This window comes from Coptis chinensis, chromosome 2 (genome assembly GCF_015680905.1).
Source record: "Coptis chinensis isolate HL-2020 chromosome 2, ASM1568090v1, whole genome shotgun sequence".
Classification (NCBI taxonomy): domain Eukaryota; kingdom Viridiplantae; phylum Streptophyta; class Magnoliopsida; order Ranunculales; family Ranunculaceae; genus Coptis; species Coptis chinensis.
In genome coordinates, this window is record NC_141457.1 from 33,698,231 (window position 1) to 33,770,319 (window position 72,089).

The 72,089-nt window shown below is 39.9% G+C and overlaps 3 protein-coding genes across 4 annotated transcripts; all 3 read right to left on the reverse strand.

Annotated features, from left to right (window-relative positions):
* Nucleotides 1-37,243: 37,243 nt before the first annotated feature.
* On the reverse strand, nt 37,244-38,398 carry LOC147515852 (succinate-semialdehyde dehydrogenase, mitochondrial-like). Of its 2 annotated transcripts, none has more exons than XR_015213529.1 (4): nt 38,092-38,398; nt 37,854-37,964; nt 37,410-37,669; nt 37,244-37,333 (listed from the first exon to the last, which is right to left on the reverse strand). XR_015213529.1 is itself a non-coding variant. In XM_086594515.1 (4 exons), exons 1-4 carry the CDS (start codon nt 38,104-38,106, stop codon nt 37,276-37,278), a joined length of 246 nt encoding a protein of 81 aa, XP_086450641.1. In that variant the 5' UTR covers nt 38,107-38,398; the 3' UTR covers nt 37,244-37,275. The 2 variants fall into 2 exon arrangements, 1 of the variants encoding a protein (XP_086450641.1); XM_086594515.1 differs by having other exon boundaries at nt 37,410-37,471.
* Nucleotides 38,399-40,675: 2,277 nt separating this feature from the next.
* Nucleotides 40,676-41,362, reverse strand: LOC147515853 (pentatricopeptide repeat-containing protein At1g08070, chloroplastic-like). The gene is made up of 2 exons (XM_086593072.1): nt 40,907-41,362; nt 40,676-40,825 (listed from the first exon to the last, which is right to left on the reverse strand). Exons 1-2 carry the CDS (start codon nt 41,360-41,362, stop codon nt 40,676-40,678), a joined length of 606 nt encoding a protein of 201 aa, XP_086449198.1.
* A 4,620-nt stretch (nt 41,363-45,982) lies between these two features.
* LOC147515854 (uncharacterized) lies at nt 45,983-48,919 on the reverse strand. The gene is made up of 3 exons (XM_086593073.1): nt 47,262-48,919; nt 46,916-47,176; nt 45,983-46,757 (listed from the first exon to the last, which is right to left on the reverse strand). The coding sequence occupies exons 1-3, from the start codon at nt 48,917-48,919 to the stop codon at nt 45,983-45,985; spliced, it is 2,694 nt and encodes an 897-aa protein (XP_086449199.1).
* Nucleotides 48,920-72,089: the final 23,170 nt, after the last annotated feature.

Sequence of the window (72,089 nt, forward strand, 5' to 3'; positions counted from 1 at the left end):
CTACAGCCAGATCAAAAGAGGCGCAAGTGATTAAGTTCCTATGGGAGAATATCATATGTAGGTTTGGGGTACCATATGCTATAATCGCCGACAACGGGACTCAGTTCACGGGAGCAAAGGTGGCAGCATTTTTACAGACATATCGGGTGAGGCAGGGTTTCTCGGCTCCTTACAACCCCGAGGGCAATGGACAGGCAGAGTCGTCCAACAAAATGATTATGAACAACTTGAAGAGGAAGTTGGAGGATAAAAAAGGCGCTGGGCGATGAGCTAAATCATGTCTTTGTGGGCATAGAAGAACCCCGAGGGCGAAGTACCAAGGAGGCGCCATTCCGCCATGGCGTCACGGAGTTGAAGTTGTAATCCCCCGGAGATGATCGCGCCGCGAATCCCGAACGAGGCGGTGGAAGATGGGTCTAATTGGCGTATATTGGCTGGAGACTTGAACTTGTTGGAGGAGAAAAGAGACGATGCACATATTCGGCTAGAGGAATATCACCGAAGGCTGAGAGAGCAAGACAACCGGCGGTCAGGGCCGCGACACTTCAAGATTGGTGAGTGGGGTCTTTGGCGCGGGTGGCGCCGAAAGTACAAAAAAAGGAGAAGGGCGGGAAGTTGGGTCCAACACAGGAGGGTCGATACCGTGGTGGAAATTTTGGAGGGGCCGGAATCTACAAGTTGCAGACCAGGGAGGGGAAGTAGATAGAGAGACCGTGGAACGTGAGATTGTTGAAAAAATTTTATAATTGAATGTAAGCACGTCTTGGGCAATGTAAAGGGGGCCAGAGTGGAGGACCCCCGCTGAATGTAAAAATATAAAACCGCAGCACTTTTGTGAATGTAGTAAAGTTTGTTGTCCATGATATCGCAGAAAGTAATGTAAGCCATATAGGAACAGAGAAAATGCCTCATGTATTTCAGGATAAAGAATTGTATAGACTATTTGTATTTTGAGAGAGCCCCATCAGGCGAAAGTCTGAGAGAACCTGGGGAGTGGGGTGAGCCCTCCTCGGGTCAGAGAAGCTAGAGATACATGGGGCAACGAGGGAGCCCTATTAGACGAAAGTCTGAAAAGGTCCGCAGAGTGGGGTGGGCCCTTTCTGGATCAGTGATGCTAGAGATACATGGGGCAACGAGAGAGCCTCATCAGGCAGAAGTCTGAGAGAGCCTGGGCAGTGGGGTAAGCCCTCCTCGGGTCAGAGAAGCTAGAGATACATGGGGCAACGAGGGAGCCCCATTAGACGAAAGTCTGAAAGTGTCCGCGGAGTGGGGTAAGCCTCCTCGGGTCAGAGATGCTAGAGATACATGGGGCAATGAGATAGCCCCATCAGGCGAAACTCTGAGAGAGCCCGGGGAGTGGGGTGAGCCCTCCTCGGGTAAGAGAAGCTAGAAATACACGGGGCAACGAGGGAGCCCCATTAGACGAAAGTCTGAAAAGGTCTGCGGAGTGGGGTGGGCCCTCTCCGGATCAGTGATGCTAGAGATACATGGGGCAACAAGAGAGCCCCATCAGGCGGAAATCTGAGAGAGCCTGGGGAGTGGGGTGAGCCCTCCTCGGGTCAGAGAAGCTAGAGATACATGGGGCAACGAGGGAGCCCCATTAGACGAAAGTCTGAAAGTGTCCGCGGAGTCGGGTGAGCCCTCCTCGGGTCAGAGATGCTAGAGATACATGGGGCAATGAGATAGCCCCATCAGGCCAAAGTCTGAGAGAGCTTGGGGAGTGGGGTGAGCCCTCCTCGGGTCAGAGAAGCTAGAAATACATGGGGCAATGAGGGAGCCCCATTAGATGAAAGTCTGAAAGTGTCTGCGGAGTGGGGTGAGCCCTCCCCGGATCAGGGATGTTAGAGAAACATGGGGCAACGAGAAAGCCCCATCAGGCGGAAGTCTGAGAGAGCCTGGGGAGTGGGGTGAGCCCTCCTCGGGTCAGAGGAGCCAGAGATGCATGGGGCAACGAAATAGCCCCACTAGACGAAAGTCCGGGTGGTCCGCGGAGTGGGGTGAGCCCTCCCCGGATCAGTGATGCTAGAGATACTGGGGGCAACGAGATAGACCCATCAGGTGAAAGCCTGAGAGAGAGTCCGCGGAGTGGGGTGAACCCTCCTCGAGTCTGCCCGAGGATTTGGATGAACTCGCCTCGGATCGGAGGTGCACGGGTTGTGCCGAGTAGTAGCCCCGATTACCAGTCTTGAAGAAGAGAGGCAGCTATTGGGAGAACCCGTCGGCGGTTTAGGAGAAGGATAGGACGAAGAAAAGAAACAGAGTAATAAAGAAAGAAAAAGATGGAGAGTTGAACTACGAAGTAGCATCAATTGATAAAGAGACAGTAAAATAACAGACAGAGTCCAAGGTAATATTACAATAACATAGAGAGTGGAAAAGAGTAAATACATCCAAGGGTAAAGACAGGTAAGCAAAAAGGGCATGTTACAACACAAAAAATTCTAAGGCATCTGGGGGACGGTAACTACAACTTCAGGAGTCTCAGTGGGGAGGGTAGCAAAGATTCCCCATGGAGTGGCAATCCGATCTCGGTGGGGAGGGTATCGACCGCCGGGGGATCCGCGAGAGCCCTCGGTATGGCTAGGAGTGGGAATGTCAAGCTTTTCTGGGAGAAAACAACCTTCTTGAGTGAGACGGTCCATGGCTTCTTGTAGTTTCTTGGCCACCCTCTTGTCGGCCAGAAGCTTGAAACGGTCGCGGAGAATGTTCATGTCAGACAGGTTCTTTTGGGACTCCGCGGCTAGGGTCTCTTGGTGTTGCTGTTTGAGGGCTTCCAGTTCATCCTGGTGCTGCCGGGACAGAGAGGCCAGGTTTTGCTGGTGAAGGTTTAGGAGGGATTCCCTTTGCTGACTCAGACGGTCGTTGACTTGATCCATATACTGTTGGTGAGAATATTCTGCAGTCCGGAGTTCATCTTGGGCGCGGAGTTTGGCTAGGGAGGCAGCTGCCAAATCCTATTGAAGAGCGGCGTTGGTCGCCCTCAAGCCCAGGGGACCATCCAACTCCCTCTCCAAGGCAGCCAGTTTGTTTCTGGCACTGAGAAGGCCGCGGATCATGTAAGAGATGTCCAGGTTGACCTAAGACGCAAGGGAGAGGTAAAAAAAAAAAAAAAAAAAAAAGGAGATTGAGATACTCACCCTTTCCCAATTAGTGTACAACGAGGTGCGGTGCGAGTCAAAGGTACCTCCATCTGCATAGGCAATGTCTCGGGGCAGATGGGAGTTGTAGAATAATGAGGATGCCACCGCGGCATTGTCCAGAGCGGAATCATCGAGATTTACCCGACGGTTGCGCACCTTGAATACGGGACGGAACTCTTCGGCAACAGCAGGGGGGGGTGCCGGGGCATCGGAGGAAGCGGGTGCGACCACGGGCTCTTTACCGCCGGCGAGTGGGGAGGAGGGAGGGGAGAATGGCAGATGGAGGGGATGGAGGCTGCTTCCCCGGATGGGGGCGGCGTGGAAGGGCGTCCGAATCGCAGAAGCGGGATGTCCGGCCTCTTTGAAGGCGGCTGCTCGGTGGGCACCTGCACCTCAATGGAGGGGATCTCTACGACCTCCTCATCCTCAGAGTCGCTATCGAAGAGCTTCTGTTTGTGAACGTCCATGTTCTCAGCGGGGGAGTAGGGTGAGGTGAACTGGTCGTCCCACTGGGAGATAGCTCGGTAGGAGGGACGGGGGCAGAGGAAGGAGAGGAAGACTGAGGTAGGGATTGTTGAGGGTCCCGGGGTTGAAATCTCTTCTTTGAAGGGTGGGAAGCGCGGGGCTTTCGTTCCTTGGGAGGTGGAGGGCAAAAAAAAGGACCTGACAAACCGTTGAAGGTGTTGAGAGCAGGAATGGGCAACAAGGGAGTCGCGGTAGTGGGATGGATGCCTAGCAGTGTAGCTTGAGCAGATCCTAGGCCGCGGATATGTTCAAAGATTGGGCAGGAGACGCCGTCGTAAATGCGGGACTTGGAATCTGGTCGCCAACCTGTAAACAAAAACAGAGGCAAGTTAGTAGGCGGGAGAGAAAGCACTTGAGACTGACGGGGAAGAGACCAGTACTCACCACGAAGACGGAAGGCGAGATGGTTAAGAGTCAGGGAAGAGGGGACGTCCGCGGACAAGAAGTTGCCAGAGACATAGAGCGGATAGTGGTGCGGACTTTGCCCGGAAGTGGTAAGCCGAAGAAAAGAAAAGATTTTTTTAGGCTTAACGCAGTAAGGACTGATATCCTATGCTGACGTCTTTGGTGTTGGTTTTGAGATAATAATGGGAATAGATGTCTCGGCTGGAAATCTTAGAATCGTGGGATTTGTTGTAGGAATTCGCGGCATGCATTATTCGCCAGAAATTACCTATACCTTGGCAGGGGGGAATATTGAAGTGGTTGCAGACTTCCACGTCCAGCAGAGTAAGCGGAAGCCGTAGACCAGCAACTATTTGACCTACAGTAATGACGAGGGAACCCGGCCGGCGGGGAACCAGGTGGGGATAGTGGGTGACATAAGGCACGTGTTCCAGTACGACGTCGGATGGGATACCAGAAGCCGCTCTAAGGGCTCTCAAATTAGGTCTATGGGATCTAGGGGGAGGCGGCAATAAGGTAGTTGGACGACCGGAGGTGGAGGGCACGGTAGAAGCAGAAGGGGGAGTGGGTGAGGGCGTGCCCGTCGAGCGGGAAGAGGTAGAGGTGCCAGATTCACGTCCCGACATCGAAAGAAGATGAGCAAACGCAAAGGGTCAATGGTGTTCACAAGAAAAAAAAATGGAAGACTGTTCGACAAAAGGAGGAAAAGAGGAGAAAGCGTACCTATCAGCGAGAAAGGAAATCAGGAAAAGCGTCGGAGACAACCAGATAGAAAGGATGATGCAGGGAAGACCACCGCTGGGGGAGCTTGTGCACCAGAGAATATTTGAAGGAGTGCGAAGATGGAGAATAAGAAGAGAAGAGCAAGACTAGATGAAGGAAAGTGAGGGAAGAAGAAGAGGAAGGGGGTTTAAATAGGTCGGGAGTAAAAGAGTAACTTCAGCCGGCGAAGAAAACGGAGCGTCAGAAGGGGTGTCAGCCAAATAACGACACGTAGATGCACAGGAACCCAGGGGCCGTCAGAACGAGCGCGCGTGATGAGTGCCTCTCACATCACACGCTGACCAAGAAAGACAGGGAACAGTAAAAGAGGAGAGAGAAGGGGAAGAGTTCTCGACCTCGTGCCCAATGTATGGACGCGAAGTCAAGAAGGGGCATTTGTAGTGACCCATAATAGAGCCGTGGACCAAATGAAAAAGGAGGGGCGGGTGTGGTGGAATCAAACAACATGGGGGGACAGCAAAACATAGACGCGGAACCCTAGAAACAGACGTGTCCGGGGTACGGCTGAAGGGAAGTCGCTAGATGAAGGGACAGATGGAGGGCCCAGGGCGAGGTGAGAAAGTAGGGGCATGATGACGGCAATTGAGGTAATGGAACCCTAAGGTGAGGTCAGAGGAATGACGTCAAGGAGAGGAACGAAGGAGAATAGAGGCAAGATAAGAAAGGTGGGAGAGGGAGCATAGGAAGAGGGGGACGTGAACCCTAAGGGGACAGGTGGGAAGATCGCAACCAGAGGATAAGGGAGAGGATCGACGGACAGGGAGAGAGAGAGAGAGGATATAAAAAGAACAGTAGATAGAGAAAGAAGAGGAGGGAAAAAAAAAGGAAAAAAAAAAGAGAGAGAGAAAAGAGGCAGAGAGTGACATTTGGAGAGGTCAGATTTTAGGTTAATACAAGACATAATATAAAGATTCTAACTTTATTAAATTCAATTAAACAATAATTGAAATCTAAATTAACAACTAAGAAATCATTAAATAACAAGAATTGCAATTAGATCTAAGCAATTTTAAATAACAAAATCAAAATTATCAAGAACTAACTATTTTATTTATCTAATGAATGATAAACAATGATTCCAATAACTAATCTAAAACAAGGAATGAAACTAATTAATAGAATGAAAACTAATTAATTAACTAATTCAAAAACTCAAAACTAGATCTAGCTTATTCCCTAATGGCTACCTTCTATCCTAAGCTAATTGATACTTAAGAGCTAAGTCTTGTGTGTGGAAATGGAGGAGACCAGATCCACATTTTCGTGCATGGGCTGAGGATCTATATTTTAAGCCGGAAAATCGAGCCCAAAGCCCAATTTCTTCAGTCCACAGAGTCCTTTTCAACTGGCTTTGACTTCAACAGACTGTTCATTCAATTTTGCTCCTTTGATTAGCTCAAGGTTTGGACCGTTGGAAATCTCTTTCTGAGTCAGTCGTTTTGACATAAGGTACGCCCAATTCCAAGGCCTGAGTCCAAAGATACGGTCTTCGGAAGTTCTACTAACTCTATTTCTGCCCGCGTTGACTTTGACGTTTCAGCTTTTGACCAGACTTTACAAAGGCTTTTTATCCTTAAATCTTGGCCTTTAATCACAGAACTTCTTAGCAACCAACCCTTACTCCTTTATCTCGCCAAAGTGGTACATTTCTGCACATAATTGACTTTAATGCCTGAAATACATAAAAGCACGTAATCAGCATTAACTCTTATTTATTACTCGCATAATTGGTCTAAAAGTATTATTGTTAAAGGGTTAAAACTATAGTTTTGGGCTCTTATCATTAATTAAGTCGAGTTAAGGTGGAATCAATCCCCCCTAATTTCTTATCATAGTATCAATTTAGCATTTTGTAGTTGAGTTATCGTATCTTGTTAGCATAATTTGCATCATAGTATAAATTCCATCATACTCTCATTGACTTTGGATAGACCGATAATCTTAAGAAACGCTAATTCTAAATAACTAGGAGTGGAACAAATTCTCTACTCCAACTATATTGCGATAGCACTCGAGAGTAGAAAACATTGATAAATTAGACACAAAATTAGCTTTAGTTTTACTTGCGTTTGAGTCTCGTTACTTATTCGTAGGTAAAACTATCGTTTTATAGTTTATCAAATGGCGCCGCTGCCATCTTAGTTCCCTTTAGTATTGTTAGTCTTCTAAAAGTCCCATTAAACCCACAGACTCTTGTTTCATTCTAACTGTGGTTGTTTATTTCATAACTGAATTTTTCTTCGCAGGAATAAACTGAGCGTGACCCCCGCCCTTGGTAGGCAAAGTTCGGCTTCACGCTAAAGCGCCTAGAACTTGAGTTTTACCTGAGTGCGACACGCGCCCTACCAAGGCAAAGTTCGAGCGCCCCCCGCGCTGAAACGCCTGGAACTTGAGTTTTACCTGAGCGCGACACGCGCCCTACAAAGGCAAAACTTGAGCATCCCTCATGACCGCGCTGGAACTTGAGTTTCACTGGCGCAACCCACGCCTCCTCGAGGCTTAACCGAGGCGCGCAGCGCCCTATTCTGAAATGCCCGGTTTCCACAAGTTAGTTCAAACTACCATTACTTCAAGTTATTCAGTGTTCTAACTTGTTAAATACACTGAGCTCGCGTAACAAGATGTTATTCATAAGAGAAGCAAGGAGGCATTCAAGTACTTCTTTCTTCCACTCCTCGAATCTTCTGTCAGAGGAGTTCTTATACTAGCATATCAGGGTTATTTTGATTCTTGTCGTGTTTCTTCAATATTGGACTTAGCCTTGCATGAGATTAAGGTCAGGTAGAGAAAAAGTGACTAACGTAATCTATCGTGAACGTCAACACACACACCTATCTAGTATACCACACACCACACCTGAAATAATGGCTGAAAAAAGAAAGTCTCCTCTCTCTGACTTTTACAAAGCCTTGAACGATAGCCCAAAATCTTGCATCGTTCTATCAGACAGTAGGGGATTTCCTAATCCCCCCAAATATATTTAATTTGTTACCCATTTTTCATGGTTTAGACCATGAAAAACCTTATCAGCACATACATAGAATTGACCAAGTCCTTACTACATTCCACCATCCTACGGTTGGTGCTGAAAAAATTAAACTGAAAGTGTTTCCTTTCACCATAGCCGATAAGGTGGCGTCTTGGTTAACTGCCCAAGCGCCTAATTCTGTGGACTCATGGGCCAAACTTGTTCAATTATTTATGGAATATTTTTACCCACCATTGAAGACCGATGAAATTTTTTTCAAGATTCATTTCTTTCAATAGAATCCTCATGAATCATTTTCAGAGGCTTGAAATTGTTTCACCGATCTTCTTATAGAGTGTCCACACCATAACCTCGCAAAAGACACGTTAGTTCGTGCCTTTTTCAAGAGACTGTTGCACCACCACAAAGAGGTGCTTGACATAATGAATGGGGGTAGTTTCCTCAGTGAAGGAGCCTCAGAGGCTTATAAATTTTTAGAAGATCAAACAAAGCATAATAACAACTGGGGGGGTAGTGACGATATCTCCCGTTCCGCTAGTTTTTCTACAACAGTTAAGGCCGCCGGTATGTTTGAGATGAAACCCGACCTTGAGCTTAAAAATTTAGTCGAATCTCTCACTAAAAAGGTAGAGGCTATTTCTGTTCAACAAAAACCTATCCCCGTCATGAATGTCAACTCCAATCCATGTAATTTTTTTTTTGAGTCTTGAGCATCTTGATTCCTATTGTCTTTCCGCATTTGAACAACAAACATCACAACAAGATAATGTTTGCTCTATTAATAGTTATCCTATTCCTAACGCCCCTTAGAGATAACATCCCAACTTCAGTTGGAGAAATAATCAACAAGTAACACCTCGAGGGTTTAATAATCAACATGTTAGGCCAACAAACAATTATAACCAAGCCCCACCACGACAAGGCCAAGGACAAGGTCAGGGTAATTATAATAATTATAACAACCAAGCTCCACCACGACAAGGACAACGTCAGGGTAATTATAATAATTATAATGCTAATAGAGGTATCATTCCGACAAATAATAACTATCAAAATCCACCCATTAATTATCAACGTGACATGGTTCCTGTCACACAACCTATAGCTAACACTCCTCCACAACCGGATCGTTTCGACGCCTTTATGCAAACCCAACAACAGATTTTACAAGCCATCCAACTTTCTTTATAGCAGTTAGCACAAGAGAAAGTACAACCCAAGAGTGTGTTTCCAAGACAAGTGATACCTAATCTTAAAATAACAAACATAATATTTAAGGTAAACGGTAATACTAGTACTGAAAATGAAAACGTAGGTGAGCTAAATGCCATCACCACTCTCCATTCTGGCAGAGTGGTTGATAACGACATAACTATGCCTATAGTTACCCCACCAGTGGTCCCTACACCAGATATTATACTAGATACCGATGTAGAAACTGAAGATCCTACCCCTGTAGATGTACCAGTTAAACCACAACCTGAGAAATAGAAAGCGAAGGTTAGACATCCAGTTGATCCATACGCTAAATATAGAGAGAAACCACCGTTTCTCCAGAAATTAGCTATGTTGAACATGGATACAAATTACGGTGAGATTAGGAAAGTTTTCAAAAATCTAACAATAAACCTTCCTTTTCTTGAAGCGATTAAAAAGTTACCTCACCACGCTAAGTTTCTTAAAGAGTTGTGCACTACTAGGCGTAAGACAAATATTCCTAAAGACATCTTTCTAACTGAACAGTTTCCAACTTTATCATAACATAATGGAATCGTTAAGTACAAGGACCCTGGTCGTCCTAATATATAATGCACCTTAGGAGATTCCCACATAACCACCGTTTTATTATACTTGGGGGCGAGTGTGAACTTACTCCCGTATTATCTATACAAACAAATAGGTCTACACGAGATGCAACCTACTAAAATGACGTTGCAATTAACGGATCGGTCTATTAAGTATCCTAAGGGGGTGGTTGAAAACATGCTTGTTAAGGTTCAGGATTTCTACTATCCTGCTGATTTTGTTATCTTCGATACAGAAGTTACTAACGACTCTGTTCCGATTATTTTAGGGCGTCCCTTCTTGGCTACTGCCAACGCGCTCATAAACTGCCGCGATGGTTTGATGTCATTGTCTTTTGGCCATCTTTCTGTCGAGGTAAATATTTTTAAAATGATGAAACAGTTACCAGATTCGTCCGTAGATGGGGAGGTTAGCATGAGCGAGAGCTTAGCTCAAAATTATTTTAGTAACACGTTTCCAGAAAACCAGATGCATAAATTCTTTTCTTTTGGAAGTTCAGATTTCACCGATGACTCCTACTTAAAGGAAGTCAACACCTTCTTCGAGTCTACACCTATCGTAAATTGTTATGTTACTCCATCTACTGAGTTTGAAGACCTGCTACCTAAGCAAGTCTTCATTACTCAGGATGAGGACCCTCCAGAAGCATTTATCGACATTCCCACCACCCCGGTGCTTAAACCTCTTCCTTCTGAGTTAAAGTATATTCAACTTGATCCGGATGGTAGTCACCTGGTAATAATATCTTCTCTCTTATCTAAGGATGAAGAGGCACATTTGATTAGGGTGATTAGAGAATATCGTTCTGCGATTGGTTGGTCCCTAGCCGACAGTAAGGGAATCGACCCTAATGTCTGCACTCATCGCATCCACTTGGAGGAGAACACAAAGACTTCTCGCGAACCTTAGCATCGCTTGAACCCTGCCATGAAAGAGGTGGTCAGGGAAGAAGTCCTACGGTTACTCGATGCGGGTATCATATACCCAATCTCTGATAGCGAATGGGTAAGTCCCATTCATGTGGTTCCTAAGAAATCAGGGATTACCATGGTACATAATGCCAAGGGTGAATATGTTGCCAAGCATGGTCCTATGAAATGGAGGATCTGTATTGATTACAGACATTTAAATGTCATGACACGAAAGGATCATTTTCCTTTACCTTTTATAGATCAGATGCTTTAACATCTAGCTGGTCATGTTTTTTACTGTTTTTTGGATGGCTACTATGGCTATTTTCAAATTATTATTGATATTGATGACCAAGAAAAGACTACCTTCACATGTCCTTTTGGAACATACGCCTATAAACGAATGCCTTTTGGCCTTTGTAATGCTCCTGGTACCTTCAAGCGGTGTATGCTTCATATATTTAGTGACATGGTAGAACGCTTCATGGAAGTTTTCATAGATGATTTTTCAATCTATGGAGACTCTTTCACTGACTGCCTGTCTAACCTGTCTAAGGTTTTGACACGGTGTGAAGAGAAGAGTCTGGTTTTGAATTGAGAAAAATGTCATTTCATGGTGAAAAAAGGAATAGTGCTAGGGCACATTGTATCTAGTGATGGCATCGAAGTAGATAAGGCCAAACTAGATAAGATAGCGACTCTACCTATACCATGGACTGTCCGTGATATTAGAGCCTTTCTAAGCCATACAGGTTTTTATAGGCGCTTTACCAAAGATTTTTCAAAAATAGCTAGGCCTTTAACTAATCTGCTTTAAAGGATGACATCTTTGATTTTAATTTCATCTGTAAATAGGCTTTTGAAACTTTAAAAGCTGCCTTAACCTCTGCACCCATTATATAGCCTCCCGATTTGGTCTAAACCTTTCGAACTCATGTGTGATGCTAGTGATTATGCTGTTGGTGCTATCTTGGGACAGAAACTAGATAATAAATCCACCGTTATTTACTATGCTAGTAAGACTTTAAACGATTCTCAAAGGAATTATACAACTACCAAAAAAGAATTCTTAACTGTTGTTTATGCTTTAGATAAGTTTCGTCCTTATTTGGTTGGTTCTAAGACTCTAGTTTACACGGACCATGTAGCCCTTAGGTATCTTCTCGCAAAGAAGGATGCTAAGCAGAGATTAATCTGATGGATTCTTCTCCTGCAAGAGTTCACATTAGAAATAAAGGACAAAAGAGGGGTCAAAAACATAGTTGCTGACCACTTATCTAGACTTACAAATGATGATGATAGTGATTCTGAGTCCATACCTGACTCTTTTCGTGATGAACATCTGTATGCTATTTTTTCTGCACCATGGTATGCTGACATTGTGAATTATTTAGCGTCTGATATTATTCCTGATGATTGGTCAAAAAATGAACGTAAGAAGTTCTTCGCCAGAGTTAAGTTGTACTACTGGGATGAGCCCTACCTCTTTAAGTATTGTGCGGATCAGATTATTCGTCGTTGTATTTCCCAATGGGAATATAGTGAGGTTCTCTCATTCTGCCATGACAAAGAGTGTGGTGGCCATTTTAGTGGTATGAAAATAGCTGCTAAAATTTTTCAATGTGGGTTTTATTGGCCTACTCTTTTTAAAGATGCCCAAGTGCATTGTAAGACGTGTGTTCGTTGCCAACAACTTGGGCGAATCACGAAGCGTAATATGATGTCATTAAATCCAATCATGGTGGTAGAAGTTTTTGACATATGGGGCATTGATTTCATGGGTCCTTTTCCTTTGTCCCCCGGTTTCATTTATATCTTAGTTGTCGTGGACTACATGTCTAATTGGATAGAAGCCATGGCTTGCCGTAGCAATGACCATAAGACAATTGTGTTTTTTTGTTAAGGAGTATATTTTCTATCGATTTGGCATTCCTAAAGCCATCATTAGTGATGGTGGAACACATTTTTGCAATAGAGTTGTTGCATCTCTAGTGAAAAAGTATGGAGTTACACATAAGGTAGCAACTCATTATCATCCACAAACTAGCGAACAAGTAGAAGTTTCTAATAGGGAAATCAAAAAGATCTTAGAAACAACTGTAAATCCTGATAGAAAAGACCGGTCGAAGCGTCTATCTGATCCCTTATGTGCGTATAGGATTGCTTTCAAAACTCCTATAGGTATGTCTCCCTTCAGACTTGGGATTTGGGAAACGTTGTCATTTGCCCATTGAATTGGAGCACCGTGCTATATGGGCTATAAAAAGCCTTAACTTTAATTTTGATGAGGTGGGTGTCAAGCGCAAGTCGTAATTGAATGAGCTTGAAGAAATCCGTAGCGATTCTTATAATCTTGCAAAAGAATATAAAGCTAACATAAAACGTGTTTATGATAAGCAAATCTTACACAAAGAGTTTGTGATAGGTCAAAAGGTCTTACTTTACAACTCCCGTCTACATATTTTCCCCGGGAAATTAAAAACCCATTAGTCTAGTACATTTCTGGTTACCGAAGTCACCCCTTACGGGGCAATCACCTTGGTAAATCCCAAGGACAACAGTACCTTTCAAGTCAATGGCCAACGGTTAAAACATTTTCATGAGTTAATGTCCCCTGATGTGGAGGAAGTCCTTTTATAGAACCCTGTCTATGAGGTTTGACCTTTGTTGTTTGGTGTACTTTCTTTCACTTCCATATATTGGTAAGTGCACCATTCAGGTAACCGGGCCCTCCCTATGGAGTGTGTCGCTGTAAGTACCGGATCCTAAGTCCACGATTAACATAATTCACGTTCTCCGCTCTTACATATTTTCTCAGTTTTTTAGTCATGTTCCTCTATGGTGTGAATTATGTCTTTATGGATTTTCGTTTGTCTTATATTGAAACTTATTCATAAACAACAAAAAAAATTAAAAATTAAAAATTAAAATTAAAATCATAAAAATAGTAATCTAGGAAGTCTCGGGAATCTGACTTTAAAAGACCCACGTTTAAAACAAATTTTTTAAACTCTGTTGTCTAAAATTTGTTTCGGGGTGGGGTGTTGGTTTTTCCGTCCTTAATTGTTCAATTTTCCATTTTGTTACTTATGTCGTTTAATCGTAATTTAATTTGGGTTGACATTACCTATGAATTTAGATTTCATTCGTACGCATAACTTAGGTCATTCACACATTTCGAGGCATTTACCACCTTTCTATATGTCATCCGTGGTTAGATTAGAATGTGGTATGGATCATTGGATTGGAAATTCTCTCCTGATAGTTTTCATACGTCATTCGCAAAAATTGGACCAGTAACGAGTCGAGAATTCCAAAATGGGCATTTCCGAATTTGATTGGGCTTGGGCCCAAGTCAACAGTACGAACCAAGAATGCATTGCGTTCTTCTTCTTTATCTTTCCAATTCCGCCATTACCAAATTTTAAACCCTAAATCAAATAAAAAATAAAAATAAATAAAAAATAGAAAACCTAAACAACACCACTCCAAACTAAGTTTCACGCACTACAAAACTTCTCTAAAACATCTCCACCACCATTCTCAACCTTTTGAACCACCGAAAATAAACAAAAAATCACCAAAATATAAAAATAATCGAACCACCACCGCGACTCCTCCCATATATTTAGTGAGTTTGCTCAAACTCGTCTCCTCCACCTTATTCAAACCCACAAATTGTTTCAAAACTTTAATGGCGCTAAGACGAAGAATTTTGGCAGAACAAGCTTTACGCCATTTTTTCGTGATGAGATGATTAGGAGGGATTGGAATAGGTTGTGGTATTCGATCATGCTGTCTTTTAGAGCTAATACAAAATCTGTTCGTATTATGCTAAAATTGCATTCAAATATAATTATTTATACGGAGTGTATCCAAAAGACTTGGAAGTTGCTGGAGGATAGGGTGGTTGATTCGGATGAGGAAATGGAGGATATGACATGTTTGGATGAAGATGCCTTGGAGAGGTGTACTTCTGATTTAGAACGCATGTCAGTACACATACTAGCTTGCGTTGCGTTTATGGTATTTGTGAAGATGTACGGGATAGGCAGATTATAATTCAAAATAAACAAAAGAACCTTCAGACGAGTTTTGAAATGCTCGACAAGGGTCAGGAGGATCTCTTGTGTAACATGGAGACTCTCCTTCAGCGTCAGAATTTGCATTATACAGAGATAAAGGCAGAAATAGAAGCACAACGCCTGTTCCGAGTAGAGATTCTACGATGCATGCCACCCCTGAGAGGTATGAGCATCGTCGCCAAAGGACGGATGGATCGGGCCCTTCTTCATTTCAAGCCCCATCTTCATCCCAGGCCCAATCTCCATCTCAGGGTCCATCTTCATCACGTGGCTAGTTGTTTAGAAAAAGTTGTTGTTTCGATGTTATTTAGTTGTTTTTATTGTTTTTATTAGTTCGGATGTTAATTTTGAATTCAGTAGTTAAATTTGTATTCGGTAGTTAATTGTATTTGAATTTCGATTTTAATATAATGTGGTTCTTTTCAAATTATGCTTTGATTCTTGTGTTAATCCCACCTTCCCGAATTGTTTGGGGGTGATATTATTTCTTTTAGCATGGTTTTTATATGATCCACAATTTTAAAAGTAATTTTGCGATGATTGTTGGGAATGTTGCCGATATTAGCATGTCTATGATTAGATGTTGTGGTAGGATGAAATCTCAATGAGTTAGGCAATTACTATCCTAAATTCATCCTGGAATAAAGCATATGGGTTGTTTCTGTTTTCGGATTTGAAAATATGTTGTTTCCCGCAATTGCCTTAAAGCTTTTTGGTAACTTGCCGATTCATTTTGGAAACCCAAACCCTATATAAAATTCCTTCATTCTCCACACAAAACCCACATATCTCACTTTCATCTCTCACTTTTCACTCCTAATTTTTCCTTTTTTCTTTTTCACTTCAACACTTAAGTTGCATGGAGCGTGACTGCGCCTCAGTTGAGCGCCACCTGCGCTTGCCCACCTGTAACTCGAAATTCACCTAAGCGAGACCTACGCCCATCCCAGGCAATAAGTGAGCGCTCCCTGCGCCTAAGTGCTTGTTACTCAATTTAGACCAGAGCACACCCCGTGCCCATCCCAAGCTAAAATTGAGCACGCCCTGTGCCTAAGTGCCTGGAACTCGATCATAGCCTTAGCGCACCCTGCGCCCTACCCAGGCATAGTTTGAGTGCCCCCTGCGCTCTGACATATGTAGGCATGAAAAATTCCTATTTTTTATGGGTTGTTCCAGGATCGTTTGTAGCTCTTATAGAGAGTAGTCTAGTGATGGCATCCCCTTGTATCATACCGGAACAATCTTTTGAAGACTTGTTCCAAAGTGACGCCTATGGTGCATGGTTTCGCGAAGTAATCATACAAGCAGGATGGCAATTTTTAATGGTAAGTTCTGATGAACTTTACTCTCCTACACTTACCTCGTATTTTTATGACCATTGTAAATTCTTTTATCGTATGGATGGAGCCATCAACATTGATGATGAAACAATGGAAATAACCAAGTTCTTGTTTGCTTTTGTTGTTGAGCTTCCTATGCGTACTGAGATTCAAGACCCATGGGGCTATATAGTTGATAATTTCTCTGCCTACAGTTATGCGCTTTTGCATGAGAATTATGGGACCGGCATTTTCCGTATAGAGGACCAAGGGACATATAACGTAGCCCTTGGTAGCTTGTCCCTTAACATGGGCACGGTCATGTTCTTTATCATGCTAAACATACTAGGGGAGTGGCGCTTTTCTTCTACAAATGACGCCACTAACGACGTTTTCATTGCTCTAGCTGAGGGATGCCTGCTATATAACATTTCCAAGATATTAATGTCTAGTTTAGCACGAGCCTAGAGTATGAGGCATAAGTACCTTCTTATGCTTGTTTTAGTTTGCCGAATTATGCTATGTTTCTTCCCTTGTTTTTGTGCCCGTTTCACGGATTGGGTTGGGGTCGACATTGTGAAACCCACCAATTATATTATTCGATCTTTCCGTGCAATGACTTGGCAAGGGTGGAGGATACAACCTCATCAGGTCCCCATACGACCGAGTGGCGCTTGACAGGTTAGCTATAGTAGATGATAAGTGGCGTGAAGCCTGACAAATTATCATGGCATGGCAGGACGCAAAGGAACCTCATTTCTTTATAAATGAGGATGATGATGACGTTTAAACGGGAGTTAAGGTAAGTTTTTGTTTCAGTTAGTATCTGGTTATGTCCCAAGCAATTAAATTTTTGTTAACCTCATAACAGGTGGAACTCCTATAGAGTTGCGTCTGTTTTTATTTTTTCTATATTAGTATGTTTTAACCTTGTTTCGCAGATGTTCCAGAATTTCACGCGTTTCCATGGTATTTTTCTACCCTTTTTATTTAAATACTTTGAGGACAAAGCATGTTTCTTGTTTAGGGGTGGCATAGAAACACGTGTCATTAAGGCATCTGTTAGGATATAGATATGTACAATATGCACTTGTTTTCTAGTAAAAAATTCAAAAATTTCAAAAATATAAATAAAAAGTTTATGCTATACACTTAAGAATATTGGTATTGTTTTCTTTTTCTATGCTCTCAATAATCTAGAAGTCTCATGTAGCTTTGCATGAGAATAGTTTTTAGAAACTTAGGTTAATATGTACGTAATAATCTCTGCATTTATCTATAACTATATTACATGAGTATCTATGATTGTTTGGCAGTAAGGTTTTGAAATCTAGGCTAGAGTACTTATTCTACAAATCCGGTAAGAATATAGCCTAAAGCCTTATATGAGCAAAACAGTTGAGAAATGACACAAGGGAGAAGTAAAATCCGGATAGAGAAATCACACGTCCACTTGCCTGATAACTATACCACATCCTGAGCGAGAATTTAGGCCCTCTTTAGATCGATATAGCTTGAAATTCAAACCTCATGAAATTATTTTCCGCTAGTAACCCCTCTGAGCCTTTCTTTAGCCTTTCATAAACCGCAAATCCTTAACCTTTTTACAAAACAAAATAAAAATAAAGAAAAAAAAAAACAGCCTACCTATTCTTTGAATGAGTCTGAGAATAGAGATGAATAATAGAAAAGAGAAAGACCTTTGAAATCAAGAATCTATTAGTCGCTTCAAATAAGAAAAGAAAGTTTTCATCCAAATAAAAAAATAATAATAAACAAATAAAAGAAAATAAAGAGTTAGAACTCCAAAAATAGAATCAAATGAGTCAAAAGCCAAAGAAAAAGAAAAATATGGCTAAGGATGGAAACAAAGTGTAGAAGAAAAAGTAAATAACAAGGTTTTTACTAGATACATAATATTAAAACTCTATTATCTCAGACTTGTCCTTTTTGAGTATCCATTTCCTTCCTTCTTAAACCATCTCCTAATTTCTGCAACACCTAATAAAGACCTCTAGCTAAATTAGGAATAGGTTAGTGTGATAGTAAGTGGTAGATATGTTTGATTGACTCTGGCTTCCTTGTGTGTCATTGAGATTGTAAGGTAAAGTGTACCCACTGCGCACTGGACTAGTGAAACTTGAGTGGAAAAACCAGAGTGGTTTTTGTCTTGACATTTATGTGAGGACCTACTTAAGGACGCTATTCCGAAACGAACTGGCTAGTGCATTTCATAGTATTACTCATTGTATATATGTTTATTTGTAGATGATTGATTATTATGCATATATTAGCTTAGGTTTCGACTTGATTATTTTGTATTCATTGCTAAGTGAGATGTATAGATAGTTGAGACATAAAGAAGGAAACAATAGTTTTATTTCTTAGTCGTTGTAGTATAGATGAAGTTTGTGAGTAACTTCACTGGAAAACTCTCACGAGGCTATAACTCGTCCACTAGGGAATTCCTAGTAATTTAAGGTCTTGTTACATATGGTCAATGCAATCGCACTCAGCGAAACGAGAGTAGTTAGAACTCCATTTTTGTTCACATATTTTAATTTCTCATATTTGCTTGAGGACAAGCAAAATGCTATTTGGGGGTGGTTTGATAGGAACCCAAAACTGTAGTTTTAACCCCTTAACAATAATACTTTTAGACCAATTATGCGAGTAATAAATAAGAGTTAATGCTGATTACGTGATTTTATATATTTCAAGCATTGGAGTCAATTTTGTGCAGAAATGTGTCACTTTGGCGAGATAAATGAGCAAGGGTTGGTTACTAAGAAGTTCTGTGATTAAAGGCCAAGATTCAAGGAGAAAAAGCCTTTAAAAAGCCCGGTCATCAACGCGGGCAAAAACAGCGCACAAAAGTCAACAGAAATTTCAAAAGCCATATCTTTGGACTTAGACCTCGGAATTGGGCCTACCTTATGTAAAAATGACCGGCTCGGAAAGAGCTTTCAAATGGTCTAAACTTTAACCCAATCAGAGGAGGACAAGTGGACGAAAAGTCTGCTGAAGTCAAATCTAGCTGAAAAGGGCTCTGTGGACTGAAGAGATTGGGTTTTGGGCTCGATTTTCCAGTCCAAAACATGGATCCTTAGCCCATGCACGAAAATATAGATCTGGTCTCCTCCATTTCAACACACAAGACTTAGCTCTTAAGTATTCTAGTTTTTAGGTAGCCATTAGCCAATAGTTTTAGATCTAGATTTAGACTCCATTTATTAATTGGTTTTTATTATCTTGTTTTAATTTAGTTATTGAATCAATTGTTCTTTCTTCATTAGATCAATAAAGTTAGTTAGTTCTTCATAATCTAGTTTCATTTTCCATTAATTATTTAGTTTCAATTCATAGATTTAGTTATTTGTCATTACTAGTTTCAATTAATTCTTGCATGATTAGATTTCCATTTGAATTCAAATAAGCAAATTTAGAATCTTTATATCATGTCTTGTTTAAATTCAATTAGAAATGATAGTTTAATGACTCTAGGCTAAACCTCCATTAGAGGGGTTTGAGGAAGCCTTGATGAAAACTTGATTATTGTTAGCATAGAATAGTCGTAATTTTCCATTCCAATCTAGAAAATAATTAGTTCACCATGAGAATGAGTTTGATTGCTTCACATACTAGTTGTTAGTTGGTAGAGATTACCATTGACAATTAGGGATTAGGAACACCCAATTGCTATGCGAAAGCATTGCAATTCGGATTACAACGAATCTTCGCTAGTTAATTAAGTCGAGTTAAGGTGGAATCAATCCCCCCTAATTCCTTATCATAGTATCAATTTAACATTTCGTAGTTGAGTTATCGTATCTTGTTAGAATTATTTGCATCGTAGTATAAATTCCATCATACTCTCATTGACTTTGGATAGACCGATAACCTTAGGAAACGTTAATTCTAAAGAACAAGGAGTGGAATGAATTTTCTACTCCAACTCTATTGTGATAGCATTCGAGAGTAGAAAACTTTGATAAATTAGACACGAAATTAGCTTTAGTTTTACTTGCGTTTGAGTCTCGTTACTTATTCGTAGGTAAAACTATTATTTTACTTTTATCAGATGACTAAAGTTTTACCGAATGGCAAGTTTGATGTTTGTTATGCTACCATCAGAATGGTACCACACTCCACCTATTGATTTGGGAATGTGTGGAGGTATCCCCCCTGATGGCTTGGGATGGGGAGATTGTTGGGTGGGCCCTCATCATGTGAGTACTGACTATTAAGAAGTGAAAGGGCAGACGACCCCTAGCCTTGCACAACAAAATTTCTCCAGGATGCAAAGACCTCAGTACTGGAAGTTGATTGTTCACAAAGGGTGGACGCCTTTGAATATGCCTGGCGATAGGGGCGCACGCCCCCATGCCCTTGCACAGGTAGATTTTCGGTTTTTTACAGATCGATAAACCGATCGAGATTATTCAGAATTTCATTTTACATCAAAATTTTGGAATACTATATAAAAAGAAGTTAAGGTTTTGACCCATAACAAGAGAGAAAACCAATTTTGAGAGCAACCAAACTTGGAGATAAAATCCTTGCAAAAAGATAAAGCTTGTAAGGAGAGAAATTATTGAAGAGAGATCTAGTAAGTGTTGGAGAGACTTGAGATGAGTAACTGTAATCTTCTTTCCAATACTTATAAAATGATACGCTCTTGTGGAAATAAACATTATTGGTCGAACCACAGTAACTCATTGTGTTATGCTTTTACATTACATTGTTATTGCTTGTTTGTGACAGTTAATTCCATAACTTAGGTTTGTGGTTGTTAGTTGTAGTGAAAACTTAGATTTTTCGATTGGAGTTTAGAGTGTCCATATATAAGCTATCTTAATGGGGATCGATTGGTATCGTTTTTCCCAACATGTAAGATTGCATTGGCTTCATAAAATGAGGGAGTCCGCCTTGAGCTCCGTTAAACGGATTAGAAATGGTAATTTACAAGGGTCTTTGGCCAATTCTATGCTTAAGAAAATCAAAACTAACTATTGTGTAAATGTTGGTCTAATTGGGCCGAGAATACATTGCAACAATCAGCTCTAATATCTGTAAAGAAAATCTGCACGGATCACAAGCACTTGGTTAATTAATCATAGAATAAAAGCGCACACATACATTCTTGTCTTGAAGCTTGAGTCGTCCTAAAAAAAACAACTAACAAACTCATTTGTTCACGCGTTCAGTCATGCTTCAAGCATGTAAGAGCAACAATGCAAGACGTATGGCTTGATTTGAATCACTTTAAAAACATTCTCTAGCTGGTTGCAATTGATACCAATTCAATCACTCAATAGACTAACTAAGGTAAAGATGGCAACAGGATCACCCATGGTAACCCAGCTGGTGCTTGCTTTTTTGGTGCTCCCGGCTGTATGATGCATGTTAAAAGCCAGAACTGCTGGGTAGATTGTGCTCAAGAGATAAAAATGTGCATGGTAAATTGCGGCCGAAGAGGACCCTCCTGCTATACAAGTAATTGGGCTCAGCCCAATTTTCCCAAATATTTTGCCCCAAGTTCACTTCAATTTTAATTCCGTCCTAAGTCCTATGTAAATTTAAATTTCATATGTAAATTTACTATATGTAAATTTATATTTTCATATATATGCAAATATAAAATTACATATGAAAAGAAAACTATGTAAATTTATATTTTCATACATAAATTTCTATTTTCATATGCAAATGTAAATTTACATAGGACTTATGACGAAATTAAAATTGAAAATGTGTCATTGAGCCCAAATTAGAAGTAAAAAATAATGATCGTCAGCCCGATATGGAACTTATGGGGAAATTAAAAATCAATGTGGACTTATGGCGAAATTATTATTGGGTTTCGTCTTTGGCCCGTAATCTCTACTTGCTATACGAGTTGCTCAACAACAAATATTCAGTGCATCAGCAAATGTTTGGGCGGTGGTGGACGTCGCTCACAACCAAGTCCTTGAACTATCCACTAACTTCTCAAGTGAAATTAAAACAGAGCAGAATGGCAACTCTATGATTTATGATATGAAAATCCTGGAACTATTCACTCCTAGTGTGAAATTTAAATAAAACAGTCCTCAAGTGTTTCATGTATGATGTATGATGCATTATTTGGGAGTCTATTACGCTTAATTATACATAATTGTTAATTGTTATCTTTACTCCCCGAGCCCCGTTCCATCTATAGTTTTTTCTTAAATAGATGACAATGCATTTACACCATTCTCAGAAAATTAACCAACCAGAAACATTTTCGATGAAGTTTAGAAGTTCCGACATCCGACCCCAATCTAATTTTGTTATTTGTGAACAGAGACCAAATTAAGGAATCAAAGGCCTTTTTTGCTTTTTGACCAAAATTGCTTTAGGAAAAGTTTTAGTGCTATTTGTGAACCTTAGGGCCTCCTCATAGTTTCGGAGTTCGGGGAGTGTTGTTCTCCGAAATTTTGTACAACACTTGGTTTAATCTATTCTTAGATGCTCATGATCTATGTAGTAAGATTTATGTTTATTTGAGGTTTAGCAAAATCATCGATCTAGGCCGCCCACTTGGACCGGCTTTACTCTTTTAGTCGGAATTAGGCTTCTGCACACACCAGTGGTGGTGACGTACATATTCATCATCAACGTAATATACATGAACTCTGGGTTTTCCTCCGTCACCCAAAGAAGAAGTTGGCCTAGGCATTATCTTATGGACCTAAGTTTATCTCTGTTAATCAAACGTGTTCAGCATTTTATAATTTCAAGACAACGTCTACACAAGATCCGTAAGGGAAAATTTCAAAAAACAAAGATGGTAAATTAGCAATACAAGTTTGCACTCACAAGCCAGCCATGAAACCTCTTCCATTTGGCCTGAATTACATGGGCACTGCAAAACATGAGACCACACAAGGGTTGGGAACATAGGCCAAGCAAATAGACTAAGCTTGTGGTTAGATGCTTGAGCTGGAGAGTGTTCAGTGGCACAGAAAAGTTCAAATGTGAACATGATCGAACTGGTTCAAAGCAAATGTCAATGACCTTGTTGAGGAGGAACAATGAAGTATCCAAAGTTCCAAACTGAAATACATGTGTTTAGCAAGTTAAGGGTGAACAACCTGCATGATGAGCTGATCAGGATTGAAGTTCCCATAACCATTTATCCCTAATTTGACTCTGGTTTCCAATGGATCTAGCTGTAATTTGAAGTGGAGGAAGTGAGGAAGGGTTTTGAGCACATTCTTATCCATTTTAGAGTTTATAACTATTTAGTATTATGATCCTTCATTTTTTTTTCCAAAATAGTATCCGAACTTTTTTTCTCACCTATCAGTACCATGAATTTCTAATATTTTTTAATTTGGTACATTTTTAGATGATTTGATACTTTTATCTTACCAAAATACTCCTACTTATTGTTTTTTTATAATTTGTAACTAAGTGTATTTTCTTCATCCACCTTTGCCACCACTTCTACCCCCGCCACCACCAACCAAAACCTTTTTTATCTAAAAAAAAGTGAAGTAGTGGATGAAAAAGATATATAATCACTATCGGATTCACGGATTCATTCTATTGGGACGAATTAGATGACTATAGTAACTTAAGAGATAGAGTGGCAATTTGGAAATTAAAGACATAATGACATTTTGGTCAAATAAATCTATGAAATACCAAATCGTAAAAAATTGAAAATTCATAGTACTAGTTGATAGGCGAGAAAAAAAATTCGGATACCATTTGGGAAAAAAAAATGAAAATTTGTGGTACTAAATAATTATAAACTCATCTATTTTACAATTCCATAATGACAAGTACAACGTTCATGGATTAGTCCGACTCAGTTACAGTTAAAAGCTATCAAGTCGTTCTAGTCCAACCAAGATCATTGCAGTGAAAGGTTAATCTATAAACAGAGCAACATTGGTTAATGAGTTAATCTATATACTTATTTAGTGTCTGGAGCATAGAGATTTATTTTGTGCAAGCTAAGACATGGTGCTGGACATCCTATAGGGTAATAAGGTGGGGCAACCGACCCTCTTTTGTTAACATATAGTCTGGACAATCAGAGCACATGCAGTACCTACCATGCATCGTTTTTTCGTTCCACTCTTCTCCGGGATTGGCATAACTTATGTAGTACCCCTCCGTCTTCTTACTTTTTCTCCTCGATTACAATTATTTTCTTTTGTTAATTTTAAGGGTTAACTAGTATTACCACCACTAGATGAGTCAATTAGGATTTTCCCTCCTCCCTTACTAAATTGGAAAATTAAGGTCTTCCCCCCTCTCCAATACACAAAAAAAAAATCGACTTGGGTTGACCGTGTTTTTTTTTTTGTGTGTATTTGGAGAGGAAATTCTAATTTTTCATTTAGTAGGAGGAAATCCTAATTGGCTCATCTAGTGGGGGGTAATACTCGTTAACACTAATTTTAATTCAATTAGTCTTTTGCAAAAAAAAAATTAAACGTTCATAATACCCGGTCCCTTGCTCAGGATCAAAGCTTTTATCACAGCAAGGGGACAAAACTGAAAAAGACAAAATTCTGAAATAACGAACCAAAAAACCCACCTTCATTTCAAAAACACTCTTAAGGACAATAGTTGACTTTTGTCCGAAATAGACAATAGTACCCTAGCATGCACAGGTGTCGGTGCATACTACCTTTTGATATGCACAGATGTCAGTGCATATCAAGCATTACGAAGAAAATGGTATGCACAAGTGTCAGTGCATACCATGCCACCTCTTGGTATGCGAGGTATGCACATACATCTGTGCATATCAAACATTACAAAGAAAATGGTATGCACAAGTGTCAGTGCATACGACCTCTTGGTATGCGAGGTATGCACAAACGTCAGTGCAAACCAAGCATCACAAAGAAAATGGTATGTACAAGTGTTAGTGCATACCACCTCTTGGTATGCGAAGTATGCATAAACGTCAGTACATACCAAACATCACAAAGAAAATGGTATACACAAGTGTCAATGCATACCACCTCTTGGTATGTGAAGTATGCATAGACATCAGTGCATACCAAACATAGAAGGGTAAAATTGAAAAGAGTAAAAATTAAAAAAGTCGAGTTTGTCCTTATTAATAATTAAAACGTGAAATCTGGTTTTTCTAGTTATAAGCCAAAAATTATCCTTATCAATGGTTTCAAAGCCCAACAGTCCTAGACAATTATTAGAATTGGAAATTAGGCCTTTTGGCTTATTTCTTGTTTCAGCAATTGATCTTTTGTTCTTCCCAAGTCCCAACCATACGAATCAAGCATGTTGTCCTCGCCAATGATGTTTTTGTTAAGCGACCTTTTAGCTTTAGAAGTTTCTTGTAAAACGACCATGTATTTCAATGCCGGACCAACGGGGTGAGCGAATGGTAATATATTCCCATGGTAAATTGTTGAATTTAATTAAGAAGCCTAAAATTAATTGCAACCTTAAGTAAACGATGCTCTTCATGTACTAAGCAGAAGTAAACGGAAAGTGGCAACACACATTCTTGTCTTGATGTGGTTTGAGGAATATTCACGACAATAAACAACCACTAAGTCATTTTGCTCATGCACTCAATCATGCTTCCGGAATGCAAGAGGAACAGTTCAGAGGCGTACTGACTAAGACTTCATTGGTAAGCACTTTAAAACCATTCTTGATGGCAGTCATACATACAACTCACACACATAATTTAGCTCTTCAAAACTATATTGAAGAATGGCTACACGACCAGCTCTGGTAGCCCTGGTGCTTGCTTTCGTAGTACTCTCATGCTCTACAATACATGTTAAGAGCCAAGCTCCTGGGACATGCCCTATACAGTGTGGAATGGAGTTATTAATGTGTGAAACAAGATGCATCGGTGTTCTGAGTTGTGCTATGAGTTGTGCCTCAGCAAACATGCAGTGTGTCACCAAATGTTTCAGCGGGGGTGGTGGCTCGCCACCAAGTCAAGGAGCTATTCAATCCTAATGTGATACTAAAGCAAAACAGCTGGATTGCAGAATTTTAACTCTATGATGTATGATGTATGATGCATTCTATGATAGTCACTTATCTATATACTTAATTATTTTGAATAATCCTTAATATGTTAGGCACCGAAATTGCAAGAAAAGGAAGGTTGGGCCAATTCCAACAATTTGGTTCCTTGTCAACGAGCTTCCTGCTGCCCAAGTCTTTCTCTAGTTTCTACTCCATATTTTGAGTAAAATTAAGTTCGTGTTTATGCAGAAAAATAACAATCCTTCATCATCCTAAAGGTTGTTTAGAAAGTGAAAGAAGTTGAATTTTCCCCATAAAATATCAAATAACACCTAATTAAGCAACGAAAATTTTCACTAAAACAATGCAAATTCACGAATTGTTGGTTTATGGACGGGGCGTATTGGTGCTTTCCAAATTATGCACCAATTGCATCGTCCATAAACCTAACACGAATTTCATCCAAAAATTAAGGACGCAATATCACAACTGGCATTTACCTCGAACTTTGACACTTCTAAAATGAAGAATTTCATTCGAAGTAGATTTTCGCTCATTTTTGGTGTATGGATGGCGACATGTATTAGCCTGCACGAGATCATAAAAGGTTCCACGCCAATTAAAAACTGTCGACTGCAAACTAACGTGATAATTTTGTTTGTCTGATTAGGCTGGAAACAGAATGCAACAAATTCGCCCACTATGAGCCAAAAGAATCCTCTACATATGACTAAGCAGAGTAACATAGGCAACAGATATTCTTGTCTTGAGGCTTGACGAATTATGTAGAAAGACAATCACAGAGTCACTTCTTCATGCATTCAGTTGTGCTTCGGGAATGTAAGAGCAACAATTACTTACAGAAGTAAACACCTATAAAAACCTTTCATTGATAGCAACTTGTACGCTGCAACTCATACAACTCGCCGAAGCGCTTTACGAGTGCAGCGGAGATCGATGGCCACACAATCACACGTAGTAACTCTGCTTCTTGCTTTCTTGGTCCTCTCATGCTCTATAATTCACGTTAAGAGCCAAGCATGCCTTGCACAGTGTGCTCAAGAGCTAGCCACGTGCAATCAGAAGTGCAGTATACAAGTGCCCTCTTGCTTCGCGGGTTGCACCTCAGTAAACCTACAGTGCCTCGTCAAATGTGTTGCCGGTGGTGGTGGCGCACCGCCAAGTCCTCGAATTATACACTCCTAAAGTGAAAATAAAATAAGTACGGTTTCAATTTGAACTTTATCATGTATGTGATGCATTCACCTAATAATAATTGTGTTTCTTATATCTTTCATTTTGTACCATTGTAATCTCCTCTTGTCATTCCACCTTTTTCCGTATATGTTTTAAGTAGTTCACAGAGAAAAGCTGGTAGAATTGAAGCCGCCAAGGTGCCAAAAGACTATGATCTAGAAAGTCTGTTTCACATATGTGGTACATTAACGACATTCTGGCCTACTGGATTTTCCAACCAAATAGCATTAAGAGCTCTGGCAGATGGAATGGATGCCCATCAGCATAAATGTTAGATTCGACATATATCCACTTGGAGTAGAATATCTTCGAGCGATTGATAAAGACAATGCTCACTGTTGTATCTCACTCACTATTACACTCTCTTTCTCTCTATGTTCTCTTCTCTAGGTCTAGCCACCTCTTGATTATGAAAAAGCCCCCATTTTCTCTCTCCTTATCTTTCCTCTTTATACAGCACTCCCCTCTCCTCCTAGCCGTCCACCTGGCACTCCATCCTTTGGTCTTATTCTCCCCACGTGTAGGGTTTCCCTGCCGGGCCTACGAGTCTGCAGTATGATCCTGTACACCGCATCTCCGCATCGTATGTGACTTCGGGTTCATCCTACCACTGATCTCCCATACCCCGGATCCTGCTAACACAGATGCCCCCTCTCGAGTCCGCGATCATGGTTGTGATCGAGGGTTCGAGAGTCCCTGCTTTGCTTCTAGCTTTAGGTCGCGGCATATGCCTCAGTATGTGTTACTAGTTTCACATGTTCGATACATGCCTGAGGTCAGCATCTCTTCGTATTCTGTGCATCCACGTGTCACCCTTTTGTAGGTTCCTTTTAGTGCCCCCTCGATTTCCATACCGTTCCCTTCTTGTTTTGCTCCTCGCTCTTATAAAATCCCGCTCAATCTTTCTTTCTCTTCACTTAGTCCCTTGCTCTACTTCTCGGATTTCTTCTTCCTATTTCCTCACACCCTTGCTCTCATCCCTTTGCTTGGTGGTGTTGTTGCTCCATATTGCTTTTCTTGTCACCAGCATTCCGGTGTCCGAGATTCAGACTAGTTTTTCCCTCTTTCAGGTTGGTTATTTTCTCTCTCTTTCTCTTTCTTGCACTGTCTTGGTATGTTTCTTCTTTCCTCTACCATTTTCGAATTGTGTGTTCTTCTTTTGCAATTTGTTCTGATGTCGGACTCCCATTCCGGCAGCTATCCCTCTTCTCCTTCTAACACGTACCATGGCCTCTCCCCCACCTATTGACCTATCAGAGGCCCCCTCTACCTCAGGGCAAATATTTGCCCTTCTGCCGCCCCCACCTCACAATCGTAGACCTAATTATTTAGAAGCGGTCAAAGTTGCCTATGGCATCCCTACTGACGTCATCTTAGAGCATGTGCCGGACTTAACCTATTACCCTCACTTAGTTCCATATAGACCGAGGTGTCTAATAGTCACGGTGGGTCAGATTGTTTCTGGACTCCGACTCCCCTTATCTCCCCTTATCCACCCTGGATGTTGAGGTATGTAACCATTTTAATATTCCTTCTTGCCAAGGCATTGACAACTTCTGGAGACTAATGTATGTCGTGAATCACTATAACAAATCCGAGGTACCCAAAATATCTTGTCGCGACATGGTTGCTCATTATTACACAAAGAAGAGCACCAAAGATGTCAGCGTGGGTTATCACTGCTTCTGTGTCCGTCCTAAAAAATAATCATTTGTCCTTCGTATCACCACCTCGGACAAGACATGGCACCATTATCCACTGTATGTATCCGAAAATTTTCTATCTCCAGATCTCCCACCCGAACTGACTTTTAATCATCTTGCCTTCCTACCCAGTGGTGAGTCCCCCTTTTCATTTTTCCCCTTGGATGTACAGTCTGTGGCATGAGACCTAATGTTGTGATTTTCTTGTAAAGGTTGGAGACCAGACTCGAAGTCGCGTATATACGCCGACGTGACATCTACCATCTTCCAGAAGCTCCGCGAACTAGGACCTTCTCAACCCGCGGTCCTTGGAATTGACCACACCACTGGCACCCCGCTGTTGTCTGACCATCAACTACAGACCATTGGTGGATATATTGCCCCTTTTTACAGTCCACCTCCCCCCAAAGAACAAAAACCTCGGGCTTCTCCGCCTCCTGTGAAAAAGCCCCGAACCAAGAAATACCACACCACCAAAACTATTAATCGCAGACCCACACAACCCTCTCCCCACTCCCCATCAGCCTCCGCCTTCGCTCGCTCTTACAAATCTCTTGTCACTTGGGAGGACCAATACCTATCCACTCACTCCCCTTCTGCAGATTCTCCCTGCTCTGACATGGACATCTCGAAGAGGAAGCTGTTTGACAGTGACTCTGATGACGATGTAGTGACTGAAGTTCTTCCCTCTACCACTATCACTTCCTCATCTGGATCGCCTCCTAGGCGTTTGCGGACTTCTGTGTCTGATGAACCACTCTCTACTGTGAATCCTCCAGTCTCTGCCGCCCCTACTCCACCTGCTCACCCAACTCAGCAGCCTGGTAAGGAGCTGGCGAGTAAATCTGGGAAAGAGTCCGCTGACCCCCTAGTTGCTTTCTGCCCCACTATCAAGTTTTGTAGCTGCACTGTCAACATCAGTGACTCGGCCTTGGAGAATCCCGCGGTGGCTTTAGCTCTGTTCTATGGGTCCTACCTTCCTAAGGATATCGCTTATGCGGAAGGGGGCTCGTTTGATCAACACAGGACTTCCTTCTACACTAGCTGGGAGAAGGTACTCTTCACTCTTGCCTTTATTTTTATTTTTACTCTTGGCTGTATTAGCCCTTTTCTTCATTTTATGTGAGCTTGGATATCTCCTATATGATCCGCAGGCTGTTTGGCACTAGATCCAAAGTGGAATCACAGGAGAAGGACGTCGCCCGCCTTGAGAGCTAAAGGAGACATGCTCTCGCCTCCAACAAGAATTAGAGGCCGCGGCCTTGGATAAGCTGAAAGCCCAAGATGAGCTCAAGAGTGTTAAGGCTTCCCACCAGGCTTACATGGATGGGGTCAATGACCGCCTGAGCCATCAGCGCGAAACCCTCCTTCAGCAGCACAATGAAGCCATGCCTGCACTCTCTCAGTAGTATTAGGACCACACAGCGGCACTCCTCCAACAACACCAGACCGACATGGATAAACTCCAAGAGCACTTCAAAGCCCTAGATGACAAACGGGTAGCTAAAAAGATTAAGGAAGAACATGACCGCCTTATCAAGGAGGACCATTTACTTCGAGATATGCCTGCCCTCGTTGTCAGGTCCGAGGTTGCTATAATCCCCATGGATCTCGTCTCCTCTACTGAGGTCTCGGCTTCTGGCGATGTCGCGGAGCGGGTTGCTGAGGCTATTGAAATAGCTACTGATGCCGCTATTGAGGAGGCCACAGAGGCAGAGATCAATGAAGATGTTTAAGTGTTGCATTTTGTGTCTCTTTCCTTTGTTCCCTGTAATTTTTAGGGTACCACTGTGTACCTTGCTACTTTATGTTTGAGAGGTGTCAAGTATTTGACCATTTACTTCTTTATTTGTTTTTACCCTCCGATTAAGTCTTTGATGGAAATTAAACTTATTTGTGTGGTTTTTGGAATGTTTTGTTGTCTCTTTCAGCAAGTGTCATTATATTGCCTTCTCTTTCACAGGCCCTTGTTGTCCACTCTTTTGCTGCAATAATAATTTGAGATGCATCTCTGTGTAGTGGGATTCATGGTTGTATGTGTCCCCACTCCTCTTGAGGGCATCTCAATTTGCCCTTACTTGTTCTTCAGGACACCACTCTGCGGAGGACTCATTTTCCCCGCTATCTTTAGTTAATCTGGAGGCAGCTCGTCTTGCCCCCTCGTTTTGTTTCAGACCTCATGTCCGCGAAAGGTGAAACTCACTTTGCCCATAGTTCGATTCAGACCTCATGTCTGCAAAGCCCATCCTGCCCCAGTTCAAGTTGGACCTCACGTCCACGAAGGTGAAACTAGTCTTGCCCCTAGTTTGATTTAGACCTCATGTCCGTGAAGGGGGAACTCATCTTGCTCCGGTTCGAGTTGAACCTCACGTCCGCGAAGGGGCAACTCGTCTTGTCCTTAGTTTGATTTGGACCTCATGTCCGCAAAGGGCTCATCCCCTTCACTGTCTTTGGTTGGCTGTTAGGCTTTTTATTACTAGCAGTATTACTCTCTCAAAAGTGTCATTGTATTATATATTTACAGATAGCTCAAGTCTCTTGCAATAGACTCACATTACATTCAAGTGTAAAATTTCTTCAACATTCTCACGTTCCATGGTCTCTCTATCAACTTCCCTTCCACAGTTTGTAGCTTGTAAGTGCCTGCCCCTCTAGTATCTACTACAGTGTAAGGCCCCTCCCAATTTGGACCCAACTTTCCATCATTTACCTTCTTGGTACTGGGGGTCACTCTGCGGAGTGTGGAATCTCCCACTTGAAAATGTCGCGGTCTCACTCTCTTGTTATATTGCCTTTGTAGGCATTGGTGATATTCCTCTAACCTGATGCGCGCTGAGTCCCTTCTCTCCTCGACTGGATTCAAATCCCTTGATAACATGCCCCAGTTCAGACCCTCCTCAACTGCCCTTGTTTGGGTTGTGGATGCCACCATTCCAGACGGAATCACTGCCTCAATGCTTTAAGCCAGCGAGAATGGAGTCTCTCTAGTGGTTGTCCGCGGCCTTGTGCGGTATGCCCATAGGACATGGTTCAACTCATCGGCCCGCGCCCCTTTCTTATCCTCCAGCTTTCTCTTGAGGTTGTTAATTATGGTTTTATTGGAAGATTCTGCCTGTCTATTGCCCTCCGGATTGTATGGGGTAGAGAATCCTTATTTCACATGGTATGCTTGCAAGAAATCTTTAACCTTGGACCTTGTGAATTGAGTTCCATTGTCTGCGATGATGGCATATGGCAGCCCGAACCTGCATATGATATTTTCCCACAAGAACTTGATCACCTACTCCTCCTTTATCTGCTACAATGGCACAACCTCTATCCACTTGGTGAAGTAATAGGTGGCCGCTAACATGAATCTCCTTTTGCCACTAGCCATGGGTAGTGGCCCTACTATATCTATGGCCCACATGGCGAAAGGCCAAGGATTAGACACGTTATGCAGCAGTTCGGCGGGCGCAAATATCAATTGAGAGAACCTCTGACACTTCCCACATTTCTTAGCAAACTCCACCGTGTCTCTTTTCATATGGGGCCAAAAGTAACCCTGAGTCAACAACCGATGCTTAGTGGTTCTTCCCACTGAATGGCTCCCACAATCTTTCCCATGTAGTTATGCCAGCACCTTTTGTGCTAACCTCGACCTGAGACACTTCAATAGCGGCCCATCAAAATTCTTTCGATACAATTCTCTGTCCAGCAAAGTATATCTCTGAGAAGTCTGCTCCAACCTTCTCTCTTTCTTCTCGGTCATCTCTCTCCTGGCCAAAAATTGTAGCTTGATAGGATCCATCCACCCCCATCCTTTTCCATGGTATGAAACACCTATTCCGGTCTGTCGGTACTTGGCTTTACCAACCTCCCTACTTTGATAGTTCTTTCTTCTGATCCTGGAATAGCCGCGGCTACATAGGCCAGGGCGTCTACGTGTCTGTTCTCGCCGCAGTTCAAATGTACGAATATGATATTTGTAAACTTCGCAGCCCTTCTATGCAAGACCTCCAAATACTTTGCCATTCGCAGACATTGGGCGGTAAACCCGCCAGCCTGGCACACTACTAAGTTCGAGTCTGAATACACTGTTAGCCATTCTCAAACCCGCTATCACCACGTCATACTCTGATTCATGATTGGATGTCGCAAATGCCAGTTTCATAGTTTGTTCTATCCTGTTGTTATCCAGCGTAACCAATACGACCCCTATACCAATTCATGCATCTGTCGCTAATCCATCCGTGAACACTCTCCATCCGTTCCTCTTATCCCATGGATCTAAAAGGTCCTACTCCAAATCTCGTTCGGGTTCCATGACCATCTTCTCTCACCACGTGGGATCCTCCTCTGGGAACTCTGCCAAAAACTCCACCACCGCCTGCGCCTTCTCCACTGTCTTGATATGATATTGGATTTTATAAGAACTTAGCATCATTACCCATTTCAGTATTCTTCTGGACTTCTCTGCCTTCAACACTTGCTTGAGGGGAAGGTTTGTCACCACCACCATTGAATGTGCTAAAAAGTACGGTTTCAACTTTAAGGCCGAGAATATTAGTGCCAAAGATTACTTCTCTACTCTGCTATACCGGGTCTCTGCATCTAGCAAGGTTTTGCTCTAGAAATATATTGGCTTTTCCTTCTTATCTACAACCCGAGCGAGGACTGAACTAACCGCATACTCCGTAACCCCTAAATACAGATACAATTTCTCCCCCTATTCTGCCCGCGATAACAAAGAAGCCTTGCCCATATAACTATTAAGTTCCTAAAACGCCTTCTCACACTACGACGTCCATACAAAATCCAGGGTGTTTCTTAGAAATCCCGATACAGGGGTCTACACTTATATGATAATTTTGAAATGAATCTGTTTAATGTCGCGACCCTTCCCGCTAACCGTTGTACTTCCTTAACGTTCTGAGGATAGGGCATTTCCACCAAGGACCTTATTTGCTTGGGATTAGCTTCTATTCCCCGATGAGTAACAATGTAGCCCAGAAACTTTTCTGTGGACCCCAAATGTGCACTTCTCTGGATTGAGTTTCAAATTATGTGTCCGTAGTTTGCTAAATGTCTCCCTCAGGCCCTCCAAGTGCTCTTCCTCCGACATGCTCTTCTCCACCATGTCATCTATGTATATTTCAATTCCCTTTCTAATTTTGCTCTCGAACTTTTTTTCTGCCAACCGCTGGAAGGTTGCCCCGGTGTTCTTCAACCCAAATGGCATCCTTGTATAACAATATGTCCCCCCTTCCACCATGAAGGATATCTTTTCCTGATCCGGCTCGTACATCGCGACTTGATTGTAGCCCATAGAGGCATCCATGAATGAAAATATTTTGAATCCTGTCGTTCTATCCACTAACTCATCGACTCACGGCATGGGGTAACTGTCTTTGGGACACTCTAGGTTGACGTCTATAAAATCGACACACATATGGACCTTGCCAATTTTCTTCGGTACTGCGACGACGTTAGACAACCAGTCTGTGAACTCCACCTCTCTGATTATTCCCGCTCCTTTCAACCTTGCAACCTCCTCCAGAATCCCCTAATCATACTTTGGCCTCACACTCCTCATCTTCTGTCTCACAGGCTTCACATCCTCCATGTGCAGACGGTGGCATATGAAGCCTGGGTCCAACCTTGTGATATCTTCAATCCCCCACGTAAAAACATCACTATTCTCTGACAAACACTGTACCAACTTGCTCTTCTACTCATCCAGCAGATTGGACCCTACTGATGTAAATTTCTCTTCCTCCCCCACCCCCACATTCACTATTTCAATCTCATCTAGCGTCTTAGGTCCTATGGACAACTCCGCCTCCCCCTCCACGGCAACATAATGTAATTGCTATGCTTACCTCTTCTTGGGGTTAAATGACGTTCCTCCTGTTCCGTGGACCATTCCCTTCACCGTACCCTGATGACTATTCTTAGTTGCCACTTGATCACCGCGGACTTCATACATCCCCGTTGGGGTGGGGAATCGAATTACTTGATAGTATGTAGAAGGCACCGCCTTCATCTCGTGGATCCACCGCCACCCCAGAATTGCATTGTATTGGGAGTTGGAATCTACCACCATAAACCAAGTGAACACCGTCACCGGCCCCGTCGTCACAGGTAGCAAAAGTTCTCCCATAGGCTCTGTACGTCATACTTCCATTGAATCCATACAAGTTGGTCCACAGAGACCTAAGCTATCTTGGATCAATTCTAATTTTGTCCAAAGCTCCTCTGAACAACAAATCCACTGCACTGCCACAATCAATTAATACTCTCTTGACCATGTAATTGCCCATCGCTACATTAATGACCAATGCATCTTCATGGGGGGAGTCGACAGCTTTGAGGTCTACGCTTGTGAATACAATCCGATTCCCTCCCTCCGCCGACCATGATTTGGGTTGCAGAACTCCTGTTGCTTTGTTAATCTACTGGATGCTCGCGTTTATCCTTATCTTCTCTCTATGAGCGTTATGCCTCATAACCTTTTCACTGAAAATAACATTGATGGTTCCCAATATCCTACCCTGAGTCGGTACCTGCTACTCATTCGGAGCACCCGCCACAAACTCTTTCATCATTCCCTTCTCTACCAACCTCTGAATTAACCATTTCAACGCATAGCAATCATTGGTCTCGTGATTTTGGACTTGATGATATGCAAAGTACGGCTTGCCCGCCATCTCTATCGGTGTGCTTTGCGACCCTTCATATCCCTGAAGATTTTTGATCAACGCACTACCAAAAGAATGACTTTACCCGACTAACTATGGCTGTCGCGAAAGGTATTACCCGACAGACCAAAACTGCCGCAAGACCGTCGGAAAATGCTCCGTCGGCATAGGCTTCTGACGGTTTTTATTGGTCAAAACAAGCCGTTGGGGTTGAAGATCTTTACCGACGGACATTCCTGTTGTTAATAACCGTCGGATACGCCGGCTCTCAAAAACCGTCGGATAGTTCCTGCTGTCAAAAACCGTCAGATATTCCTGCTGCTAAAAACAGTAGGATATTCCTGTTGTTAAAAACCATTGGATAGTTTTGTTGTTATGAACCGTCGGTTAGACCAGCTGTCACCAGCCGTCGGATATGCCAGCTGCTAGCCGTCGGGTAGTTTGATACTAGACAGTTTTTATCCATCGAGTATTAGTTCTTTATTTAAAAAAAAATATTTTTTATAATAATTGTTTCAGGTATCCCAACATTACATTCTTGCAAGTTCCCACTCAAATGCTACAAACGCCAATGTATTCATAAAGAAACAATGTGTTCATAAAAAAAACAAGAATAAGACATGTCGTTCACTAAGTATACATATTACTTCCTTCAGAAACCAAAAATTAGCACCACGTACACCATCTATCTAGAAACCAGTCCCAGTAATCTCTAGTACCATTACTTACAACAAACATAATCAAAAAACCAAAATAGATGAATTCTGCATATCCCACACAATAGATTACTCATACTACAACCTTGATTCAACCCTTCAACAAAATCACTAAGGTCCAAAGCGTCTCACCAAGTTGGTAATCCATTTGCCAAGATCTTGAAGTGAGTTTTGTTGACCAAAAAAAAAGAAGAAGAAGAAGATCATGAAGTACTCTCTAATGAACTAGAAATAATTCTAGCTGTTCTATTCTAGCTATAAGTACCTAAAAATACCCAAATAAAAAATCCCAGCCCATGAAAATACCCAAACAAAAACACGTGCTGGAAGAATGTAAGAAACTTGCTAATCAAAACAGAATAAAAAACACGTGCTGGAAGAATGTTTGAAGTTTGTACACTAACCAAAACAGAATCAAAAGCCTTAAGTTCTATTTGTGCGCCCTCTCTGCGTCTTTGAACAACTGCATGGCTATCTTGGATTTCAAGAGCCATCTGTGTTATAATAGCTTGTAGCTTTGTTCCCACTCCTAAGATTGCCTGCCAAGCAGTTCAAGGGTGAGATTGAACTTCAGCACTAGTTAGGAAAGCTACTACCATAATACATAAAATTGCTTCAAGTAGAGGAAACACGGCTATCCACAACAACGCCTGCCATCCTGGAAATAACAATATGATCCAATGAAAAGACTGCATCTTAAATTGAATTTGAATTGAGAATATAAATAACCAAAAAAATGTTTGATTAAAGGCGTGAGCTCACCAAAGAACACATTGAAGCAAAAATACCACAACCGAAGGCCATAGCAAAGGATTTGTTGACATCATGGAGCGATTCTGAAATTAAAATGCATAATTAGAAATCCATTATCAAAACCAACTGAACTAGAAAAGTTTCTGATAGAACCACAACCAGTAATGTCATACCTAATTCCAACAACTATCTTGAAATCGTCTTCTAATGACCTTTTGATATATTTTTGAAAATTGAACTTACTTCCAGGGGATAAATGAACCTATAAGAATAAAAAGTTAGCACAATACAAAACAAAAATGAAGGAATCTGACGATTTGTTGTAGACAAAAACTCACACTAATGAATCCATGACGCATAGCCAAGTAGTCGGACTTACGTACAGATCTGAAAAACAAAACTGCTGAAAGAAGGCACCCTAGAAAAAGTCACAGGAAAAATTCAGCCAATTTCATAGCTAAAACTAGTAGTAGTCTAAAACTTGGTCAAAACATAAGTAATGAGAATCAAACTTAGCATTTCTTTGAAGCCACCAAAACAGTTCACTTCAGTTGATGCCAATTGCAAAACTCATCAAATCAAGTAAAACCAAAGGATTCTAATACACGAAAAGTTCAATTTGTTCAGTTTCAAGTTTTTCATTGACTAAAAGTCTACAAGAAATAAATGGCCAGTGGAAAGAAAAAAAATAAAATAAATAAATCGTCATGTGAAAAAGAAAGCATGGAACTAAAAGGACGACAATGTGGCCATCGTTGTAAAATATAGGCAGTAAAGTTTACCGGTGGTATGCCAGCTTGAAGAGAAAGCTCAGCCGTTGCTAAAGCTGTCAGGGGCGTAAGTTCAGAGGGCTTGATAACTACTGTACAACCACAAGCTAGAGCAAGAGTGACCTGAAACAACATAAATAGAGAGCTTATGATCTTCAAAAAGGCATAAAGGCATCAAGCAAAAACAAAAAAGGTATCCATATTCAAAATCTCAAACTATATGCAAAATGGGTTAAACTAGAGAGTATACCTTGCAAGTGAACATTGCTAAAGGGAAGTTCCATGGTGTAATCGCTCCAACGACACCCACAAGCTATAGAAGAAGAATGATGCAAGACCTTTAATAAAGTAATAATAGATCCGTATAGATAAGCTTCGAATTCAGTTAGAAAGCTTAAAAAATCCAGTTTAAAGGATGCAGGTGTACTGCATTCTTGCCTCCCTCTCTACAGAATTCAAAATATGAGTGAAAATTAAGATTGTCACCAACAGTTTTTTGCATCTTCAGATCCTTGATTGAATGTCAAATAAGAGAATATCTAGTAAAAGGTATTTGAATGCTACTACCTTACTACTACTAGAGCCATATCAGAATACACAATCGAGGTTTATGCAACCAAGTTAGTCCTTTTGGTGGTACTTGATAAGCACCCAACATGAAAAGATTAATTAGATATGTAAAATCAATATTTGGGTAGCTAACAAAGTAAGTAAGACCAAAACTACTTTATGCAACCAAGTTAGTCCTTTTGGTGGTACTTGATAGTGCATGACATTTGGGAGTTGTGTAACCAACTAGAAGTAGCTGAGGTAAAATAAAACACCCTACACATATCCCCCCCCCCTTTTTTTTCTAGTACTTAATTAAATGAAAGTCCATAAATCTTCATCACTACTATAAGGCAAAAGAAAATGTATGCACACCACGGTTTTGTTAATTTGTGCTAAGCCAATTATACGATATTGCTTGGAATAATTCAACGTTGAATTATCCAAGCAAATATTAAAAAAGATCTAGTGATTATTAAAAAACATACCTCGAAAAATTCAGCACAGATTGCATAATGACGGTTTAGCGAACCAAAGATGGAGTCTAGAATAATTCAACGTTGTGCAACCCTAACACAAAAATCAATTTCTCAGCACCGCTCAACCATGTTTTTGAACTCTAACCCACAAACAAACAAAAAGAAAAAAAAATCAAATCAAATTAAATGCTATAAACTAGTACATAGAATGAACATCCATCCATATCCCATATTTAAATACAAGAACAAAATCAAGTTTTAATGCAAGAATGACTACCTTGGTCGAGGGCTGCGACTTCTTAACCTGCCTCTTGGGTTTGGAGAGGTTTCTATCACTCTTCCTTTCTTACTATTGAAAGAAAAAACACAAAAAGTAAAATTTAGAGTGCTACTTATGACATAAAAGTAAAGATTATAGATATCTATGCGATCCAATGACACATGGCACTGTGGTTAAGCCTTAGGGGCATGGCGTGAGCCTAGGCGTGCCCTGGTGTGCAAACACGCCATACACAAGTACACTATTCACGGGATGAATCAACTTAATAATTTAGCTTTGGATTGGTTATCATGAATTTAAATTCAATTACGAAAATAATCAAGCACAAATCAGTAACTTACATTGGTTTGGCATTTGGACCATACTTAGCAAATTGAACCGGCCATGATATCTCTAACTATTGGAAGTATCCCAACATATAGATAAGTATCCCAACCAGAAAAACAATGGCTGAACTAAATAAGGCCATAACAGATAGATAAGTATCCCAACCAGAAACCATTTTTCTGCCCTCCCACCTATAATATAACCCCTGCTTTCTACCCGCCTTGATCGAAACAACATGCTCTAAACCATTTATATAGAACGAAAACCAAAAACAAAATGACCAGCGATTGCTAAATTCTTTTCCAACTGGTAAGATCGCATAAATGACTGTAAAAATTAAGCTATAGTATAAAGGACGACAAACTTTGATGAAGGTCCAGGAAAAACGGAGTTTAGCAATCTTATTAACAAAATAAAGAAGTTTGGCTTCTAGAACATTGCGGATGAGCCATCTCATAACCACCACCTCGACATTCAGAAGCCTTTAACTAAATTTACTGCAGGATCCATCAAGTAGCACAAGCAATAGAAACAATAACAGTATTATTAAGAATGACAATGATAAACGAATCATAGTTGTGTCTCAAAACCTGAAGTTGTTAAAGAGGTTGACTCATAAGACAATCCATATCATATGCTCCTAAGAAAGTGCTTAAACTACCAAAGCTGGCTTGAACATGATCCTCAGAGAAAGAATTCGCAGAAAACATTCTAACTATTAAAAAATAACAAAAAAAGATTCTCAGACGGTGTATTACCTGTTTTGTGCTGTCGGTGCCGTTAGCACGATATTTTACATAGCTTTCGACTATCATTTCCTATAAAGGTTAAGAAATATATTGCACACCCCATCCTTGATGGTATAAAGCATGCTCAACTCAGACATTAGATGTAGGTCCAAAAGAGGCCAAACATATACCAATAGCTACATTCAAGGCTGCAGCTAGATGTAGAGAATTATGGGGGAATGCAAATGCAATTAACATGCAAGTGGGTATTACCAAAAGTCCATACAAGTGCAAGACCCTCCAATGAAATAATGAAAGCGGTTACGATCCCTAACAATTATCTCCTGTTCATAGATGACAGATAAAAGTTTGAAGGTCAAATGGCAATCTTCACGGACTCGGAGATTCTTTACAATCCGTATTGGATACCCAGGAGCAGTGCTCAAAAGTCCAAAAGCAAATGCCAGCTTCTCACTGTGATAAGCCAAGTTTCACGTCAATCTCAACTTTACTTCTATCTCTGTATTCATGGACAATCTTACCCATTCCTAATGCACCCAAGTCGCCACATGCAGACAACACACTAACCATGGTCACTCTATCAAGTCTCACATTGGCTGACTACATATCATGAAATAGAATTAATGCTTCATTAGATTGCCTGCTTTTGGCATAGCCTGCAATCATCGAGCTCCAAGAAACCAAGTCTCTCTCAGAATTCATATCGATCAATTGCCTAGCAGTACCCACATCACTGCATGTTGCAAATCCATGAATCATGGTATTCCAAGAAACCAAATCCCTAGCTGGCATCTTATCAAATAACTGACGAGCTAAATTGACTTTCCCAATTCGATCACACTCAGCCAGCAAGACATTAAATGAAACCATATCCGGTTGATCCATTTCATCCAAAATATTTTTTGCAACGTCAACAGTACCAAGCTTCACATACATCTCAATAAGAGCCGTTTGCACAAACAAATCTGAAGCAAATCCAAGTTTAACAACATGGGTGTGTACCCTTCTACCATTTGTATAATCTATAGATCTCCCACACGCTTGAAGAACCAAAGAAAAGCTGAAACTATCAACAACAATACCATCGAAGCCGCATTTGGAAGAAAAGTGACAAAGACTCTTGGGGGTTTGGGACATTTAAGTAAGCTCGAATCATAGTATTCCATATAAAAGTATCTGGAGACTGAATTTCATCAAAAATAGACCGTGCATATTGCAAGTTCTTAGGCGACTAACAAGAAAATATTTGGCGCAATAGCTTAGCTAAAATGAAATTATTTTCACTAAGAGAAGTTTTGATGATGTAAGCATGGATTTGAATGAGATGATCAAATTTAGTTGATTCTTAGAGAAGAGACATGATTTTCTGCTCTATGGTTTTGATCTGGTGGTTAAAAAGTTGAGACACGAACCTCATGTAAATTTAGTCAAGTTAACGCAATGGGGAATAACAGACAGGTTCAAAACAATGAGGTTACTTCTAGAAGGAAATATAAAGGTTTTTTTGCTCTATGGTTACTTCAAAAAAACCATAGTCGAAACATGTGTTGAAAAACAATGCAACATCTGCTATTGTAATCATCCCAATCTAATTGGTGGAAGCAAAATACCTTAATAATGTTTATCCTCTCCCCCAAAGCAAAAACAGCTGATCGGTTCTTCAAAGGTTCTCTTCCTCTGGCGAAAAGGCCACTACTCCTGGCCTCAACTCCAATCAGATCACTTGATGTTGCTATATCCAGTTGTAAGCACGAAAATGTGCACTCAGCACCTACGAAAACAATGGCTGAACTATTGGAACTTGTTGTGAGTGTTTTAAAAAGTGATCTAAAAGTCATTACTTCTATGGTTTCTTAACATGCCTATTCTCATACACAAGTTGACCATACTTCCTCTAGCCAAACAATGATTCTGTTTCTTAGCAAAAGATTAGAGATTACCAAATCAAGCTAGCACATCTTCACTGTAACATAAAGAGCATGGCATAGTCTACATATGCTTTATGCAGTATAACAAGGTGATCTACCAATGATATAGTGTATTTGAAACAAAATACTCCTCAAGTTATTTCCATGTTAGACATATTCTCTTACTCCCGCAAGGCCACAACTCCGATACACATTTTTTTGGGATTATACTGATAAACGGCAATTACAAAGTCCAGACTGTGATACGCGTTGAGATACATCAATGGGTATCTGGCACTTTATACACATCTAAGAGACCAAGACACTCTTTTCAATAGATCACAAGTAATATACCGTTGTACTTACATGGTAATCATTTATGAGCTATCCTAAAAAAAAGGGAAAAAAATCATTTCTGAGCTACAGATCTTGATTTTCCAATAATCAGGTTATTTGGTAATCATTTACACGCAACATGTGAGCACTATTCCACGACTCCTGATAGTTTAGTGATGTACACTATGCACAATTCAATTAAAACACAACACAATGATTAGTTGAATTGAAGTCTGCTAATCAAATAACATTTTACCTTAATCCACTTTACATATAAGTGCAGCCGAGTTACCATCACTCTTTTAGCAAGATCTTGCCTCTCTTGTAGAAAAATATGGTACATATTGTCAAATGTGCAACACTTACTGTCATGCTGTTATCTCATCTTCTGCAGACTACCTTATTAAGGATATGAAGGAAACGCTTCCCATCCCCTGGCTTGTTTGTCACTATAAAGCTGTCAAAGTGAACAATGCAAGAATTAGGTTTAAGCTCTGTATTAAGTTTGTCACAAATAAATAAGAGCTTAAATCCTCTTACTTGTCCTTACTGCTTTGTATGTAAAATAGTTGACTATTTGCTGCAATTGGAAAGAGTTTTAATCAAGATCCTAAACTGTCTCAATGCAATATATATCGCTTTCCAATAAAAGATAAACAAGCATAATTAAATTTCAAAATGTTAGAATCAACTCGCTATGGGTTTCGCTTAACGTCGAAGGAGCTAATATGAGAAATACCAATTAGTGTGCCTAGTCCTCCTCCTTGCAAGAGTATAAAGCAGATAATAATAGTGTTCGTTGATTTTAGAGATGCTTTTCAAACACACAAACAAGGGAAATAAAAAGCAGAACATTTCTGGTGATGAAATCAAGAGAAATACCAATTAGCTGAGACATACTAAATGCAAATTACAACTGCAGAAGAAAGTAAAGAGTTGGTCTTGCATAAACCACCATAAAAACCATAAACATTACCTCAGTGACTTCTCCTACTGACTCACAGAAGCCCTTCAGATCCTTCCCAGAAGCATCATACGGAATACCACCAACATACACCTCATAACCGTACAATCAAATTTCAAAAATGCATCCACCAGAAGGGAAAAAAACATAGGCAACACATATATGATGAATATCAGGGGGAAAGGATGATAGTATTCACTTACATGTGTAACTCCACCTTCTTATCTATGCAAAACATATAAAAGCTCCATATTGCCCTAAGAAACAGGATTGAGTAAAATATGAGTTTCTCGCCATGAATAGAAACAAGCAGAAATCGTAGAAGAAAGAAAAAGAATTACTTACATCTATAATAGCACCAGCAGCTTTAGTTAACGTAGGTGAATCCAGCAAAACAAAATATCTACCATCCTTCTCCCTCCTCCTTTATTTGGGCTTGGGACCAGCAATGCAAACTTATCATAAGTTTGCACAGGCGGAGTTACCAAAGGGGTTGGTAGAACACAACTCAATTATTGTTACCAAAGGAAATAACAAAAAGTCAATAGTTTACTTAGTACTTGGCACTAGTAAAAGCTAATAAAAACATTTAAGTAAATGAGCAGTGTTTCAAGAAGGTGACCCAATGATTACAACATTAGCAGTTCTTTAGGTCAGATAACACTCCCTTGAGCGACTTCGCCAAGCTTTGATCTCCAATCATCATGAGGCAATCGTAGTACAACACCTCCGTCATAAAACACGTTCACATGAACTTTGAAGTTCCCCTCTTCCAATCTCCTGTTACCAAACTCGGTATTAGGATCAATATCTTGCACGATACTTCTCGCCACGACTTTAAGTGGCCAACCACCACGCAGATCACATTCTTTACCAATATATTCATTGACAACCTATAAATTTAAATTGTGTTATCAGTCTTTCCTTATAAGAGATGTTTTTTCAAAAAATAACTCGAATAATTACCGGGGAAGCGTGACTAGAACATGGAGATTCAACATCTGCCATAAGCATTCTTCCTTGGCTCATAAATTCTCTCAACAAAGCTGAATTCTCCAACACTGTATTCTGAAGCACATTTACCCTCTTCACAAGGTCCGTGTTCATCTCTTTCAAAGCTAAATTCTGTTGCGCCATAACTTTCATCTTCTTCACCGATGTTTTGCAGACCCGTTCACCCAAGCCTCGAAAACAACCACTACTATCTGGCCCAAGAACCTGTACTTAATGGACAATTGATTTAGTACCCTTCAAATCATATCGAACAACAATTAATTACAATAACTATGATTCAATATGAGACCTTTGTGAGGGCATCATTCACCGACGTCTCTCGTGACTCCGGGTGCAAAGCAGTGTAGTCATTAAGCTTTTCCTAGTAAATCGGATAAACAAAAATATCTCAAATTACTATCTTAAAAATAATTTAGTATCTCAATTCTTATTAAGTCAGTACACTAACAACTAGCTCCTGGTCTTGGTGTTCCCCATTCTTTCTTTTATGATTGTGCATATATTGGTCCAATCTAGTGATAGATGACACAGGGACCCCTTTCTCCTTTGCCATTTCAACTTTAGCTACAGCTGCAGATTTCCTCCCAAGACACGAAGAGTTTTTTTGTTGCTTACGATTTTCTGTATTCCTCAAAATAGAAGCCTGCACATGTTAAAGTTAGTAATAGTGCACTTTAATTTATATCAAAACATATATACCTAATCACCATGAAATAAAATAGAAAACCCATTAACATTGAATTTCTCGGAATTGGAACTATCCACAAATTGTTGCCAATCTTGCAGAGGAATTCCTTGTTTGGGATGTTCCCTCACAAAGGAAGGAGGTTGATCTTTGACGTATTTTTTGAACAACTCATGCTTGTACTCCTTCCACGCTTTCTGGAATTTGCTTATTGTCCAATCCGTGTCAATAGTATCGATGTTTTCAAACACATACATTCTTCCTAAAGTTTTAATAGCTTTGGGTATAATGCTCTCATACGAACGAACTGGTTTCCAGCTATCATAACGAATTGGGATGTCACGGCGAGCAATGTGACCAAGCTTGTTGAGGAAATGGTCAACCTCTTCTTTGGGCTCATCTGGTTGACCCCACTCATTAAGCTTAATGATTACCTTCTCATAGCCTTCAGGCAGCTCCTCCGAAACACTTATCGAAGGACCTCTTGTTTCCTTAGAAGAGGAAGTTGATGCACCAGAAATGTGTGTCTCACCTGCATATATCAACCAAATTTGTTAGTAAGATCAAAACAATGGTACGAAAAACTAAAAACTAAAAGTCATCTCCATTACCTAAGTCATCACCAAGGCTGTCACTTAGTGAATGTGAGCTGCTATGTGTTTGTGCCTCGTCCATGTGCAAATAGTTGTAATATAATACAACAAGTATGCATGTAAAATACAGTCGGAAAAGAAAAAGATTAAAGTACAGACATACCCTGTTCAAACAAAAAGTTGCACTTAATCAAAGAACTACCAAAATTTTAATACCACAAAACTCACACCACTAAGCCAACACAAAATATAAATGGACTATGTTCTAGATCTCTTTCTTTTTCTGCTACTCTCAACAACTTCAAACATGTCATCTGGGTCATTGAATATCAGTTCATCCACCATAGAAATGTCGAGGTTGTTAGTCCCTATATCTGAATCATTCACCACTCTTTCCTTTGAGAGACACTGTCCACCTTCATCAAAATACACTTTTCTTGGAACCTCCAGCACTACATGCCATTCAAGATTCTTGGGATCTTGGGAATAGAAAACCTGAGTAGCCTTCTCTGCAAGAATAAATGGTTCATCACATATATGGTCCGAATTGAGTTGATTGCATAAGTTGACCAACCTCAACTTTGCTTCCTCATCCACTTTCACACCAAGTTGTGTGCACTTAGCCCAATCACACTTGAACAAAACAGTCTTGTAGTCTTCACGAAAATTTAGTTGAACAATGTTTGTTAGAACGCTATAGTAATCTACATCTTCATCAATTGGATTTTTATCCTTAGAACTAGAACGGAAAGTTGTAGGGCAACTTGTGGTAACACAGCTGTTTTGGTTCCTTTTATTTTTCTGATAGTCTTTGGTGATGAAGAGAAACCCATTGACACAATACTTATGGTACTTTGTAGCAAAGCGTGTAGGTCCCCTAACTAAATCCTTGAAGTGATCATTAGTGGATTCGAGGAACTCCTTCTGTTTTGTCAACCATGTGATGAAATCATCAGAACACAATGCCACCCTAGTGTGCCCAGTCCTCCTCCTTGCACTTGTTCTATTGTCCTTAATGAAGCTAGTGTACTTCCTAAATGATTTTTGAAGTAATAAAGTCAGTTAGGATTATGTATATAATTTAGATTGTGTTAAGTTTCTAACAACTTTAATACGATGTGATATACTTACGTGTGCCATCTGTCATAACTGGGATGACTTCTTAGTACCCATTGGCGTGCTTGTTCTTACTCCACACCTTCCAATAAATACTTTGCACTTGGGCCAAGTGGTCCACCCTCATTGGCAGTGTGGTTGTCGTCTACACTATCCAAAAAATCTGGTAAAACATCAGGTTCATTTTCAGCCATCCTATCAAGTTTATGTAAAAGATCACCTCCTCCTTTATATCCAACACAATACATTAGTGTCTCCTCCTTCAAGTAACGCTCTGCAATACACCATTCTGGGCGCGCTTTGTTGGTAACATAATCCTTGAAATATTTCATGTACCTTAAAAAAGTATTTTAGAAGCAATAGAATCTTAAAAATGAGAAAATAAATAAATAAAATAAGTAACAAAAATCAGGCTACGTACCTTTCAAAACAATACATCCACCTAAAGAAAACAGGCCCACAAAGGTGAGCCTTATGAGCTAAGTGAATAGGAAGATGCATCATAGTAACAAACAATGATGGTGGGCAGATTCTCGTCCAAGACAATAATGCCTTGACCATACCCCTTTCCAGTACATCAAGTGTTTCAATCTCTACTTTCTTCGAACACAAAGCACTAAAGAAAGTACAAATGGTAGTAATAATTGTTCGAGCTTCTTTTCTGTTGCCATCTCTATAAGCATGCCGTATTAATACCGGCAGCAAATGTTGCATTAGAATATGATAGTCATTTGACTTCATTTGTCTCAAATCCATTGAATCTCTTTTGACAATATTAGACCAGTTACCACTTAACCCAACAGGTACACTAAGATTGCACAAGGTTTGGATGAACAACTTTTTCTCCTCTTTTCGAAGCCAAAAGATACCTTGAGGCATAACCTGTTTCCCGCCAAGCTTAGTCACCCAATATTTCTTCTTTCTCTTCATGCGCTTTAAATCTTTGCGTGCATTGACATCATCTTTAGTTTTCCCTTTCGTATTCAACATCAAAGCAAGAAGAATTTCACATACATTTTTTTCAATATGCATGACATCAAGGTTATGACGGACGAGAATGTGTTTCCAATACTTGAGCTTAAAGAAGATAGATCGCTTTGAAAACCACAAATTTCTTTTATTCCCTTCCTTATTCTTGCTGAGCTTCCCAAATTGATGATTTTTCAAACTCTTAGTCATTCTCTTAACTTCAACTCCAGTCAACCTTATTGGTTGCTCACCTTCTTCCTTTGTCTTATCATTGGTGCTTTCTCTTGTATCATTTCTAGCCTCGGATCTCAATGGAAGCCACCGTCTACTTCTCATATACACATGCTTACTTCCATGGTAAAGTCTTATAGAAGCAGTTTTCGGACCACAAGGAGGGCAAGCAAATTTTCCCTTAGTTCTACAGCTAGAGATATTCCTATAAGCTGGAAAATCATGGATTGTCCATAATAAAATGGCACGCATATGGATATCTTCACCTTTGAATGCATCTTTAACCATCACCCCATCACGCCACAATTCTTGGAGTTCTTTGACCAACGGTTGCAAATAAATATCAATATCATTACCTGGTTGCTTTGGACCCTCAATGAGAGTTGAAAGCATAGTGAATTGAGACTTCATGCATAGCCAAGGCGGGAGTTTATAGTTCACAAGCATAATAGGCCATGAACTGTGTTGCGCTCCAAAGTTGCCATAAGGAGTAAAACCATCAGTGGCTAGTCCCAAGTGAACATTCCGTGGCTCTACAGAGAAGTTTGGATATTTTAAATTGACTTGCTTCCACACTGCCGAATCAACAGGATGCCTCATCGTGCCAGGCTTTGATTCTCCAGTAGAATGCCACCGCATCTCCTTTGCCACCCAAGGCACACTATATAATCGCTTAAACCTTTTCATAAGTGGAAAGTATCGCAAGACCTTAGCAGGCACCTTGGTTCGCTTCCTCAAATTCTCAATGGTTGGAGTTTTGTATCTAGAAATTCCACAAGTATGAAAAGTAACCTTAAATTCATTCTTTTCCCAATACAAGATGCAGTCGTTTCTACATGCATCAATCTTCTTGCATTTCAGTTTCAAGTCTTTAATCATCTTATCCGCCTCAGAAGTTATTCTCACGGTATCTTGTTACCAGCAGGCAACACCATGCGGAGTAGTTGAAGCAATACGGTAAAACTCTTATCACTCCACCCATTTGTGTACTTCAAGTTAAGGAGTTTCACGACAAATCTAAGAACACTAAAGTCACATCCAGGATATAATTTAGTCATTGCTTCACGCAAGTTAGCATTAAAAGCAACACTGTCTACGACTTCTTCCCCCTCTGTACAACCTCCTGGATCATCTCCAAGAAAAGTGTCCAAGTTGTCAAGACTAAACTCTTGAGCAATGGTGTGGAAAGCAGCATTCATGTCAACCACATGCACGTTCTTTTGAAATCTCGGCCCTCTTTCATTGTGTTGTTCTTCCACTTCTTTCTCACCGTGCAAGAACCACATTTTATATGTCTTGTCAAACCCATAGCTAAAACAGTGTAGGGCAACATTATCGTGACTCATTGCTACGCCTTGGTTTCTACACTTTCGACAAGAACATGGTATGACATTCTTGTTAACGTGGTGTTTTGAGGCAAAGGTTACAAACTCTGTAACACCTCTTATAAAATGCGGATGCCGAAAATCGTCTAGATCAATCCAACTCTTATCTATCAAGCACGTTGACTCCATGATGTACTTCTAAGAGATAAGAACGAATGAATGAAACTCAGAACAAGAAAAATAGCTAAATAGTTATGTAGAGGCAGACACTAACTAGGCCAAGGAGTTACAATGCTAACTTTAGGCATACACTGACTTCAAGCTAACTCTACGCATACATACAGTGACCTAATATTCAGTACCAAAGTGAGTACAAAATTAGATGAAACTAGAGTCAAACACATATATTCATGTATCTTATAATCACCAATTCATGGTATAGTATTGTGAGTGTTTCTACCAACAAGGTTTCAGAACTTAGGAACGCACTTGGTGCAAATGACTTAGAGGCCAACAAGGCAAAACTTGATGCTGCCAACAAGGTTGTTTCAAAGATTGGACAACACATGTCATTAAATTTCATTCACATGTCATTAAATTCCTACATAGTAATTAAATTTTGTTTTTGACAACTTTGAGAAGTACAATGACATTAGATTCAACTTGCTCACCACAGTCACTACTATATAAATGTACAAGAGCATATGAATCAAAGATAGGCCTACCTTTACATGAATTTTAAATAAAAATATTGGTTGGGTCATATTTATTAATTAACAATGATGTTATTATTTGTAGGAAGGGCATGCACCTATAATCAATATTATTCTTGTTATTCATTTCGACTTCATCAAAACAGAGATTATAAAGTTAGATATTATGTCAAAGTTCTTTTGGAAATGAGATTATTAGTCAATTTATAATCTCGGTTTTGGGAACTCTATTATCTCTGTAGATGTTACCTTAGTTTGTTGTGTACTGAAAACCCGAGATAACATTTAGAAGACATATATATCCGCATGAAAAAAACGGTGACAAATGAGAGCATTATGGAACAAAACAACAACAAACAAACAAATAACGAATACCAATACCAAACCAAACTATTAACCACCACCACCACAACAACAACAATGACAATTCATGATTCATGACTAGGACACTAATTAAAACATAGAATACACACTTACATACTAAGCAACAGTATAACCGAAATTTCACCAACATAACGCAGGAAGAATAGAAGAAGAGCCAAGGAACCTGCAGCTTCTCATCCAAATCAATTTAAACAAATCAATCAACCATAATGAGAAACACAAATACCAGACTAAACTAAAATTTTACATTAAATTCACTCTCCACTAATATCAGTCTCTTATATAAAGCTAAGAAGTGATTTTATAAGTACTAATAGGGATATGACCAAGTGCTCAAGAATATCAACACCATCTCTCACCTGAACAGGGGCGTCTCTCGCCTGAACAGTGGTAGTTGAAATCTATCAACTACAAAAAAAAAATCATATTTATTAGAAAATAATTTTGTTAAACTATAATCACTAACAAAAAGTATATTCACCCTTACCCCGCGTGCTAAGTTCCATACTTTTCAACTCTAAAGATTTAAACTTAATGAAACAACCGAAAAAATAACTGAAACAAACGAAAAAGATCTTTTATTTGGGAGAGAGTGTGAGAATGAGAGAGAGAGAGAGAGAGAGAGAGAGAGAGAGAGAGAGAGAGAGAGAGAGAGAGAGAGAGAGAGTGCACGTTACCTTTTGGAGTGGGAAGGAGAGTTGAAGGCAAAGAACGTGAGGAGAGAGGGAAAATATATTTTAGGTTTTTCTTTCTTATTATTATTTTATTTTTCCAAATAAATTTAGTGGGAACAAAATTAACGAAATTGGTTTGGTGCCTGATAATTGGGGAAAGGTATGCCGACAATTGAAATTGGTTGGAAGATACCCCGCGGCTACAAAATATTAAACAACAGTTGGGAAATTTATTAAATCCGTCAGAATTCACCAACTAGTGAAAACCGTCGCCCTATCCGAGGGTTAGTAATTCTCGTAACACCGTCGGCCACATCTAAAACCCATAGAATACTCAGAGAGTTTACCTGACAGACGAAATACGTAGGTAACTTCTTGATAAAAGCTAAAAATGATAGTTTACCTACGAAATGAATGATGAACTCAAAACGTAAGTAAACTAAAACTTAATACGAGCCTATATTTATCAATTTTTCTACTATCAATTCTATCAAAATAGAGTGGAGTAACAAATTCGTTCCACTCCTAGTTCTCTAGCATGGAATGCTTTCATAGTTAACTAATCGGTCTTAAGTCCAATAAGAGCTTTACGAAGAGTGTTATACTACGATACAATATAAAATTGATTATGTTGAATTTAAACTACGAATGCTATGGAAATATTATTGTTTTTGAATCTAGATAAAGGATTAGAGGGGAATTGAATCCACCTCGAATCCAACTTAATAACCTAGTATAGATTCTTGTATCTCGATTCTTACGTTCTTACGGCAAGAATTTCGAGTTCTAATCCCTAGTGTTCATGGCATTTCGACCAAATACTAACTAGCATGTGAGGTCGTCTGATAAGAGCCCAAAACTGTAGTTTTAACCCTGTAACAGTCATACTTTTAGACCAATTATGTGAGTAATAATTAAAAGTTAATACTGATTACGTGTTTTTATGCATTTCAGGCTTCAAAGTCCATTATGTGCATTAATGTGCCACTTTAGCGAGATAAAGGAGCAAAGGTCGGTTGCTAAGGAGTTTTGTGATTAAAGGCCAAGATTGAAGAAGATAAAACCTTTCTAAAGCCCGGTCAAAAGCTGAAAAGTCGACGCGGGCAGAAACAGCACACAAAGTCAACAGAACTTCCGAAGGCCATATCTTTGGACTCAGACCTCGGAATTGGGCCTACCTTATGTCAAAACGACCGGCTCGGAAAGAGCTTTCCAATGGTTTAAGCCTTGACCCAATCAGAGAAGTAAAAGTGGACGAAAAGTCTATTGAAGCCAACTGCAGCTGAAGAGGCCTTTTTGGACTGAAAGTATTGGGTTTTGGGCCTGATTCTCTGGCCCAAAACATGGCTCCAAGCCCATGCACGATTTTTGGATCTGAAAGTATAAAAACCAAAGCTTCACTCTTTGTTAATGGTAGCTAGTTAGACCTAAAACTATATAGAATTCTAGATCTAGTTTTCAGTAGAGTAATTAAGTTTAAGTTCCATTTTCAATTCTTGTTTTAGATTAAGTCTTTGAATCATTGTTCTTGATTGATTAGATAAATAAAATAGTTATTTTGTCAATTTCGAATTTTGTTATTTCGATTTATAGACCTAGTTTTAATTCTTGTTGATTATCACTTCGTAGTTGAAGTAGATTGAAACATTGTTAGTTAATTTAGTTAAGTTAGAATTTCAATATGATGTGTAGTTATAATTCAATGGAAAATGATGGTTTGATGACTCAAGGCTAAAACCCCCATTAGAGGGATTGATGAAGCTTTGATGAAAACTTAGTGGTATAATGTAGAAGCGTTGTAGAATCTATTCCACTTTAGAAGGTCGTGATTCGCCATGAGAATGGGTGGACGACCTCACATGCTAGTTAGTATTTGGTAGAAATGCCATGAATACTAGGGATTAGAACTCTAATTTATTGCCGTAAGAACGTAAGAATCGAGATACAAGAATCTATGCTAGGTTATTAAGTTGGATTCGAGGTGGATTCAATTCCCCTATAATCCTTTATCTAGATTAAAAAACAATCATATTTCCATAGCATTCGTAGTTAAATTCAATACAATCAATTTTATATTGTATCGTAGTATAACACCCTTCGTAAAGCTCTCATTAGACTTAAGACCGATTAATTAGATTAGAAAACATTTCATGCTAGAGAACTAGGAGTGGAACGAATTTGTTACTCCACTCTATTTCGATAGAATTGAGAGTAGAAACTTTGATAAATATAGACCCATAAATAGTTTTAGTTTACTTACGTTTTGAGTTCATCGTTCATTTCGTAGGTAAACTAGTCATTTTTATGTTTATCAAATGGCGCCGCTGCCATCTTAGTTTCACTTTAGCATTGTTTTCATAGTATAATTAGTCATTTTTAAGTCCCATTAAACCCACCCACTCTTGTTTGATTCATACTCATGTAATATATTTATAGATAGATGCAAAGATTATTACTTACATATTAACCTAAGTTTCTAACAATTATTCTAATGCAAAAGCTACGTGAGACTTCTAGATTGTTAAGAGCATAAAGAAAGAAAACAATACCAATATTCCTAAGTGTATAGCATAAACTTATTTATTTATATTTTTTTAAAATTTATAACTTGAAAACAAATGCATGTTATACATATCTATATCCTAACAGATGCCTTAATTACACGTGTTTCTATGCCCTAACTAGAAGCATGCTTCGTCCTCAAAGCATTTAAATAAAGAGGGTAGAAAAAATACCATGGAAACGCGTGAAATTCTGGAACATCTGCAAACAAGGTTAGAACATACTAATATAGGGAAAATAAAAATACTGACTTAACTCTATAAGAGTTCCACCCATTATGGGGTTATGTAATTAAATTGCTTGGGACATAAGTAGACAATAACAAAACTAAAAATTACCTTATCTCTGCTTAAGCATCCTCCTCCTCATTAAAGAGATGAGGTTCCTTTCAGATCCCCGGCAGTCCATTATAACTTGCTAAGCTTGCCGCCATTTATCATCTACTAATGCTAACTTTGTTAAGTGTTATTATGTCGATGGGATATGCAGGCGACCAAATGAGGTGCACATGCCATCCCGGCCAAGTCATTATTTATGAATGAGCGAACCACCCAATGGTGGGTCTCATGACTTCAACCCTTTTCCAATCGTGAAATTGTGCACGAATCACGTAAACAACTACGATGAGGCGGCTTACCAAAACAGGCATAAGAAGTTACTTCGCCTCATGCTTTGGGCTCTCTTAAGACTAGCGACTAAAACTTCGGGGAATGTCATATCGGCGACGCCCCTCAGCCTAAAGCGAGGAAAATGTCACCAGCAGATCTTGTTTTGCAGAAATGAACCGCCATTCCCCAAAATATTCATCGGGATGAATAACATGGTGGTGCCTACGTTTAGGGAAAGGCTACCAAGGGCAATGCTATATCGCCCCTGGTCCATTACTCAAAATACCCCTCCACCATAATACTCATGGAAATATGTATAATTATAAAGGTATGCATTATCGGTCATATATGCCCATGTGTGAATAGAATCATGTATTGGTAATCCTGAAACTAAAGCGACCACATTTTTATTGAATTCATGTGTCGTGTCATTGACTACGACGGAGAATTCTTGTTCTCCATCTTGATTACAATAGAATTTAATGTGGTCGTAGAAATAAGCAGTAAGCTAGGGTGAATATGAATCGTCATCACTTACCAGTAGATGACGCCATCCTAACTGCAGGATCCTGTGTCGGAACTAATGTCCTTAGGTCTCGGTTCCCAACACGTCTTCGAAAGAATGTTCAGGTATGACTATAGGAGATGTCATCTCAATGACTCTTTGAACAGTTCCAAAAATCCTAGAATGACCCTCAGAAAATTGGAATTTCCGTGTTCACAGGATGGCAGGGCGCGGGTGCGTTCGCTATGGGCGCGGTCGTGCTCAAGATGGGCGCGGGTCGCGCTCTGTGTAAACTTTCTGAAAGTGTATGTATGCAGTGCGTAGTCTCTCTCGAAGAAGCAGCTTCGTCGTAAGTGATGAAGCAGAAGTTTAGAGGAAAAAGAAGGAAAAACTTGGAGTGAAAGGTGAGGGATGATGGTGGGGTGTAGTGTGGTTTGTTAGTATAGGATGAAGGGAGTTTAAATCGGTTCTGAGCTTCCAAAACGAATCGGCAAGTTGCCAAATTGTTTTAAGGCAATTTCCGGAAATAGAAAAATTCCAAACCCGAAAACGGAAACAAACCATCTTCTTGATTTTCTAAAAATCCTAGTATCTTTTATACAGGATTTAGAATAGTAACTTCTAAACTCTCCTAGATTTCATGCTACCACCACGCAAAATCATAGATATGCCGATATCGGCCAAATTCTCAACCTTTCCTCTAAGACAACTTTACAGCAGATGATCATATAATGAATTATGCTCGGTATAAATATTACCACCCCCAAACAAGTCGGGAAGGTGGGATTAATGATAAAAACAAGCAGAACTCGAAAATAACCAATTATATTAAAACTAAAATTTAAAACCGAACAACATAAAACAAAAACCTTAATATTTAAATTTAACAACTGAATTAAAATCCAACTAATAAAACAAAATCATGAAATAACATCGAACACAAACTGATGGTGAACACCTAGTTATGTGATGAAGATGGACCCTGAGATGGAGATTGGCCCTGGGATGGAGAATGGCTTGAACCATCTGTCCTTCGGCGACGACGCTCATGCCTCTCAGACTCGGCTAAAACAGAATCCTCCACGGGTGGCATGCGTCGTAGCATCTCTATTCGGAACAAGCACTGTGCTTCCATCTCAGTCCTGAGTACTGCATACTGGGCTTGGTGATGCTGGTGGATAGTCTCCAAGTTAGACAAGATATCGTCCTGACCCCTTTCGAGCATTTCAAGTCTCGTCTGAAGGTTCGTTTGCTTATTTCGAACTACAATCTGTCTATCTCGGATATTTTCACAAATACCACAAACGCAACGCAAGGCAGTTTGCAACACTTGCATGCATTCTAAATTAGAACTACAACTATCTAATGCATCATCATCCAGACATGTCATATCCTCCCTTTCATCCTCCGACTCAACCACCTATCCTTCAGACAACGGCCAAGTCTCTTGGATGCAATCCATATAGATACTTTCATTAGAATGCAATTTGATCTTAATAGGAGCAGATTTTGCGACAGCTCGAAAGGAGAGCATGATCTTAGTGATCAATACGGGAAGAGGCGCCAAGCTCTTTCCCACTCCTCTAATCACATTAAATATTAAATCGAGGATGTAGAAATTATACTTATTTGTTTGCAAAATCCAGAGAACGTGCAGACATTGCAGACCGATATCGCTGACTTTGTCTTTCCCGAGGGCGTTCCTACCAACCCACCGAAGCTCTGACCCGGTTGATTGGTTTCGAGGTTGATTGGCGGACGAATGAGATAATGAGATGTCGGATTGTATTCACCCTCCACAACAAGTATCTTTCATCAAAGCGGGAACTCAAAGATCTTTGGGATTCCTGAATGGTCGATTACTAGGTTGCTTTCAAAGCGTAATTCCTAACAAATTTCGACTAAGAAGCGTCTCGTTACTTCCTCCTCGTTCCTCGCTACCTTTATGAAAATCCTATCCCCTCCAATTCTCGCTTCTTATAAAACTATTCTACCAAATCATAGTGATAGAACTCCTCAGTCGAGTACCACAGTCCGTTCCAATCCCTCCTAATCATCTCCGCGTCATAAAATGGCGCGAAGCTATCGGCAGCAAATGCGTGCTCCTGCAAAATTCTTCGTCGTAGCGCCATTAAAGTTTTGAAACAACCAATGGTTTGTAGACGGTGGGGGAGGCGAGTTTGATGTAAAACAACCAAAAACACGGTGGTGGCGATGGTGGGTACGGTGGCAGGTCAAAAACTTGATTGGTGGCTGTTTTCGGAGTTATAAAATTGTTGGGGTTGGTGGTGGTAATGGTTTGGAGAAAATTTCAGTTGGATTGAATTTCTTGGCGTGGGTGTAGTTAGGTTTCCTTTTCTCTCTTTTTTTTTTTTTTATTTTTTTTATTTTTTTATTTTTTTTATTTTGGTGTTCAAGGTTTGTTTTAAACTTGGTAACCGGCGGGATTGGAAAAGAAAGAACTGTGCATTTTTGGGAAGGAAGGAGAAAGTGCGGCCTAGTAGTCTTGTAGCGAAGTTTGGGCCCAAGCCCAATTTGAATTCCGAAATTTCCCGATTTTTCACGCAATTTCAAATTCAATTTGCCGCTTCGTTACTGGCCCGATTTGGCGAATGAGTTATGGAAATGATTATTAGAGAATTTCCAATCCAATGATCCATAAAACACTCAATTCCAACCATGGGTGACGTATAAGAAGGTGGAAAAACGCCTCAAAGTGCGTGTGTGACGTAAGTTATGCGAACGAAGGAAATCTAAGTTTTAGATAACGTCAACCCAATTGAACTACACTACTGGGCCTAGGAAACACAAATGGAAAGTTCGAGCAATCCGGATGGAAAGATCGACTGCCCACCCCTAAACAAATTTTTAGACACAAAATTTGTTTTAACGTGGGTCGTTTAAAGTCAGATTCCTAAGACTTGTTGGATTGCTATTTATACGATTTAGAATTTTTTATTTTTTTATTAGTTTATTATAAGTAAAACGAAAAACAATAAATACATAATTCACCCCATAGAGGAACATGACTCAAAAACCGAGAAAACATGCGAAAGTGGAAAACATGAATTATGTGAAACATGGACTTAGGATCCGGTACTTACAACCACACATTTCATAGGGAGGGCCCGGTTACCTGGATGGTGCACTTACCACTGTATGGAAGTGGAAGGAAGTACACCAAATGACAAAGGTCAATCCTCATAGACAGGTCCTGTAAAAGGACTTCCTCTACATCAGGGGACAGAAGTTCGTGAAAATGTTTTAACCGTTGACCATTAACTTGAAAGTTACTGTTGTCATTGGGATTTACCAAGGTGATTGCCTCGTAAGGGGTGACTTCAAGAACTTAAAAGGACCGGACCAACGGGTTTTAGTTTCCCAGGAAAATATGTAGGCGGAGTTGTAAAGCAAGACCTTTTGACCGACCACAAACTCTTTGTGCAAGATTTGCTTATCATGAACACGTTTCATGTTAGCTTTATAATCCTTCATGAGATCGTAAGAATCGCTACAGATTTCTTCAAGCTCATTCAATTGTAACTTGCGTTTGACACCTGCCTCATCAATATTGAAGTTAAGGCATTTTATAGCCCACAGAGCATGGTGCTCTAATTCAACAGGCAAATGACATGGTTTCCCAACTACAAGTCTATAGGGAGACATACCTATAGGAGTTTTGAAAGCAGTTCTATACGCCCATAAGGCATCCGATAGACGCTTCGACCAGTCTTTCCTATCAGGGTTTACAGTTGTTTCTAAAATCTTTTTGATTTCCCTATGAGAAACTTCTACTTGTCCGCTAGTTTGTGGATGATAAGGAGTTGCTACTTTATGTGTAACTCCATATTTTTTCACTAGGGATGCAACAACTCTGTTGCAAAAATGTGTTCCACCATCACTAATGATGGCTTTAGGAATGCCAAACCGACAGAAAATATACTCCTTAATAAAAAACACAACTGCCTTATGGTCATTGCTACGGCAAGCCATGGCTTCTATCCATTTAGACACATAGTCCACGACACCTAGAATATAAATGAAACCGTGGGAAACAGGGAAGGGACCCATGAAATCAATACCCCAAACGTCAAAAATTTCTACTATCAAGATTGGATTTAATGGCATCATATTACGCTTCGTGATTCGCCCAAGTTGTTGGCAACGAATACACGTCTTGCAATGCACTTGGGCATCCTTAAAAAGGGTAGGCCAATAAAATCCACATTGAAGAACTTTAGCGGCTGTTTTCATCCCACTAAAATGGCCACCACACTCTTTGTCATGGTAGAACGATAGAACTTCATTATATTCCCAACGGGGAATACAACGGCGAATAATCTGATCCCGACAATACTTTAAAAAGGTAGGGCTCATCCCAGTAGTATAACTTAACTCTTGCCAAGAACTTCTTACGTTCATTTCTTGACCAATTATAAGGCATAACATCAGTCGCTAAATAATTTACAATGTCAGCATACCATGGTGCTGAAAAAATAGCGTACAGATGCTCATCAGGAAAAGAGTCTGGTATGGACTCAGAATCACTATTATCGTCGTTTGTGAGTCTAGATAAGTGGTCGGCAACTACGTTTTCGACCCCTCTTTTGTCCTTTATTTCTAATGTGAACTCTTGCAGGAGAAGGATCCATCGGATTAATCTCTGCTTAGCATCCTTCTTTGCAAGAAGGTACTTAAGGGCTGCATGGTCCGTGTAAACTAAAGTTTTAGAACCAGCCAAATAAGGACGAAACTTATCTAAAGCATAAATGACAGCTAAGAATTCTTTTTCGATAGTTGAATAATTCCGTTGAACATCGTTTAAGGTTTTACTAGCATAATAAATAACAGTGGACTTATTATCTAGTTTTTGTCCCAAGACTGCACCAACTGCATAGTCACTAGCATCACACATAAGTTCGAAGGTTTAGACCAATCGGGAGGCTTTATAATTGGTGCGAGAGGTTAGGGCTGCTTTTAAAGTTTCAAAAGCCACGCTACGAGTTAAAATTAAAATCAAAGATTGCATCTTTTAAAAAGCAGATTAGTTAAAGGCCTAGCTATTTTTAGAAATCTTTAATAAAACGCCTATAAAAACCGCATGGCCTAGAAAGGCTCTAATATCACGAACAGTCCGTGGGTTTAGGTAAGAGTCGCTATCTTATCTATTTTGGCCTTATCTACTTCGATGCCATCACTAGATACAATGTGATCTAGTACTATGCCCTTTTCACCATGAAATGACACTTTTTCCGGTTTAAAAGCGAGGCTCTTTTCTTCACACCGTGTCAAAACCTTAGACAGGTTAGACAAACAGTCTGTGAAGGAATCTCCATAGATTGAAAAATCATCCATGAAAACTTCCATAAAGCGCTCTACCATGTCACTAAATATATGAAGCATACACCGCTAGAAAGTACCAGGAGCATTACAAAGGCCAAAAGGCATTCGTTTATAGGCATACGTTCCAAAGGGACATGTGAAGGTAGTATTTTCTTGGTCATCAATATCAATAATAATCTGAAAATAGCCTTAGTAGCCATCCAGAAAACAATAAAAAGCATGACCAGCTAGGCGTTCGAGCATCTGATCTATAAAAGGTAAGGGAAAGTGATCCTTTCGTGTCATAGCATTTAAACGTCTGTAATCAATACAGATTCTCCATTTCATAGGACCTTGTCTAACAACATATTCACCCTTTCCGTTACGTACCATGGTAACTCCCGATTTCTTAGGAACTACATGAATGGGGCTTACCCATTCGCTATCAGAGATTGGGTATATGATACCCGCATCGAAAGTAATCGTAAGACTTCTTCCCTAACCACCTCTTTCATGGCGGGGTTCAAGCGACCGAGGTTCAGCGAGAAGTCTTCGCGTTATCCTCCAAATGGATACGATGAGTGCAAACATTAGGGTCAATTCCCTTAATGTCGGCTAGGGACCAATCAATCGCAGACCGATGTTCCCTAATCACCCGGATTAAACGTGTCTCTTCATTCTTAGATAACAGAGAAGATATAATTATCGGATGACTACCATCCGGATCAAGTTAAATATATTTTAACTCTGGGGGAAGAGGTTTAAGCACTAGGGTGGAAGGAAAATCAATAGATGTTTCGTCAGGGTCCTCATTTTGCATAATGAATACTTGCTTAGGTAGCAAGTCTTCATACTCAGTATATGGATCAACCGAAGGGTCTATAATTGGTGTGGAGTCAAGGATGGTGTTGACTTCCTCTAAGTAGGAGTCATTTACAAAATCTGAAATTCCCAAAGAAAGGAATTTGTACATATTGTTTTCGGGAAATGTGTTGTTAAAATAATTTTGAGCTAAGCTCTCGATCATGCTAACCTCCCCATCTATAGATGAATCTGGTAACTGTTTCATCATTTTAAAAACATTTACCTCAACAGTAAGATGGCTAAAAGATAAGGACATCTTACCATCGCGGCAATTTATAAGTGCGTTGGCAGTTGCCACGAAGGGACACCCCAAGATGATCGGTACAGAGTCGTTAGCGACTTCTGTATCGAGTATAACAAAATCCGCAGGATAGTAGAAATCCTAAACCTTAACAAGCACGTTTTCCACGACACCCTTAGTATACTTAATTGACCTGTCCACTAATTGCAACGTTATTTTTGTAGGTTGCATTTCCTGTAGACCTATTTGTTTATACAAATAATACGGGAGTAAGTTAACACTCGCCCCCAGGTCTAATAAAGCGATCGTCGTGTGGGAATCTCCTAAGGTGCATTTTATTGTAGGACGACTAGGGTCCTTGTACTTAACAATTCCATTATTTTCGGATAAAGTTTGGAACTGTTCAGTTAGAAAGGCGTCTTTAGGTATGTTAGTCTTACGCCTAGTAGTGCACAACTCCTTAAGAAACTTAGCGTGATTAGGTAGCTTTTTAATAGCTTCAAGAAAAGGAAGGTTTATCGTTAGATTTTTGAAAACGTTCCTAATCTCCTCAAAGTTTGTATCCCTGGTTAGCATGGCTAATTTCTGAGGGAACGGTGGTTTCATTCTATATTTAGCGTATGGCTCGACTTGATGTGTAACCCTGGCTTTCTATTTCTTAGTTTGTTGTTAAACTGGTACCTCTACAGTGGTAGGCTCTTCAGTTTCTATTTCGGTATCTAGTTCGATATCCGGTGTAAGGAGTACTGATGGGGTAACTATAGTCATAGTTACTTTGTTATCAACCACTCTTCCAGAACGGTGAGTGGTGATGGCATTTAGGTAACCTACAATTGTAGTTTCTGTACTAGTATTACCGTTTACCTCAAAGGCTGTGTTTGCTATTTTAGGGTTTGTTATCGCTTGTCCTGGAAACACGGCTTTTGGTTGGGTTTTCTCTTGGGCTAATTGTTGTATGCCCTGATTTATGGATTGTAAGATCTGTTGGTTTGATTAAGTCATTGATTGTAAAAGTTGTTGGGTAACCTGTATAAAGGCGTCTATACGATCCGGTTGTGATGGTGTAGTAGTCACAAGTGGTGCGACTAGAACTATCTCACGTTGATTATTTATGGGTGGGTTGTGATAGTTACTATTGTTAACCGGAACGATACCTCTATTGGTATTATAACTATTATAATTACCCTGACCTTGTGCTAGACCTTGTCATGGTTGGGCTTGGTTGTTATAATTGTTATAATTCCCCTGACCTTGTCCTTGTCTAGGTGGAGCTTGGTTATAGTTGTTTGCTTGCCTAACATTTTGGTTATTAAACCCTGAAGGTGTAACTTGTTGATTGTTTCGCCAACTAAAGTTGGGATGTTGTCTCCATGGGGCATTAGGAATAGGATAGCTATTAATGGAGCAAACATTATCTTGCTCTGATTGTTGTTGTTCATAGGCGAGAGGACAATAGGAGTCAGGGTGCTTAGGACTCAAATAGAAATTACATGGGTTAGAGTTTACATTCATGACGGGGATAGGCTTTTGTTGAACAGAAATAGCCTCAACCTTTTTAGTTAGAGATTCGATTAATTTTTTAAGTTCTGGATCGGATTTCATCTCAAATATACCGGCGGCCTTAACTGTTGAAGAAGAACTAGCAGAGCGGGGGATATCATCACTACCCCCCCAATTGTTATTGCGTTTAGTTTGCTCTTCTAAAAATTTGTAAGCCTCCGAGGCTCCTTTACTTAGGAAACTACCCCCATTTATTATGTCAAGGACTTCTTTATGGTGATGTTGAAGTCCTTTGAAAAAAACGAACTAACGTGTCTTTTGCTAGGTTATGGTGTGGACACTCTATAAGCAGATCGGTGAAACGATTCCAAGCCTCGAGAAAATGATTCATGAGGATTACGTGGGAAAAAAATGAATCTTGGAAAGCATCTCATCCGTCTTTAGGGGTGGGTAAAATGTTCCATAAACATTTGAACAAGTTTAGCCCACGAGTCCATGAGTTAGCGCTTGGGCGTTAACCAAGACACGCCTTATCGGCTAAGGTAAAGGGAAATACCCTCAGTTTAATTTGTTCCACACCAACCGTAGGATGATGGAATGTTGTAAGGACTTGTTCAATCCTACGCATGTGTTGGTAAGGTTTTTCATGGTCTAAACCATGGAAAACGGGTAACAAATTAAATATGTTTGGGGGAATTCGAAAATCCCCCACTGGGTCTGCTAGAACGATGCAAGATTTAGGGCTATCGCTCAAGGCTTTGTAAAAGTCGGAGAGAGGAGTCTCTCTTTCTTCAGCCATTGTGTCAGGTGTGGTTGGTGGAATAGTAGCTAGAGGTGTAGTGATTGTTTGTTGACGGTTAATTACGTTCGGTGTTTTCCTCCGACCAGACCTTAATCTCATGCAAATATAAGTCTAAACACGACAACACTCCAAACAATCTTGATATTTTAGTATAAACCTCTAACTGGAGATGTGAGGTATGGAAGAAAGGAATACCTGATAGCGTCCTTGCTTCGCTTATGAATAGCGTCTTGTTTACGCGTGTTCTGTGTAAATAACAAGTTAGAACACTGAAAAACTTAAAAAAATTGAAGTTCGAAACAAACCTATAGAAATCCGGAAAATTTAGCTTAGCGTGGGTCGCTTAGCTTAGAAGCCTTGATCACGCTCCGTGTAACTCAAATTACAGATGTTTTTAGGGCAGGTCGCTCAAGATTCCGGCTTTTGCGCGAGTGCGCTCCGTGCGGAATCTTGGTCGCTCTGTGTAATTTGTCGCGGAACTTTTCAACACTGAAATGGACAACCACAGTATGGATCAAACAAGGGTGGGTGGGTTTAATGGGACTTAAAAATGACTAATTATACTATGAAAACAATGCTAAAGTGAAACTAAGATGGCAGCGGCGCCATTTGATTAAAGCTAAAAATGATAGTTTACCTACGAAATGAACGATGAACTCAAAACGTAAGTAAACTAAAACTTAATACGAGCCTATATTTATCAAGTTTTCTACTCTCAATTCTATCGAAATAGAGTGGAGTAACAAATTCGTTCCACTCCTACTTCTCTAGCATGGAATGCTTTCGTAGTTAACTAATCGGTCTAAAGTCCAATGAGAGCTTTACGAAGGGTGTTATACTACGATACAATATGAAATTGATTATGTTGAATTTAAACTACGAATGCTATGGAAATATGATTGTTTTTGAATCTAGATAAAGGATTAGAGGGGAATTGAATCCACCTCGAATCCAACTTAATAACCTAGTATAGATTATTGTATCTCGATTCTTACGTTCTTACGGCAAGAATTTCGAGTTCTAATCCCTAGTGTTCATGACATTTCTACCAAATACTAACTAGCATGTGAGGTTGTCCACCCATTCTCATGGCGAATCACGACCTTTTAGAGTGGAATAGATTCTACAACGCTTCTACACTATACCACTAAGTTTTCATCAAAGTTTCATCAACCCCTCTAATGGAGGTTTTAGCCTTGAGTCATCAACCCATCATTTCCCATTGAATTATAACTACACATCATATTAAAATTCTAACTTAACTAATTTAACTAACAATGTTTCAATCTACTTAAACTACGAAATGTGATAAGAGCCCAAAACTGTAGTTTTAACCCCTTAACAATCGTACTTTTAGACCAATTATGTGAATAATAAGAGTTAATACTGATTGCGTGTTTTTATGCATTTCAGGCTTCAAAGTCCATTATGTGCAGAAATGTGCCACTTTAGCGAGATAAATGAGCAAAGGTCGGTTGCTAAGGAGTTCTGTGATTAAAGGCCAATTTTCAAGAAGACAAAGCCTCTGTAAAGCCCGGTCAAAAGATGAAAAGTCAAAGTCCACGCGGGCAGAAACAGTGCACAAAGTCAACAGAACTTCCGAATACCATATCTTTGGACTCAGACCTCGGAATTGGGCCTACCTTATGTCAAAACGACCGTCTCGGAAAGAACTTTCCAATGGTCCAAGCTTTTACCAAATCAGAGGAGCAGAAGTGGACGAAAAGTCTGTTGAAGTCAACTGCAGCTGAAGAGGCCTTTTTGGACTGAAGAATTGGGTTTTGGGCCTGATTCTCTGGCCCAAAACATGGCTCCAAGCCCATGCACGATTTTTGGATCTGAAAGTATAAAAACAAAAGCTTGACTCTTTGTTAATGGTAGATAGTTAGACCTAGATTAGAATTAGATTAGTTAGCCTCCATTAATGAGTTTTTAGAACTTAGTTTTAGAATTTCATTTCTTGTTATAGATTAATTTCTTGAATCATTGAATATCATTCATTAGATAAATAAAATAGTTATTATTCTTGTCATTTCGATTTTTGTTATTTCAATCTATTAGATCTAGTTTTAATTATTGTTGGTTACCATTTCTTAGTTGTTAATTAGAATTTAATTATTGTTTAATTTAGATTAGTAAATTTCGAATCTTGATATTATGTTTAGTTTAGATTCATATGGAAATGATTGCGGAATGATTCTCGGCTAAACCTCCATTAGAGGGGGTTGAGAAGCCTTGTTGAAAACTTAGTGGTATAGTGTAGAAGCATTGTAGAATCTATTCCACTCTAGAAGGTCGTGATTCGCCATGAGAATGGGTGGACGACCTCACATGCTAGTTAGTATTTGGTAGAAATGCCATGAACACTAGGGATTAGAACTCGAAATTCTTGCCGTAAGAACGTAAGAATCGAGATACCAGAATTTATGCTAGGTTATTAAGTTGGATTCGAGGTGGATTCAACTCCCCTCTAATCCTTTATCTAGATTCAGAAACAATCATATTTCCATAGCATGCGTAGTTTAAATTTAACATAATCAATTTCATATTGTATCGTAGTATAACACCCTTCGTAAAGCTCTCATTAGACTTAAGACCGATTAATTAGACTAGGAAACATTCCATGCTAGAGCACTAGGAGTGGAATGAATTTGTTACTCCACTCTATTTCGATAGAATTGAGAGCAGAAACTTTGATAAAATATAGGCTCACGCCAAGTTTTAGTTTACTTACGTTTTGAGTTCATCGTTCATTTTGTAGGTAAACTAATCAATTTTATATTTTATCAAATGGCGCCGCTGCCATCTTAGTTGCACTTTAGCATTGTTTTCATAGTAGAATTAGTCATTTTTAAGTCCCATTAAACCCACCCACCCTTGTTTGATTAATACTGTGGTTGTCCGTTTCAGCGTTGAAAAGTTCTCGCAAAAAATATATACACGAGCGCTAAACCGCCGCGCTTCAAAAAAGATCTGGAACCTTGAGAGCGACTTTACCGAGCGACCGCGCTAAGTTCTTGGAACACGGAGCGACCAGCGCAAGCGGCGCGCGACTCTAAGCTAAATTTTCCAGATTTCTACAGGTTTGTTTGAACATCGATTTTTAAGTTTTTAGAGTGTTCTAACTTGTTATTTACTTGAACACGCAGTAAACAAGACGCTATTCATAAGCGAAGCAAGGATGCAATCGGTATTCCTTTCTTCCACACCTCGCATCTCCGGTTAGAGGTTTCTACTAGTATATCGAATTGTTTGGAGTGTTGCATGTTTAGTTAAGTTCGACTTAGTCTTGCATGAGATTAAGGTCCGGTCGAAGAAAACAACTAACGTAATTACACGGCAACGCGTCAACAAACAAGTCTATCTAGTTTCCCACCTATTACACCTCTAGCTACTATTTCACACACACACACCACCGATATTATGGTGAAGAAAGAGAGACTCCTCTCTCGACTTTTATAAAACCTTGGCGATAGCCCTAAATCTTGCATCGTTCTAGCAGACCCGATTGGGGATTTTCGCATCCCCCCAAATATATTTAATTTGTTACCCGCTTTTTCATGGTTTAGACCATGAAAACCTTATCACATTACGCATAGGATTGAACAAGTCCTTACAACATTCCACCATCCTACGGTTGGTGCAGAACAAATTAAATTGAGGGTATTCCCTTTCACCTTAGGCGATAAAGGCGTCGTCTTGGTTAACTGCCCAAGCCTAATTCGTGGACTCGTGGGCCAAACTTGTTCAATTTGTTTATGGAACATTTTACCCACCCCTAAATACAGATGAAATGCTTTCCAAGATTCACTTCTTTTGACAGAATCCTCATGAATCATTTTCAGAGGCTTGGAATCGTTTCACCGATCTCCTTATAGAGTGTCCACATCATCACCTAGCAAAAGACACGTTAGTTCGTGCCTTTTTCAAAGGACTTCTACACCACCATAAAGAAGTCCTAGTCATAATGAATGGGGGTAGTTTCCTAAGTAAAGGAGCCTTAGAGGCATATAAATTTTTGGAAGATCAAACTAAAGCGTAATAATAATTGGGGGTAGTGGACGATTACTCCGCTCCGCTAGTTCTTCTTCAACGATTAAGGCTACCCGGTATGTTTGAGGTTAAATCATATCCCGAGCTTAAAACTCTAATTGAATCCCTCACAAAAAGGTAGAGGCCATTTTCGTACAACAAAAGCCTATCCCCGTCATGAATGTAAATTCAAATCCATGTAGTTTCATTTGGAGTCCCGAGCATCCCGACTCTTAATCGTCCCTATAGCCTATGAACATTCTTGTTCCATTAATAGTGAACCTAACGCCCCCTTGGAGACAAAATCCCAACTTCGGTTGGAGAAATAACCAACAAGTCACACCTACTGTGGTACAATAATCAATATGTTAGGCCAACCTTACGGTTATAACCAAGCTCCACCACAACAAGGACAAGATCGAGGGTAATTATAATAATTATAACAACCAAAGTTTAACCTCGACAAGCTCAAGCACAAGGTCAATGTAGTTATAATAATTATAATGTTAATAGAGGTATCGTTAGGTAAAATAAATAACTATCACAATCCGCCCATAAATAATCAACGCGAGATAGTTCCAGTCACACCACCCGTGACTACTACACCCACACAACCGGATCGTCTTGACACCTTCATACAAGTGAGCCAAAAACTTTTCCAAACCATGGCTCAATCTAATCAACACATTCTACAATCCGTTAATAATTTAAGCCAACAGTTAGCCCAAGAGAAAGCCCAACCAAAAGGTGTGTTTCCAGGCCAAGTGATACCCAACCTTCGAACAGCAAACACAGCCTTTAAGGTAAACGGTAATACTAGTACGGAAACTACAACCGTAGGTGAGCTAAATGCCATCACCACTCTCCGTTCTGGAAGAGTGGTTGATAACAAAGTAACTATGCCTATAGTTACCCCATCAGTACTCCCTACACCGGATATCAAACTAGATACCGAAATAGAAACTAAAGAACCTACCACTGTAGAGGTACCAGTTAAACCACAACCTAAGAAACAGAAAGCCAAGGTTACACATCAAGTCGAGCCATACGCTAAATATAGAGTTTAAACCACCGTTCCCTCGAAATTAGCCATGCTAACCGGGGATACCAACTTTGAGGAGATTAGGAACGTTTTCAAAAATCTAACAATAAACCTTCCTTTTTTCTAGAAGCTATAAAAAGCTACCTAACCACGCTTAAGTTTCTTAAGGAGTTGTGCACTACTAGGCGTAAGACCAACATACCTAAAGAGGCGCCTTTCTAACTGAGCGGTTCCTAACTTTATCCTAAAAATAATGGAATTGTTAAGTATAAGGACCCCGGTCGCCCTATCGCAGACAATGCACCTTAGGAGATTCTCACACGACGACACGCTTACTAGACACTGGGGGCTAGTGTTAACTTACTCCCATTTTATTTGTATAAACAAATAGGTCTAGAGGAGATGCAACCTACTAAAATGACATTGCAATTAGTCGATCGGTCTATTAAGTATCCTAAGGGTGTGGTTGAAAACGTCTTTGGTTAAAGTACAAAATTTTTACTACCCGGCCCGACCGTTATCCTCGACCACGAAGTCACTAACGACTCGTGCCTATCATTTTAGGGGCGTCCCTTCTTGGCTCTCTGCGCCAACGCTCATAAACCGCCATGATGGTTCGATGTCCTTGTCCTTTGGCCATCTTTCCGTTGAGGTAAATGTTTTCAAAAAAAGGACACAGTATCCCGATTTATCTACAAATGGAGAGGTTAGCATGATCGAGAGCTTAGCTCAAGATTACTTCAAAAACATGTTTCTGGAGAAACAGATTAACAAATTCCTTTCCTCCGGAAATTCCAACTTTAACAATGACTCCCTGGTAGTAGATGAAATCGAAGAAGAATTCCTGCAACTCTTTTGCACCGCTTCTTTACCACTTCGCGAGTCCCCCCTTGCCAACAACCATTCATCCCTTGATGCTATGACGGAAGATGAATTTTTCAATCTCTATCCCAGTGATCCTTTTGACCCACCTATTGAGGAATGTCTTGCATATATCCAGATTTCTGAGGATATGGACTTGAGAGCTTTAGCTAAGAATCATTCACCTTCCATCACCAATATTCCCCACCCTCCACCTTTTCAAAGGAACCTCGAGTTTGCACTCGATCCTTTAGTTTCTCCTGTGCTTCATGATTTTTTAAATCCACCTAGTAAACAAATACTTCCCAAGGATAAACCACTGGACACCTTCATTTTTAGACTTGAGACAGTCCCTCACTACACCATGAATGAGTTTTGTGCTAAACCCACATCCTCATTTTTTCCATGCTTTCCCTCTAAAACTTATCCAAATCCACCATATCTTCCACAACCATTCACTTTTCCACACTTATTCACTAGGACACCCTCTCGTTCAGAGATGAAACATAAGGTGCATGCTCGGTTATGTTATAGGTCTATCCGCCTTCGCTTTCATTCCACTAGGCTGCGTCGTAGGAAATCTTGGTGCTTGATTGTGTTTGGATATGTTTTCTGTGATATTTATTTATGGAACGATCCACAACTATTTCGGTTGTTGATATATGATAAACTGCATATTCATACATATGTTTAGATAAAGTCTCGAGTATCTGACTATAAAAGACTCAATTTTTGTGTATGGTGCATTTCCTTTCATTTCCATATATTGGTGAATGCACCATTCAGGTAACCGGGCCCTCCCTATGGAGTGTGTGGCTATAAGTACCGGATCCTAAGTCCACATTTCACATAATTCACGTTTTCCACTCTTGCATGTTTTCTTGGTTTTTGAGTCATGTTTCTCTATGGTGTGAATTATGTCTTTACTGCTTATTGTTTTCGTTTATATTAAACCTAATTCATAAAAAGTACAAAAAGTTAAAGCTATAAAAATAGTAATCTAGCAAGTCTTGGGAATATGACTTTAAAAGACCCATGTTTTAAAACAAATTTTTACAAACCTGTTTTCAAAAATTTGTTTGGGGGTGGGGTGTTGGTTTTTCCATTCTTGATCACACACGTAGGCTGGGAACCTCTTATGGTTCTTGCTAGCATTTGTTCTTAGACTTGCCATGCCCGCTGAAATACAAGACCCATGGTGCTATTGGGTAGATAATATGCATGTCCGGGAGATAAGGTAAGTATTTAATTCCATTTAGTGTCTGCTTATGTCCCAAGCAATTTGATTCTTGTTAACCCCATAATGGGTGGAACTCTTATAGAGTTGCGTCAGTTTTTTATTTCCTATATTAGTACGTTCTAACCTTGTTTTGCAGATGTTCCTGAATTTCACGCGCTTCATTGGTATTTTTCCTACCCTCTTTATTTAAATGCTTTGAGGACAAAGCATGCTTCTTGTTTCGGGGGCATAGAAACACGTGTAATTAAGGCATCTATTAGGATATAGATATGTATAATATGCACTTGTTTTCTAGTTAAAATTTCAAAAAAATTCAAAAATATAAATAAATAAGTTATGCTATACACTTAGAAATATTGGTATTGTTTTCTTTCTCTATGCTCTTAACAATCTAGAAGTCTCACGTAGCTTTTGCATTAGAATAATTTTTAGAAACTTAGGTTAATATGTAGGTAATAATCTTTGCATCTATCTATAAATATATTACATGAGTATCTATGATTGTTAGCGAGTAGTTTTTGAAATCTAGGCTAGAGTACTTATTCTACAAATCCGTGAGAATATAGCCTAAAGCCTTATAAGAGTGAAACATTTGAGAAATGACACAAGAGAGAAGTAAAATCCGGATAGAGAAATCACACGTCCACTTGCTTGATCACTAAACCATATCCTAAGCGAGAATTTAGGCCCTCTTTGGATCGATATAGCCAGAAATTCAAACCTATGAATTATTTTCCGCTAGTCGCCCCTCTGAGCCTTTCTTTAGCCTTCCATAAACCACAAATCCTTTACCCTGTTACAAAAACAAAACAAAATAAAAAAAAATCAACCTACCTAATTTAGAATAAGTCTGAGAATAGAATGAGGAAGAAAGAAGAAGAGAAAAACCTGTGTAAACAAAAAGTAGTTAGTTTCTTCAGAAAATAAAGAAAATAAGTTTCCATCCAAAGAAAAGAAACATAAAAGTAGAAATAAAATAAAAACTCCAAAAAATAGAATAAAAGGAGTCAAAAGCCAAAGAAAAAGGAAAAAAAAAGGGGGCTAAGGATGGAAACAAAATGTAGAAGAAAAAGTAAATAACAAGGTTTTCTCTAGTTACATAATATGAAGACTCTATTATCTCAGACTTGTCCTTTTTGAATATCTATTTCCTTCCTTCTTAAACCATCTCCTAATCCCCGAAACACCTAATAAAGACCTCTAGCTCAATTAGGAATAGGTTAGTGTGATAGTAAGTGGCAGATGTGTTTGATTGACTCCGGCTTCCTTGTCTGTCATTGAGATTGTAAAGTAAAGTGTGCCCACTGCGCGCTAGAGTAGCAAAACTTGAGTGGAAAAATCAGAGTATTGTATCTTGACTATTATTGTGAGAAC

Coding starts and splice junctions, on each gene's coding strand:
- LOC147515853 (XM_086593072.1), bottom strand. CDS start 41,362: ATGTCCCAAACCCCCAAGAGTCTTTGTCACTTTTCTTCCAAATGCGGC. Junction 40,826..40,906: donor TGAATTCTGAGAGAGACTTG/GTTTCTTGGAGC, acceptor CATGATATGTAG/TCAGCCAATGTGAGACTTGA.
- LOC147515852 (XM_086594515.1), bottom strand. Junction 37,472..37,853: donor TTCAAGCTGGCATACCACCG/GTAAACTTTACT, acceptor TTCTTTCAGCAG/TTTTGTTTTTCAGATCTGTA. Junction 37,334..37,409: donor TGCGTCATGGATTCATTAGT/GTGAGTTTTTGT, acceptor TTATTCTTATAG/GTTCATTTATCCCCTGGAAG.
- LOC147515854 (XM_086593073.1), bottom strand. CDS start 48,919: ATGATTAAAGACTTGAAACTGAAATGCAAGAAGATTGATGCATGTAGA. Junction 47,177..47,261: donor TGGATGTATTGTTTTGAAAG/GTACGTAGCCTG, acceptor TACTTTTTTAAG/GTACATGAAATATTTCAAGG. Junction 46,758..46,915: donor TATTTATTGGAAGGTGTGGA/GTAAGAACAAGC, acceptor AAAATCATTTAG/GAAGTACACTAGCTTCATTA.